The 72,089-nt window shown below is 35.8% G+C and overlaps 1 long non-coding RNA gene and 1 pseudogene across 4 annotated transcripts; one reads left to right on the top strand and one right to left on the bottom strand.

Moving 5' to 3' along the window:
• Positions 1 to 15,196: 15,196 nt before the first annotated feature.
• Positions 15,197 to 68,070, bottom strand: LOC140611941 (uncharacterized). 4 transcript variants are annotated; one of them, XR_012013250.1, is made up of 5 exons: positions 67,943 to 68,070; positions 65,421 to 65,515; positions 53,628 to 53,699; positions 15,947 to 16,070; positions 15,197 to 15,539 (listed from the first exon to the last, which is right to left on the bottom strand). It is a non-coding gene; the product is annotated as an uncharacterized lncRNA (long non-coding RNA). The 4 variants fall into 4 exon arrangements; XR_012013253.1 differs by having other exon boundaries at positions 15,999 to 16,070; XR_012013252.1 differs by lacking the exons at positions 15,197 to 15,539; positions 15,947 to 16,070 and adding an exon at positions 30,694 to 30,934.
• On the top strand, positions 38,282 to 41,162 carry LOC140611569 (thymocyte nuclear protein 1 pseudogene; annotated as a pseudogene).
• Positions 68,071 to 72,089: the final 4,019 nt, after the last annotated feature.

The following is a 72,089-nucleotide window of genomic DNA, read 5'->3' as shown; positions in this document are numbered from 1 at the left end:
GTTAATGGATGGGACAGTAAATATTTCCTTGGTATTCAACTTTCCAGGTTATTTTAATTCCATAAATATAATTAATGATACCTAAGATACCCACTTACTTTGAAATAGTTTGCCTTAGTGAAGATATGAAAAATAAGTGTAATGAGACATTGAATTTAAATGGAATGTACTTATCATCTAGTCTGCGTACAAAATAGTAGTCATTCAGTATAGAATATGGAATGTAGTGTTTATAAAAAGAATTTGTGGACAGTATTTTAAAAGTAGAAAGATAAAGGAATTTAAGGTCCTCTCATTAAATCAAAGGATTTACCCCTAAGGTTTACAGGACAGAATGCAGGCAATGTCTTCATCCTTTTTATCTTTAAATATCATAGTTGCTTTCAGAAGCCTTTTGAAGGACTGACAGTTTTACTCAGGTGCAATGCCCCCCCCCCCCATCCAGAAGCAAAGGTTTGCACCAGGGATAAAATAACTTTTGAGCTCTCATAACAAAGCAAAACTTTTCCTACCCCAAGTTGCTCATTAAAGACAAAATGCATAGACATACTGTACTTAATAAGAGATACTAGGGGAGATTTGAGAAGATTTTTTTAATAGACAAATTTAGATGTGTGGCATTTTTTTTCTAAAACCAAATGAATAAGAGCATCTATTTAAGCTTATCTCTTATTTATTACATTTTATTTTGCTGACTTTGGAAATTTTATAATATTCTCCTTCATTTCCTCAAAAGCCCTCAGTCTATGGAAACCCCTCCTCCCCCACAGCACACACGCACGTAGATATACACATAGGCACAGAGGTATACGCACATGTTCTTGAGGAGAAAAGCTTTGCATAGATCAAGTATAGTTTCTCTTGGTACTTGAAATAGATTGCTGTCATTTATTAAGTACTATTATGGAAAAGGTGAAACTCTTCCGAGTTCTGCTTTATATATTTTTTATATGGCATATACATTTTCTCTAAATTTTGTTACTATGCACAAGTTTTCTACAAAGACTTGTGCTATCCTGAGTTGGCAGACAAAACAAACGTCATTTCTTAAGCCCTACCTGGGAAATTGGGAGATATTAAATGAGCTTGTAAAAGAGTATCTAAAAATCCAGTAAATCAACTGAAGGAACTTTGTGTGTGTGTGTGTGTGTGAGTGTGTGTGTGAGGGGATTAAAATTAACTTGACTGGATGAAAATGTATCTCTGTGGAAATTTTGTCAACTATTTGTACTGTGCAAACCTGGCACTTCATCCGTTATTTTTGTTTAAAAAATTATTTCAAAATGAGGAAATGTATTTAGGTACAAAAGAAATAGAAATCACTCTAGGCCTTTTGATGAGATCATGATTTATGTATCCTCTCTTTACTTCTCTCACCTGCCCACAGCATCCATGGAATTTTCCAGAAAGCTGTGAAACTGTAACAATTGTACTTTTCCAAAGAGGTACCAGAAACTCTCAAAATGTTGCTATCACAGTTTAGTAGTCTGCCTCTGAGATTAATGGACAACTAGTTTTCAGAGACTATCAGAGACGGGAAAACTATCCCTTCTCTAAAGAAGAAACTATACAGAGAGACTGTGAAATGCTTTGATAATCTTATGCCATGTTCCCAATCATGAGGAAGTAGGCTTGAGGGCAGAATTTTATCTTACATTCCTCTTTCATATCCAATTCCCTGCTTGTTACTCATCTAACAAACGTATGGAGCAAGAATTATGGATTTAACACTGGTGAATGTTGTAGAGGTGAATGACTGTAGAGGTGGAGGTGAATGACTCATGGGAGAGAGTATGTTAAGGAAAGCACACACATTTAGAAGCCAATGAACCTGGGGCACCTGGGTGGCTCAGTCAGCTAAGCGACTGCCTTCAGTTCAGGTCATGATCCTGGAGTCCAGGGATCGAGCCCCGCATCAGGCTTCCTACGGAGCAAGGAGTCTGCTCCTCCTTCTGCCCCACCTCTGTTCATGCTCACTTTCTCTCAGATAAATAAAATCTAAAAGAAGGAAGAAGCAGATGAGTCTAAGTTTATAGAACAGCCTCTCATCTGCTGGGGCACAACCGTACTGAACCTTAGTTTTCTCATATGAATAATGGAAATTAGAAATAGACATCTCAAGAGAGGTATGGTTGTGGTATCATGTATAAGATGGCAATTAAAAAAAAGAATAGAGAATGGGAAGTGGAGTCACAATGGGAATGTGCTCAGCTAAAAAGTTTGGGTTTTGTTCTTTAGGCAATAGCAGGAGGCTGAAGGATTTGAAAAGACATTGGCATCCATGTTTACTTTGAAATGCAAGGCAGGTTGGTAGGTTAGGAAGTAAATCAACATGCTCCCAAAGCACCACATGATGCATTACAAAAACAAGCATATGCATATAAGTTAGGTTACCCAGTATTGTTTTGAAAAAATCTTTGCCACTCTTCCACTTCATTATGGGAATGATGACTTTCAAACTTATTTTTTCCCACACAGAACCCTCTCTTTAGATGAAATCTTAGCCAGGAGCATAAACAAATAAAACAGATAAAAGCAGGGTGATGCTGTTGAAGATGAGTAAATCAAAGGGCTCTTCACCAGCAAAGTACTAAATATTCTCTTCATCCTATGAATTTACATAGTACTCATTGTCTACATCTCTCACCTCCTGCCAAATGATACACTCCCTTGAATTTTATTTTTATGTGATTCTATAGTATTCCTTTAACAAAATCAGGAGCTCTCTGTAACAAGGATCACAATTCCTAAGGCATTATACTTCTTCAACACATCCAACGATGTCTTCCACATAGTAGGTGTTTCCTACTATTTATGTGTTTCTGGGTTAATTGAATATGATGTGTAGGTTTACACATGAAAATTCATTTTCATTTTTCTCTACATTTTCATTTTTCTCATCTCTACATTTCTACAAGATGTCTTCACTTAGGTTTCTTAGATACAGACAGTTTAAAAAACAGTTGTATGTATGTGTCAAAAATGTATATCAGAAAAATGACATGTATAAATTTATCAAATTAATTTCTCAGAAAACTAATGCATAACATCATTCTTGATAATGTTTTAGATAAAATATGGGTAACTAAGAAATATGAGAATTGTTCCTTTTAGACTGTTGATCAGATGAAATTATTTTTACTTACTGAACTGGCTTAGCTTTCACTAGAGGTAAAGCTGACTTACTGTCAAATCCAACCAATTTGTAGTTCTCTCAAGAGAGAAGAGGCTGGTACAACTAGCTTAGTACAAACAATCAGGGCTTGAACTATAGGATGGCAATGAGCATTAAAAGAAAGAAGAGATGCAAGAGTTGTGTCTTCTCTGTTCTTAGCTCCATATTGCACTAAGCTTGTATTACATACACACACAAAAATAGACACATATTCAGATGGGAAATTTCCTGCAATTGTCACAAGGCTTTCTATGCGTTCAATTTGTTAAATATTATTTTAACACTTTCAGAAAAAAAAGTATCTTTGTGTTTATTCTTTTTTTTTAAGATTTTATTTATTTATTTATGAGAGACACAGAGAGAGAGAGAGAGGCAGAGACGCTAAACTGCTGAGCTACCCGTGCTGCCCTCTTGTGCTTATTTGAATTAAAATAGATCTCACTAGTAATGAATAGCAGGAATATTGTAAGTCCATTCTGAATTTTAAACAATACGCTACAGAGGAACACACACTCATACACTCCTAGCTTGCCTATACAAAAGTGGGGGAAACAATCAAATATATGTAATCTGTATTTCATTTATTTTACATGCTCTTCATCAGTAGTACTTTGCAATGCTTCCCAAATAACTGGACGATTTAAGTTGGTAAACCTCCTCAAGTGTCTTTTGAAAAGGTTCATTGGAAAAGCGATAGCAATTAAAATTATTGTAGCCACATTTCATACTTTGTTTACATAAGTTAGCATCTTAAAGGTAGTTAGCATCTTAAAGGCATTCTATTTTCAGTATTTATATGAGTATTCAGTAATCTCTGTAGTGACCTTTTTAAGGCATGTGTTCTTCAAGAAGGAATTATAGTGACTCCTGCTGCCCCCTTCAATGACCTAGAAACCATAAACGTCTGTCTATCTTGACTTTAAAATATGTCTATTTCTTAGGCACCTGGGTGGCACAGTTGGTTAAGCATCTAACTCTTGATTTCACCTCAGGTCATGATCTCAGGGTGGAGGGATTGAGCCCCACATCTGGCTCCACACTCAGTGAGGAATCTACTTGAGATTCTCTGTCTCCTTCTCCCTCAGCCCCCACTTCTAAAACAAACAAACAAATAAATAAATAAATCTTTTAAAAAATCAATCAATAAAATAAAATATGGTTACTTTTTGAGTGATCTTTGGTCTTTAAGTTTATATATACTATTTAAATTTAAATTCTTCTTCTAGTTTTGCCTAAATATTTTGTGAAATACCATTAAGTCAAAGAGCACATTTATGGCAGTCTAGTAAACATTCCTGAGGTCCCTTTGCTCAGAATTTTAGGCCAAACCTCCCAAAATATTTACTGATATAAATAGCTCATAATTTATTAGAAGTTTTTATAATCACTCTGAAATTTCAAGATCAAATGGACAAAACATTAGCATCACCTTCATTAAAATACACAGAATTTTGGAAACCTTCTTTTGGAATCAAATGGTGAAACAAAGATAGAATAGATTCTTAAACAGCCAAACTAAGCAAAATGGTTAGGGTATTGAGACAAATAGGATAAATTTGTTTTGGTTTTACAAAGGAGATTATGAGTTTGTGAATTTTTAATAATAATTACCAAGCTAATATAAAATGAAATAGTGATGATAAAAACAAGGGCATAAGTGACCAACAAATATATATGTGAGATACCCTCTAAGGACTCAAAAGATAAAAGTATAATCTCTTAAAAGCATAAAATGGCAAGATATGTCAAACTTCAAAATGACTTGACTGGGGATGCCTGGGTGGCTCAGCATCTAACTCTTGGTTTTAGCTCAGGTCATGATCTCAGGGTCATGAGATCGAGTCTCATGTTGGGCTCCATGGTCAGCAGGGAGTCTGATTGAGATTGCCTCCCTCTCTCTTTGCACCTCTCCTCACTCTCTGTCTCTCAAATAAATAATTAAATCTTTAAAATGAATTAAAATGGGGCACCTGGGTGGCTCAGTTGCTTAAGCACCTGCCTTTGGCTTAGGTTGTGATCCCAGGGTTCTGGAATTGAGCCCCGCATCGGGCTCCTTGCTCAGTGGGGGGTCTACTTCTTCTTCTCCCTCTGTTGCTTCTCACTCTGCTGTGTGCTCTCTCTGTCAAATAAATAGTCTTTAAAAAAAATAAAATTACCTTCCTATTACAATTTTGAAAATTTATTCTATAGATATATTTTCAAAGAATACACCAAAGTATGAAGATTCCATTGAGACATTGCTTGTACTGTCTCATGATTTATAAAAATGGAAGCAGCTGAATATAACAATAAGGAATTTGTTGAGTCAAATATAGTATATCCATGTGATGAGACACTATATGTTCATGAAAAGAAAAGAATAAGACAATGACAACAATAGTAATGTTACTAAGGACATTAGTCATCATTAATTGAGTCCATGCTATATGTGTTAAGAAAGTGGCATAGTGTAGTTGTAAGGAGAGCGTTCTGGAACCTTATTGCCTTGGATAAAATCATATACCTGTCACTTCTGAACTCTGTTGGCCTCAGCTTACTTATCAGTGGATTTAACTATAGTCTCTGTTTTATAGGTTGGAGAGGCAAGTAAAGGAAAAGTTAGCTCAGTGCATAATAAGTATTATCTGCCATTGTAATTAGTCATTTATTTTTACATGTCATTTTACATATACATGTGCTAGATAATATTATTATCCCCATTTTTATATATGAAGGACAAGGTTGGTTATCAGAAAGTCGTACCATTGATAATCATCAATTATTTGTGAGTGATAAATATTGATACATTCATCTTTTTAACAATATTATCAAGAACCTACTTTATATTAGGGCTTGGAGAATATGGTGGTAATAAAGCCTTCAAAGTTCTTATTCTACTGGAGCTCATCTTTCCATAAGAAAGGTAGATCAAAAAAAAAAAGATAAGTGCATAATGTCAAGGTGAGTAATGCTATCAAGAAAATGGAAGTCGGATCAGTTGTTACAGAGTGATGGACAAAAAAGTGGGGCAGAGAAGAACAGGAACTATATTAAAGGCGGTCTTGGTGATAGGCAAGTAGAAATATGTTTCTAAGAATGCTACAAACCATATAGATGGAGAAAGGGCTTTCCACACTAAAGAAGCCATAAGTTCAAAGCCCAAAGTGAGGGTGTTCTCACTATGTTGAGAACTCAGGCTTCAAACTAAAGCTCTGTTGAGTCTACAGTCTGAGGAGGCAGAGATACCGATTTTGAAAGGTATCTAAGATACATCTAAGAAGTGAAAGAGTTAGTTGTATACAAGAAGGATTACGGCATTTGTGCTGTAAAAAGTTATTTGATGTCAAAATCTATATCTATGTTTATATGGCAATGCATGCAAATATTTCTGGATAGGCAGGTCAAATTACATTATTGCCCTTGAAATTTTTGACATCACTAGATTGAACTACTGGCATTCTGTTATTGAATGCAGCCCAGATGCTTGCCCCCTCAACTGCTCCTGGACTGCTCCAGATGATGGCTCATAGCTCACTTGTACTTCTTCACATCTTGTTCCTGATATCTTTCAGTCTGCTGTTCTCACAAATGTCCCTCATCTCAGGCTTTTGACAAATGCCTCCAATACTTTGGACAACCCGTACATAATTTTCTAGTGTTGGAAGAAAACTTTCTTCTATCACTTTATGATTCATTCTTTTTATAGGGGCACTACATCAGAGTTACGTTGGGGGCCAAGAGTGGGCTGCCCCAAGATAGATAGGCCTCTTTGGCATGAAGATTATTTTGATTTAAAAAGCAATCAAAACCCAGTAGATTCAGGAAAAGTTCTTTTTTTTTTTAAGATTTATTTATTTACTTATTTATGATAGACATTGAGAAAGAGAGAGGGAGACAGAGACACAGGAGGAAGGAGAAGCAGGCTCCATGCCAGGAGCCCGACGTGGGACTCAATCCTGGGACTCCAGGATCACATCCTGGGCCAAAGGCAGGCGCTAAACCGCTGAGCCACACAGGGATCCCCAGGAAAAATTCTTTACCTCCTCTTCAAACACCTAAAAAAAAAGTTAGATAAAGGGCCTGCCCCAGAAGGAGCTATCATCGTAGGTCACTATGTGATGGTGTAAACTAGGTATGGTAGTCAGGGAGGAACCTAACAAGACCTGTTCGATCAAAGCTTTCTATGTCCCATCATTTCTGAGTGGTCCAACTAACATTCATTTACCAAACATTTACTCTTTTTCATCTTCCTGTGAATTGCATTCTTTCCCTTTAAAGTCCCAGACCCCTACCCCTTTCTCCTCAGTTCAGAATGACATCTGTATTTATTATATTGCCTTATTTTGCCTCATTGTCTTTGGAATTTCCTTGTTTCTATGGATTCCCCATAGGTTCACTATTAACTGATTCCTTCCTTTTAATCTGTTTCATGTCAATTTGATCCTTTGTCTGGCTAAAAGGACCCTGAAGGGGACAGGACATTTTTGTTCCCTCATAGTTACTAGGGCCCCAAAGCTTAAGTAAAACTATTTTTTGTTTGTTTGTTTTATATAAGTTTTTGTCCACCCTGCTGCCAAAGGGTGAGTCAGGGAAGTATTCAAATGATATCCCCATAATGTCCTTCTTCCTAAATTCATCCCTGGAGCTGAGTCCTGATATCCATACTTGTCTCCTTTTCTAATGGTGGACCATGCCAGAAGGACTCTGCAGTCTTGTCCACCACTTAGTTTCTGCTACCCTCCCCCAAATTCACCCTACTTGTTTATATATCTTTGAACCCTAAAAGCTCACACATTTTTTTAGCAGGCTCATAAACATGAAAATCAGAGAATGCATATATATTACAATGGTGATTGAGATACGTGTTTGATCTCTTTACAATCAACACCTCTAATAAAGCTATGTCCCTTTTGCATCATCGACTGTATTTCCTTAGCACTGAGCAAAAATTCCATAGCATCCTATGACATAAGGTTGAGAAATAGGAATAGGTTTTATCGAGGAACTCAGCAACCAAGGTTCATCAAGAATAGAAGGCACAGGTCCTCTGATCCTCTTTATAGCATCACACAGACTGGCATCGTGTCAGGGCTTTCTACAGCTTGGGCAATGTATACCCGCGTTCCAGGAAAGGCACACCATCAGCCCTATGCTCTCCTTCCTTATGTGGTAATTGGAAAATAATCAACCTACTGGCATGATGGACAGATAGGGTAAAGGTACCAATGATTCTCAGCAGTTGTCTGCTAAGGGTCAATTCGGGTCCTCCTACTTGGGAAAGAAACCATTAGTCCTCTGAGAAATGTAATTATGATGCCCCCAGTTTTGCTGAAATGAGGTATAGATAGAGGGAAGATCAAGGTTCTCCAAAATAGCTCACTGTCCAGACAACCCAGTGTGAGCCCCCAGGGTGATTTTCAGATATATCTGTTTGTCGTGCCAGCATATTTGAGTGTCTGTGATGTTCTAGCTGTCTTTCCTGCTATAAATAGTCCAAAAGATTGAATGAAATAATATTGAACAGACAAGTAGGTCAGAATAATTTTGTTCTGGAGTAGAAGCTTTTAACCTTTTAGAAATTGTGGAGTCCCATTAAGAATCTGATGAAAGCTTTAATTATCCCTGAAATTTGCATTTAGGCAAATAAACCAAGTCTACCACACTGAAAAATTTCAGGGGGACATTTATATGATTAGCTAACATATAAACTCAACAATGTATAAACCACATCACAAATCATAAAATAAATTTGTTCATACACTTGTGGATTCTTATGCTTTATCATGTTAATAACCCTTAATTTATTTCACCCCTAACACAACTCGCAGTGTTCTCTCATATTACACTAAAAATCATTACAAAGGAAGATCAAACACCTACACAAGTGCTCATGTGAAATGGGATATAAGTGTTACAGGGTTGCAGGATTCTTGTCTCATGGAGTCAAAGAATGAATCTCGTGGACACAAAAGGGTGAAGGAATAGCTTATTAAGTGAAGGTGAGAACAGAAAGAAATCTCTCCAGAGTGAGAGGAAACTCAAATGGGTTGTCAAATGATGTAGTTTTGAAATGTTGGTGAGGTCCAAAGCTGATGGCCAAGAAAGAATTCTTGAGCTGTTTTTGGTGCAAAAAGATGATATTATTAAGGCACAGAGACAGGACCTGTGGGCAGTAAGAGCTGCATTGGGGTCATGAGTGGCCCATTATATACTTTCAAGTTGGAGAGGGTTAGGGATAGCATAAGTCTCTAAGAAATTTTGGAAGCAAGGTATCCAGGACCTTGAGGGGCTAGCTATTGCTAGGAATATATCATTTATTATCATCTAATAAAACTTTAGTTATGAGACCTTTCACATATATATAGATGGGTCATATGCTTAGAGGGTGATTGCCAACATGTAGCTTGGGAGGTAGAGATAAAAGTTTCCAAAGGAATTTTTATATGTTAAAATAGACTTAGAGGATCTTGAGAGTCAGGCTAAGATTGACTCTTGCCCTTAGCAAAGTGTCAACATGCAGGCAGTTGAGGCCCTAGAGAAATTTCACTGCTTCATTCAAGGACTGGTCAATGGTAAGGAAATTAACAATTTTTCTTCTGTCTTTGTTTCCCATGTCATCAGGTTAAAGTTATCCTTGTTAAAAACTAATTGCAGTTACTTATTGTATTGTAGGAGCCAAGAACAGGACACGCCAAGATGGTCCCGTTTGGTATGAAGAGTCTTCTGAGTTGAAGGCAGTAAGACCCTGCAGGCTCAAGAGACACTTTTGCCCTTCCTTTAACTACACAGAAGAATCCAAATTAGGGATTTTTCTATTAGCAGAGATAAATTTTATCTGAGTGACCCATCTGTATAACAAGACAAACATCTAATTGCCAAACATCTGTTCTTCCTCTTATTGTCCTGCGAACTACATTCCTTTCCCCTGAAGTTCTGACTCCTACTCCATTCTCTTTAGTTCAGGATGACATATTTACCCCATTTTGATTGACTGTCTTAGGAATTCCCATGTCTGGGTGGATTCCCTGTATGTACACCATTATATTTGATTCTTTTCTATTAATCTGTCTCATGTCATTGACATCAATCTGTCTCATTGATTCTTAGTCCAGCTAGAAGGACCTGTGAAACAACAGGAATTCTTGCTCCCCTACATATAAATAAGTACAAAGTATTCAAATTTGATAAGTCAAGAAAAACTGTAAAGGACTTTAAAATGGAAAAAATTGATTGGTGGTATCTTGTCCAGAACACTCAGATTACTTCAGCCTTTAATGATATTCAATGTTAATATAATCTGTGAATTGTGGAAAACTAATAGTAACATAAATAATTATTTTCATTAGAAATTCAAATGAGTTTTGTTCAGTAGAGTTGTAATTGATCATTGCCCTGTGACTATTGCCAAAATTTGCACGTATTTCCAGCTTCACTTCAATATCTCTATTTGTTTACAAATGTGTTCTTCGAATTCTCCTTTGAACCAATTTTTATGTTACCTGTTCCCTCGTTAATTATTATGCTAAATAAGATTTGTAAAATGTATTCATTTTATATTTCTATGTCATAATTTAATGTTTAAAAAATTCTTCTGTACATTTTGTAAGTACTCATCAGAAATAAAGATGAAAAAAATATATTTTTTTCATGGACACATGCGTTAGATTTTTGTGTACAAAAATTTTGTGTGTAATTCTATAGCTACTATTTAGTGCCATGGACAAGAGAGAGAGAAAAGATCAATAATTTCAATTATTTATTTTTTTTTAATTTAAAATGTGGAAAACTCCCTTTCTAAAGTGATATGATTTACCTAGACCACTGTCCTGAAGTTTTCTACATTTAACCAATTAAAATGTTCTTTGCTATTACATGTTTTGTTTGCATGTAAGAGAGTTTAATAACACAATTTGCATTCTTCCAAATTCAATAAGACAAGATTATTCTGGGCACACTTGGCTTTGAATATTGCCAGGTGGCATTGTAGACTGAAAAAAAAAGTAAAAGTAAAAATTATATTCACAATGTATGCTTTTATTGAATGAAATATACATTTATTACAAGATAGTTTTTATTTGTATTTTCACTGTTTTCATTACAATCACATTAATATTTGTTAGGTATTGTTCAATCTGATCATTTGGCTAAAAATCAAATGAGGTAACGGTTCTATTGTCTGATTTCTGTGGAGCAACTGCATCTTCTGGGAAATGAATTATGACAAAGTACAAATTCATTTCTGTTCTTTCAAAAAAAACAAGCTTCAATTAAATGTTAACACCCCAGGTGTTTTACATCTCTTCAATGGAAACATTATCACTTCAGCTTTTGAGACAGAGGTATGTCAAAAATCCAGATGCTTCATGCTTTTTTTTTTTTTTTTTTTTTTGGAATTCAATGAGGAAAGTTAAGAAAACTATCTGCATGTGAATTACTTTCTACAATGGAAGGCATCCTGACACTGATTAATTGCTAAGCAAAGCCCATATTCACTGGAATGGCAGTAATATGCAAATATCAGAGGCCAACTGGAGAAGGCCTGGAATGACATTCTCCTTCAAGAAATTTAATTTTTGAGAAATAAATGCAGCACACTGAGATAGTAAGGCTTAGAGAAAAATAAACCAATATAGCTTAGAGGTATAATTTTATTTTCTTCTTTTTGAATTATTTCTCACTTTATATGTCCATGAAAATGACTTAAACATTTTTTTCCCAGTAGAAAGCATATTTATTGATCCACAGAATTTCTCCAGAATAGACTTTAGGAAGAGCTAATATATATTATTTTCCCTTGGATTATGGAGACCAAGTATAAAAAAGCGTGCCAAAGAGATAAATGAGAGATTTTTGGAAGCTAAAATATAATATCTCTGTAATTATAATTTCTTTTGAAGGATGTGGGACTGACACCAATCTAGTGCAAATATAACATTAGCAAATGCTAGAATGTTCACAAAGGGGAATTTTAAATGAGAGGTAGAATAACCCACTCCAAAATGATGCTACTTTAATATAGTAATTATTTTGAGGTGAAGGCAATTGAGAAATAATACACAGAGGAAGAATCCTTTACCCATCAATTTCTGCCTAGAAGTAGAGCCTACATTTCCCATTGTGACTGTGGCATAAATTTCCATTTGTAAATTCACTAAGGCTTTCCCTTTCATACACTAAGGCTTGAGATGACTCTGAGATGAGTCTTCATTACAAACGTTAGTAAGAAACACTTATTTACTTACCATGTATTTCCTAGTTACCTTACCACAATTTATATCCCTTTGTTAAAATGGTATACAAATCATCTAGTCTAGGCACTTCTTTGGGTTTTTAATTTCTTTTCTATGAATCCCTCTATACATAGAAAATATTAACATCAAATAATGATTGCATATTTTTTTCTTCTGTTAATCTGTCTTTTGTCAAATTAATTCATGTACCACTAACAAAAAAGAAAAGAAAAATGTGAGAGGGTAGAGGAAAAACCATTGCCTTCCTTACATTTCCATGCAACTCAACGTATATTAAATAATTATCTTCTATTACATTCTTTTATCAGCTCTAGGTATACATAAAGGAAAAAAAAATGTGAATGTGTATGATTCATTTTGAGAAATATGTAACTGCCAAGGCTAATTTGGCCTGACTGAAATATAGTACATACGGATTGTGGCAAATTCAGGCAGGCGTTAGATCATGGCAAGCCTTAGACTACAGTGTTTGATCTTAAGCAGATTTTCAGAAGTTCCCAGCTGGAGCTCAGTCACTCATTTGCTCAACAAATGTTTACCTACTTAATTGTGTATTTAATATATATTTATTGAACACATTGTATATGCCTCTTACTCTTTTTAGGTGCTAAGAATAAAACAAAATATTACAGACAAATTCTCTGTCCCTAAGGAGCTTACAATAAATCAAGAGAACTATAAACATTTATAGAAAGTTGATAGTATTGTTTATAACAGGAAGTGTTAAGGGAATATATAAATGTTTGACATTTATGTTAATTCTGGAAATAGAGATGTCAAGGAAAACTTTCAGTAATTTACAACTTATTTATGATTTGTCTTCTTATCTGTACCCAAGACTTATTATTAGTGTGTGGTATTAATACAAAATAATATACATATAATTTTATATATTTTTAATTTTTTTTTATTATCATTATTTTTACAGACCCTGGAGAAAATAGTCTGCCTTCACTGGCCCAATAGCTGGAATCATGGGAATGCCAGCTCTGTCACAATCCTAACTTACAACTCTACTCAAAGTGTTGAAGAAGGAAAATTATAGAATGTGATGTTTGCAGAAACATTGTCTCTTCCATGATCACGACTGACCAGGCCCACTCACCATTGGGATGATGTTCTGATGGAGTTCAGGGCACACTTTCCCAAAATATGGCACCTGGGCATATTAAATATCTTAAGCTGAATAAATTTTAGAAAATAGTGGAAATAGAAAACTGATTCTGACCTTTTCTCCTCTCCCTTCTTTTCTGAGACAGGTCATAAAACCCTTATGTGAGAGATAACCTCCAGAGGAAAGAAGCATCCTTATTTGTGAAGACAGAATGACATTGAGAAGAATCTGAACTAACAAGTCTTGCTAGGTTTCCTGGTTGACTCCACTTACCTCACACTGTCTTACCTATCATATATCTATAGGACAGCCCACTCTTCCTCACATCTAATATAAAAATTCTCAGATCTGTTTCTTCAGGGTTTAATTTCCTTATGAAGGCTTTTGTATCACACAGAACTGTATTAATTAAATGTATATGCTCCTCTCTTGTGAATATGTCTTTGTCAGCTTAATTTTCTGACTCCACCAGGAATCCTAAGAATGTTGAGGAAAACTTTTTGCTTCCCTACAGTCTAATTGCTCCTAAAATAGCAAAGCTGTGTATGTTGTCCTGAAAGCCCATGAAATGAAATGTTTTCCACCTGCAACAGCTCTTTCAATGTTCCAAGAAATTGAAAAACTTTCCTGTTAAGTATTTATAATTCTCCTATTTTGAAACTTATGTTGAGTACTTTGGGCGCCTTTATTTCATTAACCAGAGGTGATTTTTGACATATATTTCATTTTAAAAAATCCAAACTTTCATAAAACATGTGCTTTTTTTCCCCTAAAACACTTCTCACATGCTGAATTGAATCCTTAATGTAAGTGAATCAAATAATGAGCAAAAACATTAGCCTATCTGATGTCGATTCTTCGAGTCTGTGCAACTAATTGAGGACTTTATTATATTTCAGAATTCCTTTTTTATTACATGAAAATGTAAGAATAAAACAACCACAGATACTAATAAGAAAAAATATCATTCTCAGGATAAAACTGAAACAAAGTAAAATATAAAACAGGATATCTAGAAGTATTTCACTGAAATTGTAACTTTGGCAAGGTTTTATTAGAGATTTATGATATTTCTGGTTCTTATGGAATAGAAACCTCTTTATTCTATGTAAGTCTGTTTTTCATCCTACTGACATTCAGAATACATACATATTTTCAAGAAGACATTATACACAAGGTAGGAACTGTCTTTATTATGAATAACACTACAGTGAACATCTTTATATATAAATTGTGGACTGCATCTCTGATTATTTCTACATGTCTAATATCATACTATCTGCACTACGGATAACATTGCTGTGAATATTTTTATACATAACTGTTTGACAGCACCTATCTTTATGGTAAATTACTTCAAGTGAGATTACTGGATGAAATTGTATAAATAACATGAAAATTTGGGTTATTTATGCATATTATAGTCAGTTCTACTGGCAGCAACAGATAAAAATGGATGTTGGCAATCTTGAAGGGACTTTTATACCTTAAAATTATTTTACAATTGATTGGCAAATAAAATATATTCCCATATTTGCCTTTCTTTTTTTAATCAAGGTAGACTACTATTTTACATATTGATAGGCCATTTGTATATATTTTCATAATTTTTATGTTGTGGCATTTATCTAATTTTTATCAATCTGTATTTGTTACAAAAAATGAAACTTTTTCATATTTATTACAATATTTAATCCAAATATTTATTTTTTAACAATTACACAAAATTAAAACTACACTAATGTGATTATTGTCTTTTGAATTTCTACATACATGGCATTTTTGTTAAACAGCCCCAGATTTCTTCTGCCCTTGAATCAGCTAGTGATTAAAATTATTAAAAAGTGGCTTCAAAAGGGAGAGTTGTTCAAATTTCATTATATACTTGGATTTTTAATTCTTCGATGAAACAGGTGATACTTTGCAGCAAGAAAGGCAAGATTGTAAAGAGAGAATTTTAGAGAATTCTTCATCTTATATTTGACCCCAGGTTATAAGCTTTACATAAGGAGAATGGTGTCTGGAAAAAAAAAAAAAAAAAAAGGTAAAGAAGAAGACTGCCCAGGGCCACCTATGTAATTGACAGAATGAAAATGCAGGGTCCCTTGATCAAAAATCACTAAAAATATCAAGACAATGACAAGAGGGTATTAAACCAAGTGTGGGACCCTGTACAACTGCATAGGCCACATGCCAACGAAGCCAGTCTTGTTTCTACCTTTTCTGATCTTGTTGGATTGTGGAGAGAAGGAATAAAAAAATATAGAGGTGGTAGTTGGTCAGAGATGTGCCACCATCATATTTCTATCTCAAAGTACAGTGCTTGTTTTATAGGTTCAGGGAAATTCCTAGGGTGAGGGGATCATCCTCCCCCACATATACACTGACATTTGGAATTTGGGATAGAAATCCCAGTCTACCCTTTACCTGGTTCAGAAACAATCTGAAGGGAGGTCACATCAAGGGGAACTCAGCTCACAGCTCAGTCAGGCAGAGTAAGCCTTCAGTCAAACTTCTAGCTTCTCTGTTGGTGTCAACAGGACTCTGTGCCCTGAAGGTGAGCAAAGAAATTAGCTGAGTTGAGAGTCAGCATGATGCCCAAAGCATCTGGGGAAAGTAGTCTTAAGCAAAGGAATGAAGGAAGGAGGAGAAAGCCCGGCAAAGCTGCCCTGTCTCAACGTTGTCCGGGTGGTGGAGAATCCAGCAGCTGTATTTTGCTGATGCCTATGGGGTGACTAACAGAAAAAAAAGGACAAAAAATGCTGGTTACAATAATTTCTCACACAAATACTTTACAAAACATCCTGTTTAACAAATAAGTGAAAATAGAAAAAATTTAAAAATCAACATCTTTGCAAAAACTTTAGGATGTACCTTCTGAATAATACAATAGTTGCAACTCTTTTGGTCAAAAGTTCTCATTGCTATTAGTAATGTCAGCTGACAACTCTTCAAACAAAACACCACAGTAAAATGTTGATCATAGAAAGTTCAATTGATCAACTTATGGCAAATAAGGGAGAGCATCACCTTCAGAGACATTTAGTTTCTTAAAAGGGGAAGATGGGAAATAGTTATTTCTAGGGTTTAAAGTTTCAGTGGCTGAAGCCAGGTGCTTAGTGCTGAATCTGCCTTGGATTGGGTGCAGTTTCTGGTATAATGGTTTAGGATCTGTGGACAATTCAAGATAAGCCTCTTAGAAAAGTGTTCCTGAGTTACCAGTTTTCTGATGAGTGACCTCTTTGCCCATTTGAGCAACTTACTGTCCTGAGAAGGCTGCCTTACCTAAACATAACTGTTGTCCTAGGAAAAACTTGATCACATTCCTTTTATTTTTTATTCATTTATTGAAAGATTTTAATTTACTTGGGAGAGAGAGAGCACATGGGAATGCACACAAGCAGGGGGGAGGGGCAGAGGGAGAAGCAGACTTCCTGCTGAGCATGGAGCCCACTCCTAGCTTGATCCCAGATCCCAGGACCCTGAGATGATGATCTGAGCCTAAGGCACACACTTAACCTACTGAGCCACCCAGGTATGTGCCCTGAGCACATTATTTTTAGATAATTCAATTTGGGAGAAGATCCTGAAGCAAACAATGAAGTTATTTACTGGTTTATATCCTTAGCTTCTTGGGAAAGAATATTCCAGAATAAATACTAATGTTGATGGAGGTAGTCTTCATTTTTAATCTAGAGAGTTAGGTTTTAAGCCTGCAGTTCATCTTGGTCCTCACTAAACTCACAAACATAATGTCAAAGGCAGCTCCTCAAAAGAGTGTGATTTACCTCTTATGATCCGGTAAGAGCATCATACACTTTTAAAGTAATTGTCAACTGTCATTAATATGGCCAGATCTGGGCAAAATTTAAAGAAATTATAAAGTTCTACTACTTTCAGTAACTTTGTAATCTTATTTCTCCTCAACCTCTTGAATTTCCACCTCTGTTTTAGTTTGACCCTTCTCCTCATCCACCAAATTCTTAAATACTCTTTCCCCAAGGTTTTCCTGTAAGAAACTGAATAGAAATCAATAAACTGCCTTTGAAATTAGAATTCCTTGCTCTCAGAATATTTATTTGGTAGTTGCTGCACTGCTTTAATAAACACTTCTGAAAATATACACATACCTATCTATCGACTTGCTACAGTTTGTCCCATTAACCAGAATGTATAACGCAGAATTCATGTCTTTGGGGAAAATGAATTACTTAGTAATATGTATACTTTCCAGATATATTTATTAACTGCATAATGGATTGAATAGTTACTTTCTTCAATATTTTTAAGTTTGGATTTGCCCCCTTCAGTTTCAGTTGGCTTAAATAAAATATTGAATTGGCGTTTTCAAACTAAGAGAGATTGGATTAAATAGTCATAGCTCATCAATCACTTTTCTTTCCTTATTTAGTGTAATGTTGTAAGGAAGCATGGGATTGAGAGTGAGAAAATCTTGGTTTTAGTCTTTATTCTGCCATTGACTGCAGAACTACATATAGCATTTAATTACTCTAAATTTCAGTTTATTTATTCATTAATTGAAGAATTATACTAACGGGTTTCTAAAATTAATGCCAGCTCAATCTTCTCTGATGAATGATCCCAAGTTGTACAGCATCTCCCATGTGAGCTGCTTAGAAAAGTCTGTTTTCTTACCTGCATTTGCCAGTCATTTGTGCTAAATCTGAAAGGTCATTCATCACACATTGCTGGTTTATCATAGCTTTTTCTGAGTATCTGTTTAAAGTGTCTACAATAAACATTTCACAACAATTTGTGTTTTTAGAATATTCTAGAAAACATAGGAAGACTCATATGTCAAGAGCACATTGAGGAACTTATTGAAGTAATGAAGAAAATTGGGGAGCCAACAGGGGGAAGGACTGTTGATTAACTCTCCAGATTTGCTACTTTGTTTCTTAGCTCCGATTCAGTAGAATATTATCTATTACAGAAAGATACCTGTTTTCTAAAGTAATAATTAGAGACTGGGGGAGGCGTTAATTAGTTCCAAATATTACTCTGACTTTCAGGCATGGTTTAGAGAAAATGACATTGTAAAATTTTAAGATAATCAATATTTAAATGGTAAAAGATACCTAACTTGTACATTGCAATAAATGGTCATAGGAAACATAATAAAATAAAAATCCTAAAATAGAAGCAAAATTAAGTTTGAGATCCTCTTTATTCTACTACAGCCTAGATTCAAACCAGGAGCAATAAAAAGGGGAGAGTTTTATTGCTACCCACTGTTCTACCCTTCTGGGCCATGTTTCATTTTTTCTGTTTTACACCTCATCTGTCTTTGCCCTATGTTGGGAGGAAGAGAGTTGAATAGAATTGAACTTCCTATGCTATCTAAGGAAGATAAACTCAGTAGAGCATATAGACCTAAAGTCTATGTATGTAATGTATAATAAACTAATTTTTAAAAAGGAGTTTCATGCGTGTGTATCTAACTCAAACGCTATACTTTCTGTGTCTAGACCCCATCATAGCTGCTGCCTGGACCACAGCGAGGTGGTGGTTAACGAGCCAGGCACACCCAACAAAGGAGTCTGGCTTTTGACCCTTTGGACTCCTGGCGACCACAAACACTTCCAGATATGGCTTGTTCCCTAGTGCTGATTCTATTGTTTTACAGCAATATGCTCCCTCAGGCATTCTTAGTAGTCATTTCCTTCTTTAATTCTCTTTTAACTATTTTGGACTTCCAAGGATTCTCACAATGTGTGAACCAATGAACTACATCTTTGTCTTTTTTTTTTTTTTTTTTTTTTTTGCTATAATTTTGGGTTTATTGCCATTTGTTAAAACCATTTTTAGGGACCAGAAATATAAGGGAGACAGGCTGTAATATGCTCAACCCATTATCTGGCAAGTGTGGCAATCAGATAGGTAGATATAAAGTGCAAGTGGCAAGCTGAAGAGCAAATAAGTATCCAGAGAAATTTTTTGTAGTGTTAAAAACAGAAACCTTGAGGTAAGGCAACAGACTGAGCACAAGAATGACAGGAAAGGGTGCTGTGGAGCAGATGGGTATATGGGTATGTGCTGGGTATGGCACAGCCACCATCACCCTCACAACACTGTAAATTACAACTTCACCCAAATGAGAGGATAAAATCTTAATCAAACAGGCTTAAGATAAAATAAATTTATACACAATGAACAATTTTATAAATAACGTCAAGTATAAACCCCAAAATGTCCTCTTGCTCCCTGAATGTCTCTGGTTGAAATGAACATCCTCAACACTCTGTAGCAGCTGCCTACCCAAGCATTTCACCCCTTGTGTTTTTTTCCCTCTTTAAAGATGTTCTGATTTTACACTGGCATCTAAGTAAGTATAAAAACCAAGAATTTGGGAGGGATTGTATTAAAGGGGAAAGGGCTCTGTATTCTTTGCCTTATTTTATCTCAATTAGTTCAGATTATCTTGGTATTTATTGCCCTGGACAAAAATAACCCAAATAAGTTATTGGAGGTTTGTAAAACCAAGTATTCAGCTTGCTTAACTATGATAGATGATAGATAGATAGATAGATAGATAGATAGATAGATAGATAGATAATAGACATTTGAATTTGTTACAAGGTTTATATTACACATTTTTTTTTTGCCAGAGTAATTATGGAAGATCTATACAACTTTTGAAAAAAGGACTTTTCTTTTTTGTTTTCAGAATTAATTTTTTTTTTACATCCTCTTCCTCCAACGTACTACATAGATGTTCTAAAGGAAATCATATATTGGGATGTTAGTTTCAAACAGAGATGAACGCACCAATTTATTCAACAGGACTTTTATATAGAAAATATCATCAAGAATAAAATTGAACTTAGGCATTATGCTTGGATGAACAAAAAGCAAAACATTTTGCTTTGAATTTTATGCCAAACAAGAGTGATGAAAAGTCAGTGTTTTTTTAGAATTCTTCAGTGCTACAAATATGACCTATATCTACATGTTTCAAGGAGCTCTAGTGTTTAGCATGTATGTTGCCCTATGTTTTTCTCTGTTCTGTAACTTATTTCTGAGTGCAATTTAAGTGAACGCTAAACATGCAGCCTCCCAAAATATAAATACGTATCATTAAAAGTCTCTTTCAATACTTTTCCATCAACCTTCATTCCATATTGTGAGTGTCATTACAGTACACTTTTCAAAAGGTAACAAACACACAAGTGTCAAAGATTTTATTCATTTCATTAATAAGGGAACCAGTAAGATGTTAAACCTAGTTCAAACAGATTTCAAGAAATGAAGATTTATATAGTCTGTGACAGTAACACTGAAAATAATTTGCAACTAGATGCAAAGCTGGTTAATATCATGTATGGCAATAAACCCACATTCGCAGTTACTTTTTCTTCTAGGTGGATATAATTTCAACATTGCTGTTGAACAAGAACCAGCTGTAGTGCTCCCATTCCAGGAAGGATTTCATTAATACCAGCTTTCTACAAGTTAACCTCTATCCCTACAGAGCTATAAAGTATGCTAATCAATAGTAAAAAGACAGTTTAATGAAGACAACCACTCCTAGAAAATGAGCTAATCCTCAGTCACATTATGTGCACTGCTCAGTGCTCAGCATTACATGGATGGGACACCCAGCAATCTCTGAAGCCTATGCCCATGTCTTGGATAATCCTTAAAAGTATCCATGCTCATGTGGATATACAGGTTGGGGCAGATGAAGGCAAGGCAGTCGTAGGATTATTCCACCAAAAGGCAGAAAGAGTTAATATCCAAGTTTTGACACCTAATATAGTGATGGTAGCACGACAAACAGTTTAACAGTAAGACTGTTTCAAGAGAAATTCTATCTATCCATTTAACATATCAAGGAGAGGTCTGGAGAATGTGATTGCTGATTTTTACCTAAGGAACATTTCAAGAAAGAGAAATGGAGTAATATCCACTACCACCCACGAACCTGGTAGATTAATGGAATCACAGGAGACAGAGCAGAAGAGGCAGGCAGTTGGGTATATGGAGTGAGGGATAAATTTCTTTCATTTAGAGAAATGCCAAGACCCCAGAAACTTCTGCCAATTTTTCTTCAGGAGTCCTGGCAGGGTCAGCATGGTGGGATACTTCAACTGTCCCCAAGGACAGCCGTGTAGAAAAGCTTTGGTTGTACAGTTTACCCAGGCACGGAGAGGGCCTGCATTCTTCTCATTCAGTGCTGCCTTGCAATTTTCACAGACAGTGGGGGGATCCAGAAGTTCTCGCCTGCAGCTAAGGAATTTCTGTAACTGTACTTTGGCTTGGGGCAATGGGACACACACTCAGATCCCAGCAGGCTCCGCAATGAGGGCCAAGATGTGTTCAATTTTTCAGGGATGGCTGCCAGAACCTTGACTAAGGTGAGAAAGGACTTTTCCTAGCCAAGGATTTCAGCAGAAGCTAACGATGGGTGGCTTAGAGGGCAACAGCTATGAAGACTCAAGCAACAGCAGCCGAAACTTCAAAGGGAAAGCAGGGATGGAGGGGCTGAGATGAAGGTAGGGAGGATACTATGGGACTCAGAGACTTTTGTCTCTTTCCCCAAAGACCAAGCCCTTAAAGCGATACCCCTCCTCCCTGTACCCAAGTACCATCCAGGAGAGAGTAGGTGAGCAGAGTAAATCCTGAAATTCTATCCAATATTTCCTTCTGGGTTACCTCAAAAGATTTCAAGACATTTCAAACTAATCTTATCGGATTAGAGTTTATTGCTTGTTTGTTTTGTTTGTTTTTTGTTGTTTCTGTCCTGGCTTATTGGGGTAGAAACATGTGATAAAAATCAGATAGCTATGGAAATTATTCTGTATTTCCCTATGTAGCTGACCGTACTGACATAGATATGCAATCCTGCTGCTAATCTATTCTCCTTTCCGTGTCCTAAACTTTCCACTTTTCTTGAAAGCAAAGGAAGAAAGGGAGAATGGGAAAGGAAAGAAGGAAAGAAAGTTCTGAGCGCTTTTATTTAGCTGGGGCTGGGTGCGGAATGGTCATCCTATTTGCGAACCTTTGCACAACATACCCAGGTCCTTCATACGGAGTCATCCACGTGTCCTCTTCATTTGAGTGCTGTAAAAGCTTGGAACCATACCAGAGTTCCCTCTGAAGTGTGAGGAGAGATAAGAGAAGGGCATGCTCTACCTGGGTTCTTGTCTGGGAATCCAAACGGGGCACACATGCAGAAGGCCCCAGGAGAGTGTGAGTGAGCAGCAGAGGGACCTCAGACGTACTGGCAAGGGGAGATGGCCCTCTAAATGTCGAGCTTTTGTGGAATGCTGAGGTTTTCACTTATTCAGTTGTGGCTCAACTAGGCAAATACTTTGTTAAGAACTATAGGCTGGATCACTAGTAGGGGCTTAGGGAGATAAAGCTGCTTCCGTGAGGGAGCCTCCACCTAAGACGTGGATGGAACTGGAGGGTATTATGCTGAGTGAAGTAAGTCAGTCGGAGAAGGACAAACATTATATGGTCTCATTCATTTGGGGAATATAAAAAATAGTCACCCCCACCCCCCACCCACCTTCCTTTCTACCACCCCTTGTTCATTTCCCAGAGTTAGGGGTCTCTCATGTTCTGTCTCCCTCTCTCTTATTTCCCACTCATTTTCTCTCCTTTCTCCTTTATTCCCTTTCACTATTTTTTATATTCCCCAAATGAATGAGACCATAGAATGTTTGCTCTTCTCTGATTGACTTATTTCACTCAGCATAATACCCTCTAGTTCCATCCACGTCGAAACAAATGGTGGGTATTTGTCATCTTTAATGACTGAGGAATATTCCATTGTATACATAAACCACATCTTCTTTATCCATCATCTTTCGATGGACACCGAGGCTCCTTCCACAGTTTGGCTACTGTGGACATTGCTGTTAGAAACATCGGGGTGCAGGTGTCCCGGCGTTTCATTGCATCTGTATCTTTGGGGTCAATCCCCAGCAGTGCCATTGCTGGGTCGTAGGGCAGATCTGTTTTTAACTCTTTGAGGAACCTCCACACAGTTTTCCAGAGTGGCTGAACCAGTTCACATTCCCACCAACAGTGCAAGAGGGGTCCCTTTTCTCCACATCCTCTCCAACATTTGTTCTTTCCTGCCTTGTTAATTTGTCCCATTCTCACTGGTGTGAGGTGGTATCTCATTGTGGTTTTGATTTGTATTTCCCTGATGGCAAGTGATGCGGAGCATTTTCTCCTGTGCTTGTTGGCCATGTGTATGTCTTCTTTTGTGAGATTTCTGTTCATGTCTTTTACCCATTTCCTGATTGGATTGTTTGTTTCTTTGCTGTTGAGTTTAGTAAGTTCTTTATAGATCTTGGATACTAGGCCTTTACGTCATTTGCAAATATCTTCTTCCATTCTGTAGGTTGTCTTTGAGTTAAATTGACCACAATAAGCAAGCAAGTAGCTCTGAATCAGAGTTTAAGAAATAAAGAATAGCACTTTTTTTTTTTTTCTTTCATACCCAAGTTTACCACCAGGGTTGTAACTATTTAAATATCTATACATGTCACTTATTAAAGTGGAAGAAATAAAACCTGAATTCTAGTTCGGATGCTTACATCATTAGAGCCAACCCTGTATGTAAGATAATTTTCACAAACATGAGAATGTGGTAAGGGATACAAAACCCATTATTGTGTCACTGTCTGTCAAATATTTTAATTTAGAGGTTTGTTTGTTTGTTTTCATTCTGATGCACAGGAGTGTACGACAAACATTGGCTACGAACGAAATGACAATCACAAAAACCCCACTATAACTGAGAGATAATTGTGTTGTACTAAACTGTAAGAAAGCCCAGCATATTCCTTAGAACAGAGATGATGTTAACAAAAGAGAAAAAGAAAGAAAGAAGGTAATCTAGCAATTAGAACAAAGCAGCATGGAGCTAAGAGGTAAAAATTTGATTGGCTGAAGATCATGCCTAACACTTTGAAAATTTGAAATACCCCAGAGTGTTATTTTTTATTATGCCTTGAAATGCTGCTTCTTTAAATCACAAAACTATATAAACAAAAAATTCCCTTTTCAACTGCTGCAAGTAGCTGATAAGAATGGAATGTCTCTTCCAACATGGGGTAGGCCGTCTTGCTTTAGTAGAAATGTAAATTTCTACTTTGTGTAAATTGAATCATAACTTGTTGTATTGTGTTAAAATACACGTAACATAAAAATTATCACTCTGAAGTGTACAATTCAGTGACATCAAATACATTTGTGATGTTGTACGTCCAACATCCTTATCAGGTTCTGCAACTTTTTCACCACTGCAAAGGGAAACCTCATGCTCCTTAAGTAATTATTCCTCATTCTCTTGCCTCCAACCCATGGCAACTATGCACCTACTTCCTGTCCTTATGGGCTTATCTGTTCAGGATATTTCAGATAAATTGAATCTTGCAATATATTTGCCTTTGTGTCTGGCTTCTTTTACTTAGCATAATGCTTTTAATGTTCATCTATGTGGTAGTATAGATCAATACTCCATTCCTTTTTTTTTTTTTTTTTGGCTGAATAATATTGCATTGTGTGACTATATACATTTTGTTTATCAATCATCCATTGACCAATATTTGGATTATTTCCATCCTATGGTTATTGTGAATAGAGCCATTATGAATATTTGTGTACCAGTTTTTCTTTGAGTACCTGTTTAGAATTCTCTTGAATAAAACCTAGGAGGAGAATTGCTTACTAATATGATTATTCTATGTTCAGTGTATTCAGAAACTGCTAAACTGTGTTCTACATTTTACATTCCTACCAGCAATGCATAAGGATTCTAATTTCTCCATATTTTTACCAATACTTTTATTTATTTTTTATTGTGATCATCTAACTGGATGTAAAGTGTTATCTCAATGTGGTTTTGCATCATCCTACTAACTAATGAGGCTGAAAATCTTTTAATGTGCTTATTATCAAATTTCCTTGGGACAAGTGTTTATTTAAGTCCTTTGCCTGTATTTTTAGTTGCAACGTTTGTATTTTTGTTCTTACATCATTCAATTTTATACAATGACAGTAAATTTGAAATCATCTCGACAAACACTCCAGTGTTTTTAGTGGAAACCCCACATGCTAGCCAAGAACAGGTCACTCCAAACTCAGGTCTTTTAAGACAAGATAAACAAGGAGCCAAGAAATGGGAGCTATTGAGACACCACGACTCTGTATCTACACACTAAATGGAGAAAGAGTACTTCCCAGTTCAAGTCCCTTACCACAGAAGACTGACAAATCCTGGTTCTCTGCCCACAATCCCCTCAAGTCTAAATGTGATCTGTATGTCATGAAAAAAACCTCCTGCCTTCAGCAGCTGGTGGCAGAGAGGAGCATGGTTCCTTCTACACAGGAGCCATGGGAGCTCTAGTCTTGTAAATGAGGAAACCAAGGCAATGGCAAGTTATAGGACATGATCTAAATTCCCCCAGTTATTACTGAATCTGGGACTCAGAGGCAGTGTCCTGTCCCCTATGCCTTCATGCCTTCCCTAGCTACATCATAAAACTAACGAAGATTTTTAAGATAAGTGACTGAGATTAGTAGGATAATTTTGAAAGAATGATGACTACTTGAGGCAATCTTAAAAACTTGAGAATTACACACATTATTTCAACTTAGAAACCAAATTTCAGGTTTAATTAAGGAATTAAAGGAATACATATAAAACATAACATCCAGATCCATCAAATATATAAAATACATAGTTTGAGTACCATTTTGGGATATAGATAAAAGCCAAAGAAAATGCAAATCATGAATTGATTTTAATGAATGCAACCTAAATACAGTTTAAAATATCTAACAACATAAAATAAACGGAGAGATCAATTTATGCTATAACATACGTAATATGAAATATTAAAAATTAGTTCATTCTTGTGACCTGTAATACACTCTCAAGCCTTTTTGCTTAGATTTTTTTTTTTAATTAGTGATGAGACATGAAAGAAAGACACAAAATAAATGAAAAGCTTAAATTTGCAGCTTAAAAATGGTTGATCATTCTCCAGGGACTAAACTTCTTTTGGCAAGATATTAAGTAGAGTGCGGGGAGGCCAGGCCTGTCCTGTTCAGGGCTCTAAAGCCAACTTCGCAGCTCTGTATCAATCAGAGTGTGTAGGGAACATCAGAAACCGAGGCCAAAGGTCTAAAGCCACCGAGATGGGAGATAAAAGATGGAGCTAATCAGATGCTTAGATGGTTCTGGGACCAAAGCATGAATTTAGGATAAAAGCACACAGCTATTTCAGACACAGCAAATAGAACAGAGCATGACCTTCAGGCTGGGGAGAGGATGCACCAAGCCCAAAATTTCTCAGAGGTCAGGGATTATAGAGGAAGGACCGTTGATAAAAATACGGACAGAAGTAAATTGCCTTAGTGCTTTGTGACCTGAGAAGTATATTTGCCCTGCTATTCTTTCCTGTGTAAGAGAGGACATCCTTTATCTCAGCCACCAAAAAGCATTCTAACATTTTCTCCTGGAATCTCCATTCAATTTTTTTCCCATTCATTTTTTCTTTTTTTGTAACTGTGACATAACGAACATTTGTTGTTCAATTTATATTAGAAAGTCTTTAATGATTATCAAGCCATTATTCTTCTGAGTCTTTTTAAAGATTTTATTTATTTATTTATTTATTTATTTATTTATTTATTTATTTATTTTAGAAAGAGTGTGTGCACGCTATTGCGTATGTGAGTAGGGGGAGGGGCAGAGGGAGTGAGAATTTCAAGCAGGCTTTATGCCCCACCTGTGGCTCAATCTCATGACCCTGAGATCATAACCAGACCCCAAATCAACAGTTGGAGATTCAAGTGACTGAGCTATTGAGGCGCTCCTATTTTGTACTTTTTAATAACATGAACGGTTAAGTGGAGTTTGTGGACCATCTGGGGACTATTCCAACATTCCTAATAGGCAGGCTTCTTCCCTTTCCTTTTGGTAGAGAGGGGCATAGTGGAGCAGCAAGAGAAGCTATTGAGATAGCTACAGATGAACTGGAATGCATTGGGAATCACATTTCTTCTTTTTTTTTTTTTTTAAGATTTTATTTATTCATGAGAGACACACACACATAGAGAGAGAGAGAAAGGCAGAGACACAGGCAGAGGGAGAAGCAGGCTCCATGCAGGGAGCCCGACGTGGGACTCGATCTCAGGTCCCCAGGACCAGGCCCTGGACTGAAGGCAGCGCTAAACCGCTGAGCCACCCGGGCTGCCCATATTTCCTAAGATTAGATAGGTAATTTGCCTTGAAGACAAGGGAGTAAACTATGTAGGAACTCAATTTTCCATCGGACTCTTATAAATTTCTCCCTATAGATAATGCAGACCATTAGTTTTAAACAATAGGCTATACTTCCTAAATAAAATATGTTTTCATTTGATATCTGGCAAACTGAAAGCAAAGCCATGCAGCTGGTTGCAGAAATTAAAATATGGACGCAATTATTTTGCTATGGAGAGTGATATAATTCATTCATATTTTTCTATGCCACCTTCTCAGGCATTTTGTTTTTAATTTTTAGTTTTAAGTAGTTGTCTTATGTCCAATTTATAGAGCCAACTCTAATTCACAGATATTATTATGTAAGCCTCCCTGCCACTTCTCCATTTGCCAGCTAAAATATAGTGCAAGGGAGAGGTATATGGAATATGCAATTCTGGGAGGAAGGTTTGTAGGATGTGGCAATCTTTGTTCCTCAAAAAATGATGTCACAGATATAGCATACAATATGTAAAATCTTTATATATTCCTTGGTAGAGAGAAACACAATCTATTCAGATATCCAGCTTTCAAACATGATCCTTGTGCTAGCTCAGAGGTAAATCCTGATTTATCTAAAGTTCCCACACTGTCCATTAGGAATTTCTGTTATGACAGAAATATTCCATTTCTACACTGCCCAGTATAGTAGCCATTAGCCTCATGGGGCTATTAAGTTTTTGAAATGTGGCCAGTAAGACAGCAAAATGGAGTTTTATATTTTATTTAATTTTAATACTATTAATTCATTAACTTAAAAAACTCTTCATTTAATTTTAATAGACACATGTGGCTACCAGCTATTGTATTGGGCAACCCAGCATAACTAATTATGATAATCCCATTGCCATTGCCAATAACTAGATTGACATAAACTATATGACAAAACGTTTGCCAACAGATGGGAAGAGAATGTTGTTGGCAAATGAAATTGTTACTTCCCCCATTAGACAATGCCTTCTAGCATTGTTGCATAAAACTCTGACACTAAACTTATCACACCATGAATTGTAACACTGGGCCGAGCAAGGATGCTTCCACATTGCTGTGAGACTTTCTGTAAATGAGATAATGAATTTTTCATATAGCCTAAGCCATTTTGATTTGTGTGTCTTGTTATTTGCAGAGGAAGCACCATCACTCACATGAAGTGTCTTCTAGATTATATAATGAAATCGTTAGAGGAAGTATTTTTTTAATCTTTTAAATTAGAATGGGCTATTGTTTGAACTTTAATAAAGATAATTTTTGTATATAGTATATATATTTGGTATGATAAGGGTAGAGTACTTATGTAGTCACCACAATAATAGTGAGGATCAGACTTGTGAATGTTTCATATTTGTTGTCTAAATTGAAATTCATCTTCAAATCTTATGAAAAGATAACACAAGTGAAACATATATGCTATTTTGAGGGCAAATAAATTAAAATTAGAAGATGTTAATGAGGTAAGACAGCTCATAAGTTGTAGGGATATATCTTAATTTTGGGTCTTTTTTTATTTTTCCCCAAAAAACACTTCTTTTTAATTTAGATTCCTTGTCTCTGTCATTATCCTTTTTGTTAATGGATTCCAAGGAGAAAATAAAACTGACCTTTTAGATATTTGTATATGTAACAGTCTAGTTGTTTTTGTTTCTAATGTATCTCTAGCCATATCAAAAGCAGTGCATTTTTGATTCATGTAGGACAGAAAATGCCACATTCAAAAGAAGAATAATATCTGCTTTAATTATATTAAATATAATTCAGAAAAAAAGTAATTTAAGTTGGTTTTCAGAAAATCTATAAAGTATGTAAACATATGAAGCTACATGCACTGAGTGACTCACAAAATTTTGCAGCTAAGAAATTGAAAAGACCTATTCAAACCATAGGTCTTAAAATATCTGCTATTAGTTGCAAATGTTTAGGTAAAATTTAGAAAATGTTCTTAATGATGGGAACAACACGTTTTGCTTTCATATCTTCTTGCATTCAGAGCAAAAACTATTTCCCTTTGCTTTCCAGGAGGAAAGAAAACAACTTTTTAACAATAACAGAGACTCCCTAGTTTAGGCATTTTGTTCTTAGGCCCTAAAATAGCTTGATGAGGCTGACTTTGCATTTTCTTTTCTAAAGGCATTTAAGTAAAAATCTGATCACCTTTTGTCTGCAAAGTGTTTTCATGTGAACCCCTACATGAGGATAACACAACAGATAATAATAATAATAATAATATAATAATAATAATAATAATAATAATAATAATAATAATAAACTACTCAAAGTTCTTCCAAGCTTTATAACTTTTTAAAGTAATCACTGCCCAACGTGGGGCTCAAACTCACAACCTTGAGATCAATAGTTGCATGCTCCACTAGCTGGAGCCAGCCAGCCCGGTGCTCTTCAAGTTTTATGATTTTATCATTTAACTGTATCATTATGAATGTAATGATCAACATATTCATATGATGGTGGAATTAAATATTTTAACCCTTTTGGTTTGCCACTAAGAAGCTTTACTAATTTAGTTCATAAAACATAATTCCAAAATGCAAATGTGATAATGACCCATGTGAGGGTGGATGGAAGAAGAACTGTTATTATTAAGAAACATATTGCTAGATATCAAGAAGATACAGGAACGCTTAACAAACATCTGTAAAAATAAAAAGTAATTATAATAATTACCAATTTTTTATGCCAAAATATTATATATATGTATATTTATACTACAAGAGTGAAAATGGTATAATAGAAGACATCCATTAAGCCTTTATTTTGTGCTAGACACCAAACTTAAGTGTTTTTTTTTGTTTTTGTTTTTTTTAATGTGCTGGGTACCAAACTAAGGTCTTTAGTAATCTTATTAAATCCTTATAGCAATCTGATCAATCTGATGTGGTAGGTTCTAATCTTATCCCTATTTTACAAGTAAATAAACTGAAGGTTAGAGCCAAACAACTCATTTACTAACATAATAGTAGAAAAGTTGAAGTGATTATTGAGCTGGCTTTATTTGTTTTCCTTCTCTTGAACATTGTCATCCTGGTCTGCCATTGCTGAGTATTAGAAAACCGTGATTTTCATTTTTTCTTTCATTTTGCTAATCACACATATTGGAAAAGTAAGTCAGGACCCTGTGTAGAAAATAAAGGAATATTAGGGGGTGACATGGAGGGAGTAGTTGAAATATTAAAATAGATTTGAAGATTCCAAGATCAGTGGGAAATTTTGTTCCCCTTCCCATTCACAGTCAAGAGAAATGGCCTTGGTAGGCACACATGGCTGATAGGACCAAAGATAACTTCCCAAAGATTTCTGTGCTCTAGATTGGCATGCAAGCTGGGATATCATTTCTGTGTCCTAAAACATGGCACATAACTCATGAAAGAATGGGTGAAATTGAACAAGTGAAGGAGTATTTTAGCCAACACACTCTATCTACTCCAGTTGACTTCTCATCTAATCAATGTTTTGGTACCATGTAAGCCTCCATCATTCAGAATTTAGACAAGCTCGTAGGGAGAAAAAACCCAAGACTACCTACATTTCAGAATCTGCTTTCCTAAAGGTATGGGAGCTTAAATTATTAATTTTCATAAAAACAACAATTTTATTTTTGCACTCTTGAGTTGTGGGTTCCCTAATAGCTAATTACTCAACTAATGTAATGTCTCAAACTTGTAAGTTAATTCATAATTTCTACTACATAATGACCTTGTATGTCTCTGATACTTGGATACTGGCAGTCAATGTATGTATCATTTCTGGATTTGAGACTTAGCATGTGATGGTTAATGTTAGTATACAGCTTGAAATGACTGAGTCAGAATCGTGATATTTTGGTTATGACATACAATAATGTATGATTACATCATTTACCACCCAGTATAAGCTCCATAAAAGTAATGAAAATGACTGTATCCTGAGTACTTAAGAATGTCCCTGTCTCTCAATTAATATTGAGTGAATAAATGCAATATATATATATATATATATATACCAAAGATCTGGTCCAATAAGGAAAAAAATGTAAATGGTATAAACCAAGTTTTCCTTTCCTTCTTATTTTACTTTCTTCTTGAAGTGCCCTTAGGGCTCAAAGAACTCACTCTGAATCTTTGTTTAGGTAAAAGAGCGTGCTTGACTCATCTAGAATTTTGCTGGATGAAATGGACAAATAAATTAATTTCAGTGTGGTTAATAAGTAGGTTTACATATTATAATTCTCTAGCGATTTCTGAAGATGGTTCCTAACAAAGCAATGTCTTTAATATATGAAAAATATGAGTACTGACAAAAATAATTGGGGCCAAAATGACTTTCAAGAGACCTTACAATCACTGCATATGGCAGTGCCCCACAATCAGACACTTGGCTCAAACTAATAAAATAAAACATACATAAACTATTCTTATTGACATTTCAGCTAACGGTCATGGTCTGTTAAGCAAAGTCCACTGACAAATTCTTCCTCCAATAACTCCTGAGGTTCGTAGACAGGATTGTCAAAACATACCTCTTGCATTTCCCAAACTTTTTCAGTCTGCTTTTCACTGAGGAACAGATGAGATTATTTGTAGATAGAGAAGACTTCCTAACCGGCTTTCATTTCTATTAATGTAGGTCCACATTTTAGTAATTAAAATATTGGGCAAAGAATTGATAATATTTCAAATTTGGAAAAGATTTATGGAAAAGATGTCTTTCATGTTATCCAGAAGTTGCACAATTATATATCTTGCTTTATTTTAAGACGTAAGCATTTAACCCAACGAGCCTGCATCTACTGGTATGAATTAAACCTACACCAAAAGGTATATAAAAGTGGCAGAATAGAAATGAATATAGACAAAGAAAAACCCTTCAAGTTTCTCACTATAACAAAATATCTCCACTGTGATCCAGAACAAAAGGATAGCTGTTTCAAGTGCCAAATAGGGAAAAAGTTCAAAAGAGTAAGCGTAATTATTTAATAGAGTTCCGTCGGTGACATTGATTAAATCTGTCTCCCCAATAAAATCATTGTGACATCTCATAACTATAAAGGATAGGGCTCCTGTTTTAAGCAGTTATACTTACAACAGGTAAATTACTTTTCAAGCTGTCTTCACATTTGCTTCCAATCCAGTGCGGACAGAACAGAAGGAAATGGGGCTATAATACCATCTGAGTGATTTACGGTGGGCATAAGAAAAGGCACTACTCCCTGAAAGTTTATACACTCACAGATAAAGGGGTTGCATGACCAGGGTGATATACATCTGGCTCTGCCCAGAAGTTGAGTGACGCAGTACATCATGATTCTGGGTGTCACCAAATGAATGAATTGGCTGCTAGAATTAATACTGTGCCTTTGAGCAGAGATTTGAAGGGAAAAGGGAAGAGCAAACATACTGGTCCTATTCTTATCAAATTGATGCATCAATGCTGGATCTGGGTATCTTAACTCAGCACCCAAAAGCAACTATGGATGAGCTTCAGGAAATCTATGAACAACTTGAAATTAAATATGCGCCATTTTATAGGCATTTTACAGGGGAAGAAGATCTGTATATTTCACTGGGTTCTCTGTATAGGCTACAGTCACAAACACAAGAAAAAGATTAAGCATCACTCTTTGTAAATAACTTGAAAATTAGAGAAAGGAAGATTTGCATGCTTTAAATTTGTTGTAAACTATTAATTAAAAAAATCTACCACAACTTCTGACGCTCATGTTCCAACATTTTTTCCTCCAAGCATACTCCCTATTCCACTTAAGAAATTGTTGAGTCTGAAAAACAATCAAATAAGTACAATTGCACTCTTCCCTGCCTTTAGCTCCAGACTCCATCTCAGCACAACTTGCCTTCCTCAGGCTCTCCATCCCAGGGCTATCGATCCCATGTAAGTTCCACTGTGTCTTGTGTCCTCCTGACCTCCTCACCTTTGCAGACACAGCTTTTTCCGCCTGAAATATTACCTCCACCTCCAGTCTCCAACTGATTAACCCTACTTGTCCTCCAGGATTTCTCTCTGGTGACCTTTGATCAGGACCCTGGGCAAATCTCTGTCAATGCACATATCAAGCTGCATTGAAATAATGTGCTTTCACAGTTTCTTTTTTCCATTACTAAATTGCAGTGTTCCTTGAAATCATTTAGAAATTCATTCACTTCAGTGAGCTCACAACATCACACAGCATCTGGTACATAGAGTAAATAGTCTTTACTGAATATACATGGTTTAGAAAAAAATGAGTTGTAGTGACCAAAAAGGTTTAAAGAGTTTTCCTTTTTAGAATGCATATATTTTTAAACAAAAGAAAATTATAAGCTAAAGCAATGAATGGAATCGATTTCATGCAGAAAGAAACAACGTAGAAAGATATCTGGCAATAAGGGAATCTTCCTGAAGCCACTGAGTGATTAAATTCCTGTCACATAGTTGACACCTTGAGGCCCACTGTCTCTTGAATCATTAATCACATGTTCCAGTTGAAAGTACCTTACAATTCACAATTTTTGTAAACAACACATATTGAAGTTCATAAGGAAGAGATGGAATTCATATTTTGTCAGATAGCTAACCTAGCAATATTTTATTTTCAAATTTGAACTTAGCCAAATTCCACCTACTTACTCTCCTAATTGTTTTCTTAAGAGCAGTGATTTTCCACTGGTTGTGCAGTAGACACAGTCATACACCAACCATAGGTCTCTTTGGAACTGGAGGATTTATGATACACTTACTGATTGTGCTGCTGCTTCATAGCTTCCAACTGTGACACGTAACTCTGCTTGCTGCAGGGAGCCTGCTCATCCAAGTCTCACTCTGTCTCTGAGAGCAGTTTACATTCAATGAGTGGTTCAAGGGGAACTAAAGGCTCTACTACTCCTTATGTCAAGACCACTCAGAGGACTATTGCAGTTTCAGAGATTCTTGTGGGATTGAGTGACCTCTTCTGAGACGCTCTGGTAGCCGATCTTTTCCCTTTGCCCAAAGATGCTCCTTTGCTTCCTCTCTCACCATTCCTTGACCCAACAGGTGCTAATTCTGAGTGTGTTTCCCAACAAACTCTGGCTCTTGTGTCAAGAATAGACTCTAATGGACAAAAATACAAATATAGGAATTAGCTTGGAGACTATTGTAGTCCTGGGAATCAATCTTTTTTTTTTTTTTCCTGGGAATCAATCTTGATCATAGGGGGTGCAAAATATTTGGATTTGGAATATATTTTGAAGTTAGAGACAACAAATTTCCTGACATGTTAGGTGTATGTTGTAAGAGAAAAATGGGGACTCAAGGATGACTCAACTTATGATGGCATAGTACTGAAAAAAATAGTGGGGCATGGCCTATATTTGGGGCAGATACAGGGAGGGGTAATTGAGAATCCATTCTGAAGTATGTTCAGTTTGAAATGTCAACTAGACATCCAGTAGAGATGTCAAGTAAACAATGAGATTTATGGGTCTGCAATCTGATGGAGCACTATGAGTGGGAGATGCAACTTTAGAAGTTTTCATATACTAATTTTTAAAGCCATGAGACTAGATGTGACCTCCAACAGGATAAACAAAAAAAAAAAAGAGAAAACCAAAGTCTGAGACTGGAAATGCTCTAATTTAGAGACTGAAGAGAAGAGAAGGAACCTGCAAAGGAGATGAAGATGGAATGATCATTGAGGTAGGATAAATCCCAGAAATAGTAAAGACTTGGAAGAAATGTGGGGAAGTATGAAAAAGAGAAGGGTATGGTGAACTACTTCACAGGCTACCTATAGGTCAAGTAAATTGGCTTTAATTACTTTGGTAGTGATATTGATGATAACATTTTTAACAGGTGATGAGAAAGAAAACTGGATGAAGTAAGAACATGTGAGGAAGGGGGGGAAAAACACCTGTTTTAGGCATTTTACTCCAAAGGGGGGCAGAGTAAGAGTAGTTGGCAGAGAAAGTGGAAACTGAAAAACTGTTTCTCTTAAGAAGTAACAGTATATGTGTATGTTGATGGGAATGATCCAGTAGAGAATGAAAAAGTGATGATATAAGATAAAGAAGGAATTATATCTTGAGCAATGAGCTTGGGCTAAGCAAGAGACAGTAGGGTCTCTATACAAATGAAAACAGTGGCATGAGATGTAAGCATGAAAATATTGTAAAGATAAGAAATATTGTAATATGTTGGAAAAAAGCCAATATATACATATAAAGTGTTACTTATGGTGATGGGCTTACAAATTATCGGTTGAAGTGGTTTCTATAATTTTGTTAGCCAGAAAAAAATACAGCCTATTCAGGTAAGCCTGCTGATATTTTAAAGCATAAAGTAAAGACTTTTAAAGATTGAATATTTGAAACCTTTTGTCAGTATTATAATTTTAACAGTTAAATGATAACCTATTTTCTTAATATGCAATAGGTCCAAAACCAAATATTATATGCGTCATTAGAAATATAACTGGGGGTCTCCTAGGTGGCTCAGTTGGTTAAGCATCTGCCTTCAGCTCAGGTCATGATCCCAGGGTCCTGGGATAGAGTCCCACATTGGGCTCCCTGCTCAGTGGGGAGTCTGCTTCTCTCTCTCCCTCTGCCTGCCACTCTCCCTGCTCATGCTTTCTCTCTCTCTGTCAAATAAATAAATAAAATCTTAAAAAAAAAAATACAGCAGTGACCAAAGTGTGTTTTTTCCTATATATTAATATAAGGCAAACACTTCAAAGCACATGTTAATGGAGAAAAAGCTGGAAAATATGCTTAGGAAAAATAAATATTGTTAAGGATTTTTTAAATTAATAATCAAAAACAAAACACCAAAATGTTTTGTTTAAAGCTAGGCTTTAATCATATATTACACAAAAGTAGTCAAATTACTGTTATTTCCAAGGGCATTTGGGAGGTAATATATTGCCAAGAATGGAAATTTAATATCAAAACAGATTAGAAAAGGTAGTTAGCATTGTCCATATATCCTGATTTGACTAATTAGTTTCATGTAATCCATTAAATCATCAGCCAGATTTACAGTAGCAAATCTGGTAGCATTGGATCATACTACTTAAAAACAGGAGCATCTGGCAACAATTAACCTAAGAGGAAATTTCCTTTTCCATTTTTATTATTATCACATAAGTTTAAACTCCATTTAGGCTATCATTTATGTTTATTCAGAGACAGACTACTTGTAAACATATCCTTTTCTTCTAGCTCCTGCTCGTCTTTTAAAAATTTTTATTTCAAAAAATAAAATAAAATAAAATAAAAAATAAAAAATAAAAAAAAATAAAAATTTTTATTTCAGTTTTGATCTTTGCCCCCATTTCCTCTTTGGGTTAAATTTTCTCCATTATGGGTTTGCTGGAAAAAAAAAAATCTCAACTACTATCATTTGCACCAGAGGTGAATTACTACGATTAAGTGAAGGGATATTTGTTGCAGTATAAATGCCCTATTTGTTAGACAAAGCAATCTAGTCGTCCTAAGATCTTCTGTTACCACAGAAAAGCTGGAGCTCTGAGAATAGAAATCTGGAGCTAATGCTTTACAGGTGACTTAAAATTTGCAGTTGGTCTTGACCCTTGCAATGTCAATCCATTTCCTTGTATAGATCAACTCCAATCAATTTGTTTGTGTGAGTTTCTGTAAGAATAACTTCCCTTTAAACTGCCTCCCGGTCATTTACTCTTTGTCAAGCAGGTGGTACAATTGTTTCCGTAATTGCTAGTAAGCAAGGAAGAGTGGTCAACATTACGGTAAACTGAGATGTCTAAAGTCTGAGAACTTTCGCTTCCTATGAGGTCTTGGTGAGTAGCAGTTACACTTATCACTGCAGAAACAGAGATGAAGCGATTGATCTATCATCTGTCTATCTATCTATCATCTATCTATCTATCTATCTATCTATCTATCTATCATCTATCATCTCCCATTTCTCCCCATATATATGATCCCCCTGCTGAGGTACTTCCTCCAATCCCATATTTTTAAGAATCCCTGGTTACAAAGGTCCACCATTACTAAGCACAAAGAGAAATGGATCCTTGCACTCTGGCCGGGCATTTTTAAAAAGTATATAAATAAATAATCAAATCTATTTTTTGAGTGTTTGTGTGATAAGTATTCAAAACACATCTTTCATGATGAATGAATTTTGTACAAAGTCTTTAAGACATTGATTTTTTTTGTTTTTGTTTTTGTTTTTAATTCCCTTGGTCATGTTTCTGCTAATTGAGAAGTCTCATTACAGTTGAGAAGTCCTTTGAAAACGCCATACTTTTCTCGCTGTTGCTGCGTGGTCAAGCACTGTCAGGTTTCTGGTCTCAGGACATGGAATCAAGAAAAGAAATAGAGAAAATGGTATTCTATAGGGCCTCTTCTTCGTTTTACCTTTTTTTTTTTTTTTTGGTAGACTCCCCACTCAAACTAGAGCTTCTTACTCATTGAATAATCTACATAAGCTATTAATCTTATTTGCTTCTTCAGCATATAGAAAGCAAGAAGATGATGAAGTTAGGTATTTGTAGCTGTTTCTTAAGCAACAAGGCAAAAGTTTAAATTACTTGTTGCCATTAATATTGAAGACAAATATGGGAAATTGAGTTGAAATTGTATCCTTTAGGAGCCGCCTGGGTGGCTCAGTGATTGAGCCTCTGCCTTTGGCTCAGGAAGTGATCCCTGGGGTCCTGGGTTTGAGTCCTACATTGGTCTCCCCATTGGGGGACCTGCTTCTCCCTCTGCCCATGTCTCTGTCTCTCTCTGTGTCTCTCATGAATAAATAGGTAAAATCTAAAGAAAAGAAAGAAATTGTATCCTTTAAATAAAATAGCCTAGGAAAAATAATTCTATATTTTGCTAAAACATCTCTCCAATACCTATTTAGGCTGATAGCCAGGGCTGTTTTCTTGGTCTCAAGACTCATGCTAAGCTTTAAAGCCTGTGTGAGTTAGTCGGCATGTGTGTGTGTGTGTGTGTGTGATTGTGTGTGTGTGTGTGTGTGTGTGTGTGTATACATGAATACATCCAGTAACATTTGAAATAAAAACTTCTATCACTCAACCATGCAACTCAAATACAATGTATAATAGAAAATCACCATATGGAAGATTCACACACTGTGGGGTGTAAACATCAAACCCAATGTCTTGAAATATTTAAAGCCATATGTGGTAACAAATGTTTGCATCAGTAATCTGGGTGTAAACTGAATTTTTGGTGCAGTATTTGTATCCCCTGGCTTAATTAACCTGTTTCATTTTTCTCTATATTTGACAATATGAAAATTTACAAGTGCATTTTAATAACTTCTCGTCTATTTTCCTATGTTTCCTGTATCTCAGTAACAATTGGAACTCAAATTCTTTGGCAGATCACATTTGTTCCAATTGAAAATAAAAATGTGTTCTGGGATGGGAAAGGCAAGCTGGGCTAGGGACAGAGATGTAGTCAGATGCTTTTGGACCACGGTTCATGAAAACTTCATTCCTTCTGGTGAAAACCCAGCCTGATAAATTGAATCCTGTGACATGGAAAGTCATGTCATATTATGAATTCTGTTGACGGAATGCTGATGACAAAAAGTTTACAGATTATTTAAGTAGCAGAATGAGAGCTTTTCAGATTATAAATTTATGTTAATATTTTAGATTAAACCTGATTTTATGAAATATATTGTTTCTTCAAAAATTGGAATAGGAAGAATTGCAGAAGAGCAATGCAGCTCTTAAAAAGCCACAGGCAGCCCAGCAGAGAGCTGTAGGGCAAACACTGCCTATAGAGGAGTATTGTATAGAGCAATTAGCAGGAGGCCCTAATATGCCTATCATGCTCAGTCATTGGCTGGGAGCTGCCTAGGGAGACTGCTTTTGACTCAGATATAGTAACCGAACCCAGAGGTATGGTAACTCCAGGCTGTTATCTGACTGAACCCTCTGCAACAGGTTGATTCTTGAAGATATATCTGAGTGGTACACATTTATTGCCTCCGCATTAGCAAATACCAGATTTTTAAAATACCATTCATAATAACAACAAACATTAAATGGTACTAGGTATTAATTTAACAACAACAACAACAAAGTACTGTAAGAATTTAAGGGGAAAAAAAAGTAAACCTAGGGAAATCATAATAGAATAATTAAATTTAGAAGTATGCGATGATCAGGGATAGCGATAATCCATATAAATAATTACTCTACAAAAAGTAATAATTTACAAATTCAATAAGTTTCCAGTTGATAGCTTAGAAAAATTTATAAAAATATTTATGAAATATTATATCTTAAAATATCCAAGACATTCGTGAGAAGACTAAAAAAATGAGGAGGTTTGTCCTACCAAATATCAGGGCTAATCATAAAGCCATAATAAATAAAAAAGTTAGAGAAAGTAATAGATCTGTCAGATGGTGGGGTCAGTGCTGCGAGAGAACACCCCTGCAGGGAGAAGCCCCAGAAAAGGCTGGCTGGGGCTGCTGAGCCTGCTGCTGGGCCAACAATAAGGGGCCAGGAGGAAAACATATCAAGACTAAGAAACCGGCAGCCCCATCAGCTAAAGTGAGTAACTCCAGCCCTAGGAAGACAGGCCTCTAAAAAATGTGGGAAGAATCTAAAGAGTTACTGGTTGAAAAAAGTCAGAGCTAGAAAGCGACTAGAGAAAGGTGTACATGGGAAGTTTGCACTGAGTATCCTAAAGCCAGCCCAATCAGACAGCATGCTGGGATGGTGTTCCCAACTGGCAGGACAGGCTGGCAACTTCCTTCCAACCATGAAGCTAAAGGAAGAAGCCTTCTTCTACCATCACAACTGCAAAGAGCCAGGCATCACAGGACTTGTGAAGCTTGTCAAGGAGGCTTACTCAGACATCCCATAGTTTGAGAAAAACAATCCCCATTATGACCCATCCAGCAAAGAAGACAACCTCAAATGGTCCGTGTTGGATGTACAATTTGTTCCCATGATGAAGTGTTTCATTACTCTAGCTGAGCTTAAAACCCATCACTGAGCCCTTAAAAAATATGGCTCTCTTAGAGAAGCAGACCATAAAAAGGGCTCTTAACTTAAGAGAACAAACTAAAGTTTGCTGGAGGGGAAATGGATGGGGGAAGGGCTAAACAGATGATGGGGATTAAGGAGGGCACTTGTGATGAGTACTGGGTATTGTATTTAAACTAACGAATAATGAATCACTAAATTCTACTTCTGAAACTAATATTACGCTGTATGTTAACTAACAGGAATTTAAATAAAAAACTGAAACATTAAAGAATATATATTTGTCTCTATTCACTTGCCAGAGACTCTCAATTCAGTCTCTGACCCTAGAAGAGTTTGATTTTATTGAACCTGGAAAAAAAAAAAAAAAAAAAAAAAAGGAACCAAGTTAACTGGAGACACTGTTGCTGGAATGTGTAAGAAGTTAGCTACTCCAAAGAAGTCAAGCTTTTATAAGACAAAAGAAGGTGAGGAAGCTTGCTTGTTATGTTCACCAGAGGTTGTGTACATTGGTGGTTTTCAGGTACTCTTTTCAATAAAACACTAATATGAACAAAAAAGAAGGTAATAGAATTAACTAAGGACTTAAAAAGAAGCCTATCAATCTATCATATTTTAATAAACAATGAAATGGAAATATAAATAAATATGTAAAGGACAGGATCATCATTCAGTGTTACAGGACAAGTGATTTCATCAAATGGAGTTTTGGAAAAGAAATGGAGCCATATTTCATGTCATACTTAAAAGTTAAATACAAGTGACATCACCAAGATGATCACATCTTGGCTGTTTCTGACTTTGATCTTTCTCACAAGAGCGATTAACGTCTACTAAAGAACAAGACACCACCGAAATGATCCTAGAACACAGGGGGAGGCTGACTCACCCTTACACCTTGAGACCAAGACAGATTGCATTAGAGGGATAAGAGAAGAGGCCACATTTTAACCACATTGCCCTTCCCCCAGACAATGCAGACCATGAAGAGAGAACTCCTCTGAGACTTTAGTTCTTCCAGTAGGAAATGACAACCCAGGGGGAACAACCAGCCTCCGCCAGTATAGGGGTCATTCTATGAGACCCCTACTCTGATCTTGCCCCACAGGGATTACAGAAAATCTGTAGCCCCAAGCAGAGGTTATATTTACATGAGATAAAATAGACTTTAAACTAAAAATGGAAAAAAGAGACAAAGCCAAAATATAATGATAGAGAGGTCAGTACATCAAGAAGTTATAAGATTTTTAAATATTTGTGTGTCCAGTACTAAAGCACCTAAATATACAAAGCAAAATTAACAGAGCTGAGGGGGGGAATAAAAATACAATAATAGTTGAGAACTTTAGTACCCTGCTTATAACAATGGATAGACCGTCCAGTCAGTGAAAATATAAGGAAACTGTGGATTTGAAGAACACTATAGACCAAGGGGACATAACAAACATACACAGCACATTCTAACCAGCAACAAGCAGAATATACATTCTTCTCAAGTGCTCCGGGAACATTTTCTAGGATAGTTATATTAAGCCATAAAATGTGTCTTAGCAAATTCAAAATTGAAATTATACCAAGTATCATCTCCGACAACGAGGGCGTATAAATCTAGAAATCAATAAAAGAGAAAACTAAAAAATTCGTGAACACATATAAATTAAACACCACTCCCCTGAACAACTAATGGATCAAAGAAATTATAGAGAAAATTTAAAAAAAAGTTTTTTGAGACAAAAATGGAAACACAGCATACCAGATCTTATGCAATATACATAGCAATAGCGTTTTTTTTTTTTTTTTTTTTTAAGATTTTATTTATTTATTCATGAGAGACACAAAGAGAGAGAGAGAGAGGTACAGGCAGAGGAAGAAGCAGGCTCCATGCAGGGAGCCTGACATGGGACGCCATCTCAGGTCTCGAGGATCACACCCTAAACTGAAGGTGGCACTAAACCGCTGAGCCACCAGGGCTGCCCAGCAAAAGCAGTTTTTAAGAGAGAAATTCATAGCAATGAACACCTATATTAAGGAGCAAGAAAGATCCCAAATAAACAACCTAACTTTATGTCTGAAGGAACTAGAAAAAGAAGAACAAATTGAGGCCAAAGTTAGCAGAAGATGAGGGTGTTGGAAGGGGAATTGGAGAAAGGTGGTCAAAAGTTATACAGTTATACAACAGTAAGTACTAGCAATGAACGTACAACATGATGACTATAGCTAATGCTGCTGTATGACACATAGTGCAGTTGTAAGAGAGTAAATATTAAGATCACAAGGATATTTTTCCCTTTTTCATTTCTTTATTGTAACTAGATGAGAAGATGGATGTTAGCTGAATCATTTTAATAATTTCACAACAATGTAAATCAAACTATTATGCTGTGTGCCTTAAATTTATATAGTGATGTCAGCTATTTCTGAATAAAATTAAAAAAAAAAATCAAATACAGGAGGATGAGAATCTAAATAGGAAAGCTACTACTTTAAAATTTAGGAAAAAATGCAAAAGAATATCTTATGATGGGAAGGAGGAACTAATATTCTTACAGGAGAGACAAAAACATAGCCATAAGAAGTAGACAAATTTGACAATATTAAAATTAAAAACTGTTAAACAATCAATAAAACTAAAAGCAGATAACAGAATTAGAGAAACCATTTATAACCTACCAAATTAAAAATTAGTATTTATATTTTTAAGGCCCCACGATTTAGTAAGTTTAATAAAAAGTAAGTAACTGACAAATGAAGAGACCAAACAATTCTTAGAAGCAGAACTATGAATTATCAATACATAAGAAGAGTGGCTGAAACCTGTTAGTAATTAAAGAAATAACTATTTTTAAAGCCAGAAGTCAGTCACTTGCAATTCTTCAGATTTGGTAAAAAAAAAAAAAAAAAAAAAAAAAACCTCTACAAATATCAAGTATATTTGCTTATATATTGATGAGATTTTAAATGCACGCAACTATTTTGGAGACACATTTGTTGATACCTAATGAAATTGGATGGCACATTTGTTGATATCTAATGAAATTGAAGATGAGTATACTTTATAGCTCAGCAATTTCACAACAATATACATAGAGAAGTTTTCACAGTAGCATAAGAAGACCTGCTCCAAAATGTTTGCTATAGCATTGTCTGTAATAGCAAATATCATAATCAACTTAAATTCCCACTAACAGCAGAACAAATATTTAAATTGTGCTTAAATCGGGCAGTTTTGGCATAGTGATTTGCAATGATTTTTTTGGAGCTACACTGCCAGTGTACGAAATCCAGCTCTATCAACTTTGGGCAATTATAGCTCTATGCTTCAATTTCTTCATTTGTAAAATGGAGGTAAAAATTGTGTCCGCTTCTTGTTTTTTTTGTGTATAAAAATTAAATGATTCATATAAATAGAATTCAGATATAATCAGATACATAGTGAGCTTATAATAATTATGAGCTACTATTAATATCAGTCATATGACAATAGACAATACAACAGATAAAATGAATAAACCCAAACTATATCTATTAATGTGAATGGACTTCAAAAAGTTGCATTTAAGACATTTTTAAAGAAAAATATATAAAACATGATACAATTTACATACATTTAAAACTTGAAAATGGTACTATATATAATCAGTGAATATGTTCATTTATTTTAAAAGTTTAAATCATACATGGGAATTCATCTGTCACTGGAATATTTCATTTGAAAAAATAGACCTAAAGGACATGATGTCCAAGTGTATCTGAGCATTGCTTGGCTCTTCTCTATCTTTTTATTAATGCTTGAAATATTTGGTAATTAAATATATCATAGTGTTAATTTATTTTTTCACCAAGAGATCTGTATTTCCCAGGCTCTTAAGTTCAGTTCCCTGCATTATTCAATTTTTAGAAAGCTTCAATAGCTCTTAAAACTACAGTTTCATTTATTTATGTAAGTATTCTTTGGTAATAATTAGACCTAATCCATATGTGATATGAATTGATTTTATAATGTAAATATGTAATAATCCCATTACTGAAATGTATACAAGGTAACTAATATAATATTTTGATAAGTACAGAACATTGGCTACAGAATTATTCCATCAAAAACAGAAACAAAAAAGCAAGTAGTACAGGACATTCAAAACAAGAATTGAAAACTGGGGCATCCTGCACATATGGTGAAAGAATTATTTCCTTCAGAGCTTCCAATGATGCCTGACCTGTGCCTATGCTCCATTTCTTCTATATGTTCTCATTTTGGTAGCCTTTCTGATAGACAAAATAGTCCCCATAAATCCTTCTCAGAGCCTGTGATGAGGGCCTTGCATCATTCAGACAAGGGGTTGGCAAACATTTTGTATGATGAGCAAGATAGTAAGTATTTTAGACTATATGATTCATATGACCTCAACTCTGTAGTTGTAGTGCAGAAGACATAAGCATAAATGATTTGCACATGAAAGGGCATTGCACAAGTAGGTGATTGACTACAATTTCCAGCTCTAAGTCTCTACAATGACATAGTCAGTCTCTCACACCTTATCAGAGCCCAGTGAGAGGCTATTACTTTCCTCTTAAAAGATACAAGATTGTGGTAGTTGCTTTACTCCAGAAACCCAACAACACTGTGTTGTTTTTCCACTTTGGGAAATGCCCAAGTAAATCCATATTCGCTATTGACAACAATTGTTAACTAATGAATAAGGACCAAGAAGAAAGGCCAACTGTTCCTAACTGTGCCAGGAGGATAGTAGCCTTTCTGGTCCCTGAATAATCTCTAGAGCAAATTTCTGACAGATTTATTACTTGGTGCTACAGTTGAGAATATACCAAACTATGATCCTTATCAAGTAGTTGAAGTAGTCATTTTTTATTATTCCTTGTGGTTTAGTGGAATAACCTAAGATTATCTTTGACCTTGGGAATGACTCCAAACAGCCCCATTCCTTCAATGATCTCTAAGGACTTCATTGTTGGTTGTCCCACCAATGGTTTTGGTTAAGTTAGTGGTCCATGAGTTCATCTACATCCTTTTATATGATCACAAAGGCTAGAAGCCTGTACTTTCACTTGTTTCCTTCTCAACCATGTTCATCCTATCACTGGTGTAATGTAATGTATTCAGTGCAATGAACGTTGCCATGACAAAAATGTCGGGAAATGCACACACTTGTATAGAATAAAAGACAAACTGCTAACACTTCCAGATAAAAACAAATTGCTTCAATGGGTCTAAGTATATAAGGACCCAGATTATTGCTTAACTGAGTTCATTACTGCAAATTGTAAACACGATGTCTTTTAATACAGTTACTAGATAATGATTACAGCAATGGTTGAGATATTGGTAGTCTATATCAGTCTCTAGATTATATCTGTTCTTTGATTTGGTGTTGAGGGAAGTAAAGGGATTTTAACAAACCACTCTTCTAGATTTCTTTGTTTAGCACAGTGTCCTCCTTACTTTCACCAACATGGCTAGATTTAGAGTTTACAAGTTGATTGAGGATATGTAGGCTTAATTTGACTACTGATTGATAGGTTTCCCATACTCCAAGTCAAAAAAATGTTGAGTATTGGCTATCCTTGTCTTCCCATATATGAATATTACTCAATAAAAATACTATTGCCCATAAAATAACAGCTATTATTTGTTCTGCATTTACCACGAGTCAGATATGCACCTAAACAATTTATATTAAACAATTCTTATAATTCTTTTGGGATATGGTCCTTTCTAGTTCTATTTTATAGCTACTAAGTCTGGAAATTAAAGATATTTAGAGAAATATTTAGAACTAATTCTTCTTACAATCCTATGGTCCTTACCACATTTTTTCATATCATCACAATTTGTCTTTTAGATGAAATAAAATCGATTTTCTCTACTATTCAGACATGTGTGGAATATTGAATATAACATAGATGTGTTAATGAGAAACAAAACATTCCTCTAAAAGAACTAAGCATTTGTCAGTCACCAGTCCAGCTCTTGGGACAGTGAGTTCTCAGACATTTAGTCTGCATAATACCGGTTGAAATGTCAGTTGTGAGTTTATGAATAGAAAAACAGATAGGACAGAAAGAAGGGTCAATTAAAACTAGTAAAACCTGATGTAGCAGCCAGATGGCTGACCTTTCTCTCAATATCATCTCAGGGTACCCAGGATTCTAATGTCCTGGTTTATTGTCCCAATGGCAACGCATTAGCATTGTTGGATCAGCCCACACCAAGCTGATGCACTTTCAAACTTTAAGCCAGCTGGAAAGAGACACTCATGGTTCTGGACCTCAACTCTGTGCTCTGAGTCAAGCTGTCAGGATAAGCTAAGAAGCTCTTCTTGAATTCTAACCTCTTGGTCAAAAAGGGAATACATTTCCTCTTTCAGCATTGCTAAGCTGTTTTCTTGCTCACAGGTATATGTAATGTTGGGCATGGACATGAGGTCTATTAATTGAATATGTCATTGGACAGAAAGAAATGGTTGAATCAGGCTTATGATTCAACTTGTAGGTTTCCCATTTCTTCTATTTCTGCTCTTTTTTGAATGCTATTTTTGACAGGTAATTCAATGTTTCTCTATCACTATTATAATGAGAAATTATAGCTTACATGGGTCCAGAATCCATTAGGGAGGAAGGAAGGAAGGAAGGAAGGAAGGAAGGAAGGAAGGAAGGAAGGAAGGAAGGAAGGAAAGAAGGAAGGAAAAAGAAAGAAGAAAGAAAAAAAGAAAGAGAAGAAAAAAGAAAAGAAAAAAAGAAAAAAAATTTTTAGGCAAATGTGTAGTGAAGAATTAACTTCACCCAGAAAGGTTCACTTGGCCTTAGTCCTGGCTCCTGGAAGTTAACTTCTAAAAGCTTGAAATAATCTGAGTGTTGGAATATCTTTATTCATCACGGCGGCTTCTGGGGCCACAGCTGATAGGTTATGCTAACAAGATGATTGGTGGTAAGTTAGGGTCCTCAGATCCCAAATGATCATTTTGCTAAATAGATGACTCATTGTGGGGACTGGTCAGGTCCAGAAATACCAACCATGTGATCAGAGAGTTAGAACTGTTGGCTATATGAAATCAGTCTGATCCCCAAGGGTTGGGACTAGAGATTGCATTCAACCATGTGGGCAGTAAATCATCCATGTCAACCTTATGAAGCCTCAATAAAATCTCTGGACAGTAGAGCTAGTGTGAGCATCCAGATTTGGCAATATTTCATGCACACATTGTTACACTTCAGTGCCAGGAAGGTAAACATATCCCTTGGGACAAAGAAGCTTTGCATTTGAAATACTCTTCCCAGTCTTAAATTCTGCCTCCTGTGTTCATAATAAAGTCATTTTGCCACAATAAAACTAATAGTAAATATAGTGCTTTCCTGAGTATTGTGAGGGAAATTATTAAATGTGAGGATGGTCATGGGAACCCCCACATTTTTAGCCAGCTGGTCTGAATTAAGGATGGTCCTCAAAACCCCCAAACTTGTGAATAGTGTCTAAATTCTTGGGCAGACTTGCAGTGTGGAGGCTGTGCCCTTAATCATGCAGGTATATCTCAGAGATATTGCAGGTTTGGTTCCAGACCATTGCAATTAAGTGAGTATCACGATAAAGCCAGTCAAACTAACTTTTTAGTTTTCCAGTACATGTTAAAATGTTTACCATAACCTATAGTCTATTAAGTGCTCAATAGTATATGTCTAAAAAATATACATCTTACTTAAAAAGCACTTTATTGCTAATAAAATGCTGTCATCTGAGCTTTAAGTGAACTGTAATCACTGATCACAGATCATTACAAATAAAATAATGAAGAAATTCGAAATATTGCAAAAATCACCAAAGTGATGGCATAGAGACATGAAGTGAGCAAATGTTGTTGGAAAAATGGTGCTGATAGACTTGCTCAAGGTAGGATTGTCACAAAACTTGTTTGTAAAAAAAAAAAAAAAAAAAAGAATATCTGAAAAGTACAATAAAGCAAAGCACAATAAAATGAGGTATGCTATATTTATGGATAAGATAAGGAAATAAAACAAATATATGTGCCTTGGTAGAAAGCATACATAATAAGTACGGTAAGTATTTAACATACAAAACAGATATAATTGTGAGAAGAAACTAGGATTATGGATGCTATATATTCAACTGTTTTATATGTTAAAAATTTAGTGATTGACTAAAGTAAAATGCGAGTTTCCCAGCAGCACAAGGTGTGGCCTTACTGCCAACTTACAAAATAGAATTGTCAAGTAAAATTTTGTTGTCTTCAAAGTTCAAGCTGCCACATGAGGTTGTATAGATCGTGCACTGCACAAGGGCACTCAAGAGTCAAGTGCTAGCTCTGTTTGCTCTGCCACTTGTCTTGGCGCAGGTTTGTACCTGGAGAGGTTCCGTTTCTAATTCCCATAAAATTATCACATGCACTAGCTACAGCATTTGCCCACCGTGGAAGAAGACTTCAGTTCCCGAAAAGAGATTTGAAGATATTCACTTTCCATATTCTCTTCTCTCTCGACTAGCATATTCAAAGTTAACTGTAAAACTCATGAACTCACAAAAAAAAAGGATGTACTTGAAGTTACACAAAGACAGAACAGTAGCAAAGTTCATGGAATAATGAATACCAATATTCTTATTGGGAAATGAGAAATCTTCTCGAGAAAAAATATGTCAGGCAACTCCAGTCCCTTGAGTGACCTCTTGGGATTCCTACAGATGCTCTTTGCAGAGAGCACTTTTTCTGTTCGTTATTAAATTATTTCCCAAACTTCCTTCAATTCTTTATAGTGCTGTTTGACCTACAAAAAAGGTATTGAAATAGAAGTTTCTTTTCCCTTCTGACCAAATGAGAAGGGCAAGATTTGTGGAAGTTTTTCAAGAAAGGAATGAGCTGCTTATTACGGTGAATTATGTGAAGGAAAGGGCCAACATATAATTTGGTTTCTGCTCTTCCTATTTAATCCTATTAGTTTCAGTCTTTGTGATACATCTTCTGTGCTTTCCTGAGCAGTCAAATCCCCTTTTGGTTTGAGGGGGTGGCATGACCGGCTGAGTACAGTCATAACACAGGCAAGATTCTTCCTTTAGGGTTCATATAGCAAAATAAGAACAAAAGGCTTTTGTCAAGGAGGATGAAAACCATCTTAGAAGATATGGACATGACTAACCCTGAAGCAGATACCTTTTCTCCCAAGGTGGTCCTCACCTCACAAACCCGTCTTCACTATTCCTAGAGGGAAGTTTTAACCAAGATGCCCTAATAAGATTGACTTCTTAGCTGATCGGAATTAGAAATGTTCAGAGACTGGTGTTTTTCTGAAAGTAGTTTAAATTCGTCTCAAAAGTCAGCAATCTGTCTAATGGCCTCAGCCAATTCTGTCCCCATATGGAGGAACTAAAAACAATAATTGCTACATTGGCTAAACGCTTACTATGTGCTATGACATATTTGAGCACTTTACACGTATTTACTCCCCGACGACTCACAAAACACCATATGAAGTAACTAATATTGTCATCTACAATTTACATATGAGAAAACCGAGGTGTTTAGAGACTAAAATAACTTATCCACAGTTGACGAAATCTGAGGTGATGAAGTTAGATGCAAGCCTGGGAGTCGGGCCCAGAGTCCTGACCTGCAACTTCTCTGATTGATCAGGATTATATTCAGGACAAAGAATCATAGAAATGCATAGATCATCAATGTCAATACGCTAACTAGTGCTTAAATTATGTCTGCATGAATCCTATTAAGCAAACACAGCATCTCTGGAGATAACACCTCCACTCTCTTATAATTCTGGACATTTTATAGAGTTGGGGGGAAACAATTAACCATTCCTTATGTTCAGACTGTCTGCTTGACTTAGGCAAACTGGAGAGAAGTGGCCTGGGTGCTGGTGTCTGTTCTTACAAATGAGTTGAAAAATTCCAGCAATGTGCTATCCAATTAAATGGCTGCGTTCATGCGACACTTCTCATCCAGATGGAGGGTTTTGTTTCATTATTTGCTGAAACACTTTCTTCTCGAAGGCTACAGTGTTCCCACATGCTTCAAGTAGCATTTGTGCAGTTTGAAACAATACCTTCATTAAAAGATCTGGTGAAAACTCTTTTTTTTCTTTTTTTTCTTTTTTACAGGGAAAGTATAAATGATAAGGTTTCAAACTTATCTGAAATATAAGAAAACTTACAAAATTAACAGGAATATGGTATTATCTGTAGCGAAGCAGGTGACGTTGATGGTTTCTTTTCTTCTTCTTCTTCTTTTTAATCATGAAAAGGGCCTTGATGCTAAGCAGATGGCAGCTATGTTATTCAAACCGGATGGAGAATGAGTCTTTCCTTAAATCTCTCCTCAGAAAGTGAATACAGTTACCGATCAGCAGTATGCATGCTGTTTTAAAACAGCTGTTAGAGTGAGTGGGCAAAATAACACTCCACATAAGTAAACACTCTTTCAGATACTCACATGGCCTTAGAAATTAATTTAGCAATTTTGATTGTCAACTTCTATTGTCAGTCATTATCTTCCTTCCTTTTATGTGGGCTACGTAACAGCCTTCCCATTGAAAGTTCTACCTGCAATCTCTGTCATCAAATCCAGCCTCCACACATCTGTCTGAGCTGTTTCTGAGTCATATATCTTATCAGATCATTTCAGTGCTAAACATTTTCAGTGGATGCTTGATTGCCTGCTACCAGCCCATATTGTTCAATATGGAAAACAAGAACCTTACATTTAGCTTCAACCCTCTCCAGTCTGCAGTGGCGACACATCCTGAAGATAATTGTCTTCACTTCACAATTCATCCAACAACATGAGGATAGTAGGTAAAGGTAAGGGTACCAGTCTCCTCTAGAACACCACACAGGGCTGTATGATCACTCAGAGGTAAAAGTGGTGACGTGAGGGTTTTTATAGGTAGCAAGTCAGAGCAGGATTGATAACAGTGAAGAATTATTGAAAAAAAAAAAGTAGAAGGGCAAAGAAATTCAAATGCAGAAACATGTCCCAGAGCATTCATAGTCAAACATACTTTGAAAATTAGAAGTCATGAATTATCTGAAAACTGCAAGAAATAGGGATAATCTGCTACTATCTTTAGGTGATGTCATAGAGTTCTGCAAAGCTGTCATTTGAAATGCAGGTTGGAAGACATTCAAATAATGAGTTTGACAATACTTTAAAAACTTTTATCTGCCTAGAACTGTGATGACTTTCGAGGAAATAAATTGAGGATAGGTTTATTGCCTACAGATGCTTTATGTACTAATTAAAGATTTTTATTGCTTTTTAGATTTTTATCAAATAAATGTTAAACTTAAATCAAAACAAACTTTAAAATATCAGTGAAAAAGTATATATACATATCAACTACTCATTATTTTGAAACTTATCATGTAAAGTTAAGTGAAACATTTATTGCTCTCCGTAGAAAATAAATTGACATCCACCAACAGCAGCAGTGTTCAAGTGGTCCTGTTTCAACACACCCTCCTGAATACATTTGGTCAAATTTTTTGATCTTTGACAATCTTAGACTTGAAACATGATAATTCATTTTATTTTCTCAAATTCAAACTTTTCTAACATGAACAATGCTGGGCATATGAGTTCTGTGTTTAAGACTCATTTATATTTATTGTCTATGGGCTCTCTCCTCATCTCTTGCCCTTTTTCTTTTTAGGGAAGACTTTTTTATATAGTAGGATATCAGTCTATCTGCAAATAAGTTTTTCTCTAGTTTGTTATTTGTCCTCTTTGGGGGGGGGGTGTCATGTTTATTGTTTTTCTTTAATTTTATGTGGTCAAATTTCTTAGTCTTCTTAATTTCTGGGCTTGGGATAACACTTAAAGATATGTTTTGACATCAAGATTAGAAGATTTTCCTATACAGTTTTCTTTTAATAATTTTATGGTTTTATTATTTTACATTTAAATCTTTGATATTTCTTGAAAATTTTATGGTCTAAGGAAAGGATTAGAATAGTCTAACCCATGAGCCAAATGGGGTACACAATGAGCGAAATCCAGCTGTATCAATTATTCATGCTCTGTCTATAGCTGCTCTTTATTGTGCCGTAACAGCAAAATTGAAGAGTGATAGAAACCTGCAGAGCCAAAAATATTTACTATTTGGCTCTTCACAGAAAAAAAGTTTGCTGACTCCTAAGACGTGTAAATGTAAAATACTAGATATATTTTCTAAGTAGTTAAATGTTGTTTTTTTATGTGACTTCTGTCCACTAATTTCAGAGCTGTCTTTATAATACACCAAAATCATTAAAGATCTTTAGAAATGGAAGGCAAACACAATGTCCATAGCACCAAAATTTCACAAAATCAGGTTAAATGATCTCTTTCAGCATCTTATGTAAACAGAGTTTGGATCTTTCCTTCCAGGAGAGGACTCTGGTGTGAATAGTAAGAAAACAGAATTTATGTTTAATTGAATCTTCTTCCTATATCAGACAGATCCCATATGTTTATCATGGAGTCACATTTTCCTTCTTCCTAAGATTTCTCAGTAGGGGAATGTTCCATGTATGTACAGCACAGATACAACCAGAAGATTACCTCTCATGTATGATCTATCCATCTGGTTGAACACATATTATCAATGCCATTAGTTTTTTGAGAGGATTATATTTATTCTTGAGTGTAAAAATGAAGGAAACATATTTGTTCTTTAATATTTGTTCATTTGTTCTGAATTTTTTCAGTAGCCTGATTGAATTGACAAAGACTTGTAATGATTTTGTCAGTAGTCTGATTGGATTGACAAAGACCTATTAATTGGCCTTCCTCTTGCTCCTCTTGAGATCCATGGTATCTATTGGTGACTGGGATTTGACTTACCTGGATTTGGAGATAGGGTCAGTCTGTGATGGAGGATCATTTTTCTCAGTGCAAAGATGTTTCTCAAGGGATCTTCAGAAAGATGAGAAAAAGGCTTACTTACATATGGTGAATTTCATCCACACAAACCCACACGGCAACCAAAGGAAGTCATTACTTGCCAATATTTGACCCACTTTTTGTTTTTTATTCCCACTTTTCATTTTTATTTCACACAAAGTACACTTCAGTGCCCCTGTGACTTTCATCTTTGACACACTCACAAGTTACTCATCAATATGCACAACCAGCCTCCCCCCCAGGGGAAATCAATGACTAAAGATGCCCAACATGAGAGAAAGTGGAGGACTGGCAAGTGAACTGATACTGTAAGGAATAGAAAGAGGACTCTATCTGCCAAGTGGAATTCAGCTCTTTAAAGGAACAGTTAAATCTGTGGTTTTCAGGTAGCCTAGGAAGTTTTAAATGGCCGCTCATTGTGAGAAACTCATTTCGAGTACATTTGAAAGGCAGAACATCTAAACGTGCGGTGGCCTTTGCACCTCTCAGGAACTTTGATTGGGCCCTGGCTGCGAAGGAGAATGCAGAGAACTGAGTCACCAGCACAGCTTCTGTAGCACCCTGGGGTCCTTTGGAAGCAACTCCTCGTCCAACCTCCGTCTAGGATGGGTTAGAACAGTGACTCCTCCAGGCAGGGGTCTGAGATAAACGACCTCCAGAGTCCTCGTTCAGCCTCGCAAAGCTTTGATTTTGAACTGACGAAGTGCAAGCCGACTTTAAGTAGGTCATCCAAAGAGCTCACATCCTGGCATGTAGTTGGCATTCACTAAATACTATGGCAGAGAGCGAGAGCGAGGGAGCCGGCAATGGACATTTTTGAAAGCAAATCTTTCTACCTATTTGTATTTTTTTCCTAAGGATTCTATGGGCCTCTTCCTTCCTTGGGAAGGTGCTCCTGTGAGCAGTAGCACCAATTAGCATGAGCACAAATATGAGATTATATGAGATCATTCATGGCACCCAGGTTCACAAAGCTACTATGGAAAAAATTAGAGTAACAATGCCTCTGCTTGATTATATAATTTGTTGGTGAGGGCAGGTGGCTTTGGCTGTTTTTTACTTTTTGGGCCAAATATTTCTCATTGCAACCTGTAATTATATGATTGATTTTTTTTTTTTTTTAAATTCATGGGTCTAATTAACTCTGGGACCTTAGCGACTGATACATTCTCAATCACGTAACTCCTTGACCTAACAGCTTTATAGTTATTCTTTCACCTGCCCCACAAACCTTCTTATCTACTATCATCTACATTATATACCATAATATAATGTAGAAGAAAAGTCAGATGCTGCTGTAGGTTATTGGTATCTGTGTAACTTCCGTGACCTACATAATGATGCTTCTTTAATAACTTACATAACTCATGGAATCTCACAGTTACAGGAGACCTGTGTGATCACCTAATTCAATGCTTTCATTGGCAAAAATGGAGACTTTGAGATCTTTGTCAGTTTTTCCATCCCAGGTACCAAAGCCAATGTCTTTCACTTATTAATAAAATGTACATTTTGTCTTTATTTCTGGTAAATTGTTTTACCAACACAATTTCTTTTCAAAGCAGAAGATTAAGACAATTTCTTGCATAAATTCTCTTCTTCATGAGACAATAAAAGATAAAGATGATCATAACAAATCAGCACAGTTATTTGAGATGATTACATTTATGATAGAAAATAATTTCAAAATGATGCACATATTTTGTGTTTTTCTTTCCTCTTTGCTACCTTAAGCATTGACTTGAGTTGAGCTATCCTCTGAGATTCTTTCTAAAAGAGAGTAAAGCTCATTGCTGTCTGAGTCAGTACCAAACTCATTTCTCTGGCTTCATTAGCTCACTCATTCTTTAATCATAGAATCTGGATTTTTTTTTTTTTTTAATTCTCTCACTGACTATCTACATTTCATTTTGATGACTCTCCTAGGCACTTCACTAGTATGAATAACATGGCCGACTCTTGGTTTCTTTCTTTTTTTTTTTTTTTTTTAAGATTTTATTTATTTATTCATGAGAGACACAGAGAGAGAGAGAGAGGCAGAGACATAAGCAGAGGGAGAAAGAAGCAGGCTCCAGGCAGGGAGCCTGATACGGGACTCAATCCTGGGACTCCAGAATCACTCCCTGAGCCAAAGGCAGATGCTCAACTGCTGAGCCACCCAGGCGTCCCTCCTGGTTTCTTTCTTAAATGAATTCCTATAGTGTTTGCTGTAATGTATATGTGTACTGTGTGGGATGGGAGAGGCTCCCTCTGCATGGCTGATGTAAACAATAAGGTACCTTAAACCAAATTCACACACACCAATAAACCTACAAAAGGATTTATTTACAGAGTAAAGGATATCTCTTTATTTTTATGGTAAACTGTTTTTAGGGAGAAGGACATAAAGTAGGTTTCTCTTTTGTTTTTGTTTTCCAGAGGTATACGAACTATTTCTATTTTTAAAAAAATATTTTTTTATTTATTTGAGAGAGAGAGAGCACACTTACAGGGAGAGGCAGAGAGGGAGAGAAAGAATCCTCAAGCAGATTCTCATTGAACCTAGAGCCTGACACAGGACTGGATCCTAGGATCCTGAGATCATGATCTGAGCTGAAATCAAGAGTTGGACACTTAACCAACTGAACCACTTGGGAGTCCATTACACAAACAATTTCAGAAAGTTAGGAATTTTGTAATTTGATAACCTGAATAGCAATATGTAAGCAAAAATAATATTTAGATTGTTTAATAAAACAGTGTGGCTTAATATGTTTTTTTTTTTTAAATCACAAATAAATTCCATCTATTTACTATGGTGAGACTTTATGTTTTTCATTTTCTCATTATAATATATACTTAGAAGTAACAAAATTGGGGATCCCTGGGTGGCTCAGTGGTTTAGAGCCCGCCTTTGGCCCAGGGCATGATCCTGGAAACCAGGGATCAAGTCCCACATCAGGCTCCCTGCATGGAACCTGTTTCTCCTTCTGCCTGTGTCTCTGCCTCTCTCTCTCTCTCTCTCTCTCTCTCTCTCTATGTTTGTCTCTCAGGAATAAATAAATAAAATCTTAAAAAATAAAAAAATAAAAAAAATAAAATCTTAAAAAAAAGGAAGTAACAAAATTGTTTTTGAATTTACATTTGAAATATGTTATCAACTCAGCCTTGTTAATAAGTCAAGTGCTATGATTTAGAGGGGCTTTTTGGTAGATTGTCTATTTGCTGCTCATATACTGAGCATCATTTCTTAGAATTCCAAATCCCGTTAGTTAATAATGATAAGAAATAACAAAGTTGAAGAAAATTGCCCTGCAAAGATAGGCAGCTACTCAGAACATTAGAAAAAGTAGCTTAAGTCTATTTCCCTTGAGATTAGTAGTTTCCACTGAAATAATTTGAATATTTTTAAGTGTTTTTGTTTTGTTTTGTTTTAAATAAATTTATTTCTGTTGGTAAATTTGAACTGGAGGGTATACAACCCCTATGAAGACTACCTTGAGCAATATAAAGAGCCATATTTTCTCCTGAATGAAATAACAGAAAATATGTACCCATCCAACACACATTTTTTTTTCAGATTTTTTTTTTTTTTTTAGTTCATAGGTGCCAAAAACATGCTGTTTCATGTTTTGTATCTCTGTAATAACACACTCACAGAGAAGACCATTCCCTCCCTCTTACCCATCAGAAGTATAAAGATCCCTTAAGAAACATCATGGGGATAGTGAAACTGCCAACAGATACCAAAATCATTTTGTTATTATTTTAATTATAAAGCGCAATAGAAAGCACAAGTATTTGAATATTCAAAGTGAATCATTACCATGTGTATAGGCAGCACATTTGGCAAATGATGAAAAATGAAACACTGAGGATTTGTGATAAAACCATAGTTACAACAAAGCTGTTGGGATGAACGTTTTAATTCATGCTTGCGGGTATAAAGTCATAGCTTATCACGCTGGCCAGGCGGACTTATTGAGTATTCCTGTTTCTGAACTCTTTTCATTGACATTTTTATTTTTTTATTTTTTATTTATTTTTTTTTTCATTGACATTTTTAAAGCTATTCCAACATGATGATAGAGTTTCTTCTTCTGCTATCTATGACATGCTTAAGCAGTGAGAAGAACTCTTGAGGATGGATGACTGATATACATCAGTTCACATCAAACAATTTGAGAAGGAAAGAAACCAGATGAAATATCTTAAACAATGGAATAAAGAAACTTGCACAAACACATAGAAATGAGATTTTTTTTTTAACAGCTCTGATTGTTGCCCAAGAATGTATTAAAATTCTGAAAGAGAAGGCAAACTTCTAAATTCTTTGAATACTTCATCCTCCTCAGGAATGATAACACCTGGAGAAAGAATTTTCTTTCATTCCACAAAAGACATCTATCCGTTCAATGCTTGAGCATTAAAACTTGATGAGGTGTCAGGCTTTCACTGGGCACCAGGGCGAGAACAGTGAATAAACGCAGTCCTCAAGGAGCTTACACTTTAACTACAATGAAAAGCAATGCGGTTGATCTCAATGAAAAATGGTGTAGTACAACCATCCATCAAACTACCAATCAGTGGCTTTCCCTGATGAGTAAAATGTAAGGGGGGCTCTCAAAATGAGTGGCATTACAGCTGACATAAGCTCTAGAAAGAAATGGGACTGGGCTTTGTCTCTGAATCCTGCCTCCTAGCAGAAGTACTTAGAGGATGTTTACTGAACTGAAGTACACTGAAACCATAATAATGAAAGATAGATCAAATGTGGGGCTTTTTTTGTTTGTTTTTTGTCATAACAGATGTGAACTTTTAAAGAAGAAAATTTATACTTATTTGACGAGTCAGCCTTCATGGGATTTCCTAGAACCCAATAGTATTTTTATAAAGTCAGAGGTAAAAATATTGAACCAGATTCAAGTATATTCTGTGATACGGGCGCAGAGAAAATCACAGTTCAATCGTGGGTCATTAAAAAATGGATTTCTCTAGCGCTTTGGTCTCACTTATCCCATAAATTTGGGAAAACTCATTTGCATGTAGTTTCTTGTTTTTGTTTTTGTTCCCCACCCCCCTCAAGTATCCAGCAAGGTGGCAGGTCTCACATTTTAGAACAGCAATGTAAAACAATGATTTCAAATAGCTTGAAAGTGTTGCTAGAATTCACTATTCTTGGATAAACTCTGAATACATTTGACTCATGCTCATTAATTAAATCATGTAAGAGTAACTGCACTGGAGACACATATTCTCAGTAGGAGAAACAATAGAGATCAATTTACATCAGAATGGAGCCCTCTGGGCTCAAGAATCAAAACACCTTAGTTCATTTTGCTATTACTCTAGGAAAACAACACTTGAAGATGTATGTTTCCTTGAGATTACTCACAAGAAATAACCTTTGGTCAATTCCCCTCCTTTTCATTCTTAGAGAGAAGAGCGGAATAAGATGATCAATAGTTATAATTACAATTTTCTATCAACCCTTCAAATGCCTTCTTCTAGGGTATCCTTACCTTTAAAGATTACAACCTTTGGAAATCTATGAGGCATTTTCCTTTTTCCCTGACAAAGTATTTACTATTAATTCTGGAACTCAAATGCAACACAAATTAGCAAAAATGGTTTTAATAGTCATGGAAAGAAAATCATTTTATACAGGGTGAGGAGACTTTTCTCAATGCAGTAATTAAAGGTGAAGTAATTAGGTATAAAAATGAATTTTCTCTATTGTTGCTTTATTAAAAATGAAATGTTGAATTCTGATTGTTAACAATTAATTAAGCAATTCATTTTACACTTCCAAAGTCCTAATGCTTGAACACTTGCTGAGAATAGGTGAGATATACAATGTAAAGCATATACCTGGCACCATGTAAGTGGGCACTAAAAAATTATTACTTTTCTACTTATTTCTTTTCAATTTGTTCTACTTAATGTGAACATGCATTTATTTACCCATTTAGCTAATATTTATTGATATTGCCTGTGTCAAGTACTCTGCTATGTATTTGAGATTCAAAAGGTAGCAGAAATGAATTTTTCATAGCATTTACTAGCCAAACTGACTTCCACATTGGGAAAAGAAGCAACACAACACGTTAAAACTTAATGGGCTCTAATACTCTTTTGTAATTGTAATATTTATCAATGCTGACACAAAATACCAACATCATTGTTGGGATTACGTTAATGAAAACCATTGGTTTGATGACATTTAAATAAAATATTTAATTACCTGACTCAGCTTTTTACTTTATTCCTGACCGTTTGGGAACAATATATTGTGAGTTGTATAGTCATTATGAGATTAATTATTCTAGGTGCAGATGTTCTCTTCAGGGAGGCACCAGATAACACTTGTCCACGATGTAGATAAAGGTCTCAAATATTTGAGGTATGTATGCCTTGTGATCAAGCCAGTTGCTAGCACATGCAAACAAAACTACTGGCTGTACTACTTATTCTTTTGTGTATTAATTAGTTGTTAATTCTGATAGAAAGATTATTATTGACTATATTTGCATCTGTCTTTTGCAGATTCTCCATAGATAAATTCATTTTGTACTCCTGCCAAATTCAACTTGGACCAAAATATCTATGTGAGTGTGTTACCTATCAATCAGTATTTTGTGGACATCCTAATCAGAGCTGTGTCTTTTTTTGTGTTGAGAAATGTTTTTAAAAGCACGGCTTTTAAATGACTTTTAAAATGTTTGGTATTTGAAAATGTCAGGTTTTTAAGCAAATTTTTCTCAGGAATGAAGTGCTAGGAATCCCTGTTGAAGTGGAATATTTCTACTGGGCTATTCACAGAACTACCACTGTTCCCATAGTAACTTGTTCTTAGATGAACAATGAAGCAGAGGGACTGGTGTGTGTATTGAAAATCTGACCCAGTGATATTTGATAAATACTCACTCATATCTGGGAGGAGACAGTGGAAGAGCAGGGTTTTATCAGGGACTATAAACATATTGATCAGTTGTACAGACAGGAAAAATAAGTGATTTTGAGGCATGCTTTTTATCTTGTATCCAAATTTTCTCTAGATGCCTTCTCTGTGGTCTGGAAGAGTTATGGTTTTGATGTAATAAGAAAAAAAAATCCTGTGGAGTACCTTTTGTAGAAATCTTCAGGATTTTGGTAGGATCTAGGATAACTTTTTCTTACTGGTACAATTTTACAAGCACTGACCCCATGCCTGGAATGATAATAAGTGATTTGATGGATCTATACCAACATTTGGCTCTTTCTGTAAGACTGGAATCCTTAAAGGAAATGAGCCTGTTAGAGGTCAGATACTTGAAATTAATCTGTGAAAACATGAGATGAGTAATTGTCATCAATGATTTAAAAAGATGTATAAAACCAAATATAAAAAAATAAACTACCTAACTTTTGAAGTTGCTTTTGAAGTTTGCCCTGCAAACACCTTAAGAATACTCTGATGTCTGTCAATGCCTAGAAATCCATGCCTTCATCTCTTACAATCTTTTTTTGGTTCACAACACTTCTTTTTTCTTAGAACCAGCAACACAAAATGCAGCGCTTAAAAAATTTTCCTCGTCTTACTCTAAACTCTAATGGCCCTACAGATTTTATCGTGTGCCCCTCTTTGGACATAGCATATGGGTTCTATTATCAAATAGGATACTTTCAATCGCATCAGCTTAATTATATAATTGTAAATTATGTCAGCCTTAATCCTTTGTTCATACATTCAGCATGACTTGTTCTGTACTTATTTGTATCAAGTCTTGCCTCTCCAGGGGAAGTGGAACCCCAAGTGGCCATAAACTCTGTTTTCAAGCTCCCTGTCATGATGTCTAGAACTTAGGAGATGCTCAATATGATTCTTGTTGGGGGTTGGGCTGGAAATGTGTTCTTGCTGCTGTAGAGCTAAAGTATAGTAGGGGTCTCAATGAAGGCTAATGAATGCAAGTTGGTTGTATGACTAACCACTGAATTTAACATTTTGTATAAGAAAATGTATAGCCAGCAAAAAAATAAATTTTAAATTCATTTTGATAGTTGTATTTTCTTTCCCAGAACATTGTGTAGAATTTGTCACTGTTTTTTAAAACTTTTTAAATTTTATTTATTTATGATAGGCACACAGTGAGAGAGAGAGGCAGAGACACAGGCAGAGGGAGAAGCAGGCTCCATGCACCGGGAGCCTGACGTGGGACTCGATCCCAGGTCTCTAGGATCGCGCCCTGGGCCAAAGGCAGGCGCTAAACCGCTGCGCCACCCAGGGATCCCATCACTGTTTTTTAAATACAGTGGAAAATTTATATCACTGTACTTAAAGATAGGGAGATAGACTAATCAGTGAATTCAGGAGTTTGCTTTTATCAAGTAAATTGAAAAAGACTTTAGGGAAGTCAAATCTAACAAAGTTGTGTGATTGTGTTTGCGTGTCTATACACATTTATATTTGTATTTATATGCGTACTAAAGAAAAAGATTAACAAAATAATTTGGAAGGATCTAGCAAATCTTAGTGCTTTAATTTTGATACTTTGAACTTCAGGCAAATCTCACCACATTTTCCTTATTTTTCTTATGCTTTTTGGGATTGATGAAAATTTTCAAGAAAAATGCAAATTGAAATGTAAGTACAAATTCTAGCCTCCTATTAAGATTTCCATATATTTTATTTTTTATTTTATATTTTTTAAAGATTTTATTTATTTATTCATGAGATACACAGAGAGGGAGAGAGAGATAGAGACACAGGCAGAGGGAGAAGCAGGCTCCACGCAGGGACCCCAACGTGGGACTCAATCCCGGGTCCCCAGGATCACGCCCTGGGCCAAAGGCAGGCGCCAAACCGCTAAGCCACCCAGGGATCCCCAAGATTTCTATATATTTTAAAACTGTATTTAAAAAATTATATTGTGCATAACAGTCTTGAAAAAAATTATTGGTCCAAATTGGTGTCAAACTGTGTATCTTTCTTTTTCTTTTCTTTTTGTAACTCTGTATCTTTCAAGATAGAAATCAATTTCACGTAAATTATCCCTTTCTTTAGCTATCATTCTTTTCACAAAATCTGTAAAAGTTAATAATACATTAAGAATAGTAATTAACTGTGAGGTTTGGTACAATTATTCTTTATCTATCAAAACCTCTTTAATTGGCACTGCCATGGAAACAGCCTTAAATTCATGATCAGGTAAATTGTATGGCACATAGAGTTTTGAGGGCGTCTTTCTCTGAAAGGTTCATGGGTAAATAATACATGAGTAGCCTTGTCCAAGAGTTAAATATATGGCTGGAGAATCTGCTTATTGGTTTTAGAAACCAACTCTGATTTTTTTGCACTATTATCTATAAAATGAGAATAATATTACTACTGACGGTGCTGACAGATAGAATTAGATGAGTTAATGTATGAAGAATTTTTAGATTGGTTATTGATATATACAATAAGTGATAACTGATAATATTAGTACTACTAGTAATGGTTATTTTGTCTTACACAAAGTACTTTTAGTTCTGTGTACTCGTTTTTTTCTGTAAAATAGAGATATTGCATTACTTATTTACAGTTTTATTATGAGCATTAAGCAAAACAATGCATATGGAGTGTTGAACACATTGCCTGACAGACATAATCAATAAATATTAGCTTTACTGCTATGACCATCAGTCCACAAATTCTTCTCTACCATATTGCCGTCCCTCCTCAAGTTGTGAACTGTTGTTTAAGGCTCTGTTTGTGCATATGTGTGTGTGTGTGTGTGTGTGTGTGTGTGTTTTCCTTTGAGAGAAGAGTTAGTCTATTCAATCCAAGTTCAGCTGTACAAAAATGATGGGGGAGGGAATCCACTGTGTGATTGATTTGTCCGGCTCTCCAGATCTCTCGGGGAAAGCCCTGTGCATGGGCAATAGCATTTTCTCACAAAGAGCGTATGTCCCCGATTCCCCAGTCTTCTTTTTCATGCACAATTCTCTCCCAACTGTTGCTACTGTTTGGCTCATGTTCAAGATAAACAAACATTGTTATCGATTCAGAAGCCTCCTTCTGATATTTGCAAAGACCAAAAAAAGTGTCTAGATCTTGGTACGTCAGTTTATTGTTTTTAAAACAAAATTACTTTGCACCACGTACCTTCTCATCTATTTACTTTGGAGTTTTCAATTTCTTTCTTTCTTAGACAATAATTACTCACCACTCACATATGTAGTCAGTGACAGGATACTGATTTACTCCCCATTACACCGAGGGGCTCTGCTGTTTTATTTTTCTTTCTTCATTTTATGTACAAGAAGAAGTCTATGCTTTAATCGTCCTTGAACTAACTGTGCCCTACACTTAGTTCCTCCCATGGGAGGTAATTTGCTCTCTATGTGCCTCTATTCTCTGAGGTTTTTGCACTCTAAGTTTTTGTTGTTGTTTTGTTTTCCTTTTGTTGTTGGTTTTTATTGACCTTTTCTCATTGTTGTAATGGGGCTGTTTTAACCCTTTCATGGTGTAGATAACCTTGCTTTGATTCCTTGATTGCATCAAGCAAATCTTATGTCCACGATATTATTTCAAATTCTTGAGCTTCATTTCCTATTAGCCCCTCTTTTTTGGTTCCTAAACCTCAGTTCATCCCAGACCCACCCTACCACCCTGATGATGCCGACCTGAAACTGAGCTCTGCTCTTTTTTGCTTCCAAAAGAATCCAATGCAGCTTTACCATGGTTTACTAAAAATATGACATGAATTGAGGCATCATATGCAATGCATGTGTCTCTCAGCCATCTCACATACCCTCACTTCCTGTTAGTGCTCCAAACCACTCTTTGTCCCACTTGCCAAAAGCCATCATTCCCCAAATGAATCTCATCAATGATACGCAGTCTCCTCAAAAGTCTAATAAATCCTATTCCATTCCTCAATCTGCTCTACTATAATCTAGGAAGGTCAAATAATCCTCTTCCCAGACACAGAGAGAGAGGGTTGTACCCTCCCCAGTTAAAGCTGGAATTAACCAGCAAGCAACGTAACCCACAAACCTTGAGTTGCACATATATTCACATGAGTATTGGTCTTATGTTATTTGAATTTGAGCACAGACCCGTGTCCCTCTATAATTACACATTCGCAAAAGCACAACCAGCAACTGCAACTTATTCATCATTCATATTATCACAGGCATTTCTTAAAGAATGTCACAGAGATCCAACATAAGCCCAGACAGTCCTTCTCTACCACCTGTCCTGTATCACTAACTCTCACATTCCACAGTTTCAGGTAACTTCTTTCCTTACTTCACTCCACCTGTTCACCAGGCATTCTATACAAACACCCAGATTGGATTGTTCTTTTGCTTCCCTTAATTTTTTCTGATGACAGAATCAGTAAAAGTCTTCCCTCTCTGATTTTGTTCTCTACACTTATCCTCACCTTCTGAGGATGTCTCGTGTGGCAGAGCCAGCTCACTCCAATCACAGCAAATTCTCCCAGAATCTATATGCCTAAGAAGAAGGCTCAGCTTTTCCCATATGTTAAATAGAACAAAATCTTTTCCTATCCCAGACTGAATGCTACCTAACTTCCTGCTTGTGAACGACAGAAAGAATACTCTTTCCAAATGAAATCTCATCATCACCACAAGAGTGTGTCATGGCCCCCGTGATGGGGACAAGTGTGCCTTTAGGACATCTAGGTTATTTATTTTAAACGGCACTGGGGCAGAGATACTTGTCCTATAGCCTACGTAGCAACAGAAGCCAGAGATTTTACTTACATTTTACATATTTTTCTTTAGCAGGAAACAGAAAGACCAGGCTGGCATTTTTCTAAAACTATCACTACACATCCGGAATGTCTTGCAACAAATGCCTGCATAAGAAAATAAAGATATTTGTCTTGTGAAAAAATAACGTTTGGGTAGAAAAAAGAATAAATTTGGATCTAGAAAAAAATTATTTAACTTACATGAGCAAGATTAATCCACTTTATATTTCTGTGTAGAATACCATATCAGAAAACAACTTATTTTAGATTTCTTCATGGCACTTAGGCAAAAAAACAAAAAAAACAAAAAAACAAACAAACAAAAAAACAAGCAAACAAACAAAGCAGTAAATACTTGCCTTCATTTTCACATCTACAGGTCCTGTTAAAGTGATAACCCAAAACAACAGCAAAACTGTCAAGATTTCTAATTGGTCAGAATTCCCTGTGCCTTGAATGTTCAGATGACGCTGTGAATTTCATTAGACATCAGTGCTTTTTATTGACCCCCTTATCCAAACAATCTCATGACAGTCAAGTTATGATTTCCTTTTTGTTTTAATTAATTAATTTATTTATTTAGAGAGAGAAAGAGACAGAGTAGGGGCAGAGGAAGATGAAGAGAGAATCCCAAGCAGGCTCTGTGCTCCACACAGAGCCCAACGTGGGGCTGGATTTCACGACCCTGAGGTTGCAACCTGAGCTGAAGCCAAGAGTTGGGTGTTTAATCTGACTCTGCCACCCAGGTACCCCTTCTATCTAGTTGGTTTTATAGTTATAAGCATTAATCATATGTTATTTATATATTTATATATGTAGTTCCATTATATATACTTATACATTTAAACAGTTATATTATTATTATGAGTATGTGTACATGTATACACACATATAAATAGGTACTAGGTGTGTATGTATACATGTTTATATGTATACATACATTTATGTACATACATACATATATAATATGCATATTTGTATATTTACGATTGCATAGTTACATTAAACTATCTTTTTTTTAGGATTTTATTTATATATTTGAGAGGGAGAAAGAGAGAGCGAGTGAGGATGGGGAGGGGTTGAGGGAGAAACAAACTTCCTGCTGAGCATGGAGCCTGATGCAGGATTCAGTCCCAGGACTCTGGGATCATGACCTGAGCCAAAGGCAGACATTTAACCAACTGAGCCAGGTGCCCCAAATCTCATCTTTTTTAGGACTTTTTTAAGATATTATAAACTCCTTAGTTATGCTTCAATTATCTCTTACATCTTATCACTAATAAAGAAATATCTTTTAGGTTGAAGTTCCTTTTTTATTAAAATGATTTCTACAGAAGTAAATTAGATCAGTCTTATGTACACTATTAATAGTTTCCATTACGGTGGGTACTCCCTAATGCTGCCTCCAGATTCTAAGGTGGACTCTTCTTTGGCATCTGCAGTGACATCATGACAAGATGGCATTTCTGCCTCCTATTCTCCTCACCCAGCAATCAGCCAGAAAGCCAAATGTCTTTCCACCCTCTTAATCGTAGACCCATGGAGGAGGCAGACATCCAGACGGCCTGATTCCTTTGTCTAAAATTCTGGGTGCTGGTCCAATCCTTCCCTCTGGCCCAAGGCTATCTTTTGTTTTTCTCCATCTGCAGGATTCCTGGCTTATGGCTATGCAGATGCCCGCAGTGGCACTACAAATCCAGGCTGAGCTCTTACTATCTTTGAAATGCTGTAATTATAATTGAGTGCTCAGTGTGTTTCTTCCCTTTAAAGAAGGAGCCATGGCTCAGGATACAAGAAGAAGGCATGCCACCAGATTCTGATCTATTTTAACCATCATGTTCCTAGAGAGCCAAACAGGACACTCTGAGTGTTCCAAGAAACCCAATCATATTTCCCTTGACTTTTTCTAATTTTGGCAAGGATTCAATTTTATGAAGTCATATAAAGAGCAATAAAAAGAGAATATGGCTGTGAGTGGGTTATCTTAATTGAGCCAGGTCAGGTACTTATAACAGCTTCTGCTTAACATGGTAGTGACCGTTTGCAGGTACTGGTGTGTTTGAAACCTGTCATTTCTTTTGTAGGCAAATCTCTAGGCTAGTTAACAATTCACTGACATATGGCACATTTTAAGAAATAGTTGTTGGAAAATAAGGAATTATGTGTGGGTGGAATTAATCCCTATTTTACCAATAGCATCCTCTTCACTGTCTGCAAAGATTATCCATTAACCAGCAAGCTTTCCTGTTTCTTTTGAATAAAACAGAAGCCCATACTAGCAAAATGTCACAGTTTTCACAATCTACTATCCCTTTTTCCTAGAGTCTCATTTTCCCACAGTTGAGTTAAAATTCTACACCAAGACAAACTTCTTCTATGAGGGGGTCTGGTAGGAGAGAGAGTGTCCCCTAATGGCTATGTCTGACTGAAAACTAAAAATGACTTTATTGGGGCGGGGAGGTCTTTGCAATTAAGGTCAGAGTCTTAAAATGAGGTCTTCCTGGATTATCTCCCAAGTCCAATGGCAAGTACCTGTTTTAGAGGTGAATACCCAGAGGATAAGCCATGTGAAAACAAGGCAGAGGCTGGAGTGATGCATTCACAAACCATAGAATACCTGGAACCACCAGAAGCTGAAAAAGGCAGAGGATGGAATCTTGGAGTCTCTAGAAGTTCCATAGTTCTGACAAAAGCTTGATTTTGGACTTGCAGACTCTAGAACAGGGAGAGAATAGATTTCTGTTGTTTCATGCCACCAAGTTTGTGATAATTTGTTACAGCAGTGCTGGGAACCTAAGTGAAGGCTTAAATTGTACATATTTTAGGTTTTATGAGCCTTACAGTCTCTGTAGCAACTATTCAACTTTGTCTCTTAGTGTGAAAATAGTCATAGACAGTATGGAGACAAATGAGCATGGCTGTGATCTAATAAAATGTTATCTATGGAAATTTCATTTTCCTGTGTCACAGAAATATTCTTTTTGAGCTTTCCTTAAATACTGAAAATGTAAAGACTGTTCTTGGCCTATGGGCCATGGAAAAAGAGGCAGTGGGCCATATGAGGCCAACAGGCAGTAGTTTGCGAACTCCTGTTCTGGAGGGCAGTAGCACAATGACGGTGTAGGTGGGGCAGCATTGGGAATGCAGATTACACTCACTGTAGAGTCTGGTTTCAATGTCTGATCTTTTTTCTCTTTGGAGATGCCTTGAATCCAAACCTAGTTTCTCAATGGATCATCCCAAGCAACAATATATGGAGCATGTTAAGAATCCTGATAGTCCCTAATAGACAGAACTCAATTGTGGGTTAATAAATCTTGGGCTCAGCTCCCAGTCTTCTTCAACTCACATCAAACTGATATCCTTTCCTTGTTAATGTCTTGGAGAAATCATTCTAAATCTTACATATTAAAACCAAATATGATTTTATATATTAAGATCAAATATCCTTTAAATACATCTCTGTGTGTGTGCACATGCATATGCGTGTGTGCTTAGGTCTCATCACAGAAATTCTTATTTTACTATTCTAGGGTGGACCCTCAAGTACAGGAATTTTTAAACTCTTTCCATTTAAGAATGGTTAGAACAGTCTGACACTGAGAAGCATTTGTTTTCAGAGATCCTAAACCTGGGATCCTAAACCTTAATCATCAGCCCCATACATGTAGCTGCCGAGAAATTTGCTCTCATGCCTCTCAGAATTCTTATATGGCCCACTAATTTATCAAAATAATATTCTAACACGGTGCCTTTCCGGTGTTCCAGAGAAGCAAAGTTACAGCTGTCAGAAGTTTGACAGACTGTTGAAAACATGAAATCAGCTATGGAAATTGGGCGTTACAAAATGCCATGGGGAATTTTTCTGTGACAGTGTAGAAATTACAAACTTTTATCAGGGCTGAAAATTCAAATAAAGAAAAACTTGAAGTGGTAAATGGTGTAGAGATTTACAATACCTCACTCAGGAATCTGTTCCCCACCCCCCCAAAAAAAAACTTTTAGTCACAGTTTACTCGTGCTCCCTTAGGCATCCCTCCTACCACCTGGCTCATATTTCATACAAAGAAAATCTAACAAGAATCAGATGGGAGATTTGACTCCATGAGGAAGGAGGCACAGCTTCCGAGGCTGTTCTGTTTGTTCATTTTCAATTCCCATTTCTTCCTGCTCTCTTCCTTACGATTCTCTCCACCTTCCTCCTGACATATATTGCCAATTTTTATTAACCTTCTCTTGGGAGCTCTTTTGACAAGCATGGTGTTGGAGAATGGCTTTGAATGAAATATTTATTCTGTGTCTGATATTGTCTTAGACTATGGGCCTACAGCCTTCAAGTCCCCTCTTTCTCACATATTTATAAGAAGGAAATTAATACAACTGAAAATAAAGAACTTAGGTAAGCCACTACTAATTTATGCAAAGATTTACACATATGAAAATTAATCATAATTATTTATTATTATTAGAATTCTTTCTTGAACCCATACTTTTTGTGCTAAACATGTATTCTGTGGCCTTTAATCTGTCTCTCTTTGAAATTTATCTAAGAGGTTTTGCTAAAAAGTCAGCTAACCCATATCTACTGAAAGAAGGAGTCATTTAGAAGGACAGCAGGCAACTGGGTGGCTCAGTCAGTTAAGTGTCTGGCTTTGGCTTGGGTCATGATCTCAGGATTGTGGGATTGAGTCCCCCATGAACCCCCACCTGGGCCCCCATATGGCCTCCCCACTTAGTGGGGTTTCTGCTTCTCCCTTTCCCTCTGCCCCTTCTCATCCTACTCCCCCTGCTTGTGGTGTTCTGTCTCTTTCTCAAATAAATAAATTTTTTTAATCTTTAAAAAATAAAGTAAAAGGATGCATCAAGTAATCACTAATATTGTAGTTGTCATAAACCAAAATAATAATTAATAATAATAATAATAACAATAATAATAATAAATGCATCAGTAAAAAGAATGATCTTAAGATACCTGGTCCTCCTCTTTGTGACTAATTTATAACCACAAGTTTTACTAATAACATGAAATAGCACTTATTTAGAAAGAATTCTAGATATATGAATAATATATTTTATCCAACATTTTATCAAATATATCAAAAATATTTGTTTATTGATTTTTTAATGACATATACCAATTTTGGTAATAATGATTTATACTTTCAAATAAGCTTTTCAATGTATTCACAATTTACCAATTTTGTCTTCACCAAAACTTTTGCTGTAGGGGTAGTCACAAGTATTAAAATAACTTAATAGGTAGATAAGTAATAATATTTTCCATAAAAAAAAATAAAAAATAATATTTTCCATAATATAAAATTTCATTTGTTTTATATTATCCTAAAACACAAGGATCATTTTATCTCTTGTTTTTTCCCTTAGGATTCAGAGCTCAGGACAATAGAGGTTGAATCATCTTAAGCAAAGAAGAGTAGGGGTGCCTGGGTAGCTCAGTTGGTTAAGCATTTGCCTTTGGTTTGGTCATGATCCCAAGGTCCTGGGATAAAGCCCCATATCAGGCTCTCTGTTTAGCAGGGAGTCTGCTTCTCCCTCTCTCGGCCCCTCCCTCCTGCCCCCTTCCCCCGTTTGTATGCCTTCTCTCTCTCATAAGTAAGTAAGTAAGTAAGTAAATAAATAAATAAATAAGTAAATAAATAAATACAATCTTTGAAAGAAGATAAAAAAGAATCAAAGAAGGATTGAAAGAGGATAGGCATTGGACTCTGAAAGATATCTTCCCTCACTACTTTTTTTTTTTTTTTGTAATTTAGGAAATGTTATTTAATTTATTGCACTATGAGTTTTGTTTGTAAAATAAGCTTAATCTCAATATTGGGTAGTTGTTGGAATTTATAAGAAGGGACATAATAAGACATCGTTTTGGATATGGAGTAGAGGCCATCAAAAGCCTGGTAGCTAATATGATTCTCCTCATTTCTATACAGTGCACACCTGGGTTTGGTAACAATAGTTAGCACATTTATTGTTCACATTTATTCACTAATCAAGGCAAAATCAATAATTTTCCATAACATGTATTTTCATTCCTTTCTCTCAAAAAAATGGAGAAAAAAATATAACTGGGCTTAAAAAGAAAAAAAAAAAAAAAAAGCCAGAAGATAAAATGAGCATCTAGCCAAGAAAGAAAGAGGAGACAAATTACTCATAGCAAAAATGAAAGAGGACCCACTACTACTTATCCCATAGACATTAGAAGTGTAATAAAGAAATATTATGAAAAACACTATGACCCTAAAGTTGGAAACTGACACAAAGTGAACCAATTTCATGAAAGATACAATCCACTCAAAGAGGAATGGACAATTTGAACAGGGCCACAGCTACTAGAAAAATTGAGTCAATAATTAATGAGCTTCTAAGACAGAAAGTACTAGACCCAAATGGATCACCGGTGAATTATCTAAAACATTTAGGAAAAAACATGCTATCAATTCTCCATAATCTCATACAGAGGCAGGAGCAGAAGGACTATTTCATAAACCATTCTATAAGACCAGCATTACCCTCAATCTACAGACAAGAAATCTAAGGTCTCTCATGAACATAGGTGCAAAAACCCTCAACAAATTCATAGCATATCAAATGGAACAATGTATAAAAAGAATTAATATACCATAGCCAAGTAGGATTTATCTCAGGTATACAAGTCTGGTTC

Source organism: Canis lupus, chromosome 20 (assembly GCF_048164855.1).
Source record: "Canis lupus baileyi chromosome 20, mCanLup2.hap1, whole genome shotgun sequence".
Lineage (NCBI taxonomy): Eukaryota > Metazoa > Chordata > Mammalia > Carnivora > Canidae > Canis > Canis lupus.
The sequence above is the reverse complement of the archived record's forward strand: the minus strand, read 5'-3'. Positions and strand labels throughout refer to the sequence as shown.